General features: G+C 36.0%; 3 protein-coding genes and 1 long non-coding RNA gene across 4 annotated transcripts; 3 read left to right on the top strand and 1 right to left on the bottom strand.

Moving 5' to 3' along the window:
* The first annotated feature begins 683 nt into the window (after window positions 1–683).
* Window positions 684–2857, top strand: LOC114195989. Its single transcript, XR_003606607.1, has 3 exons — window positions 684–888; window positions 997–1080; window positions 2525–2857. It is a non-coding gene; the product is annotated as an uncharacterized LOC114195989 (long non-coding RNA).
* Window positions 2858–3895: 1038 nt separating this feature from the next.
* LOC114163590 lies at window positions 3896–4600 on the top strand. Its single transcript, XM_028047896.1, has 2 exons — window positions 3896–4216; window positions 4391–4600. Exons 1-2 carry the CDS (start codon window positions 3896–3898, stop codon window positions 4598–4600), a joined length of 531 nt encoding a protein of 176 aa, XP_027903697.1.
* Window positions 4601–32104: 27504 nt separating this feature from the next.
* On the bottom strand, window positions 32105–32950 carry LOC114163589 (proline-rich receptor-like protein kinase PERK2). The gene has a single exon (XM_028047895.1). It carries the CDS (start codon window positions 32948–32950, stop codon window positions 32105–32107), a length of 846 nt encoding a protein of 281 aa, XP_027903696.1.
* Window positions 32951–49501: 16551 nt separating this feature from the next.
* LOC114195975 (probable manganese-transporting ATPase PDR2) lies at window positions 49502–66194 on the top strand. Its single transcript, XM_028086431.1, has 21 exons — window positions 49502–49967; window positions 50066–50158; window positions 54296–54498; window positions 54717–54789; window positions 54882–55054; window positions 55145–55316; window positions 56000–56104; window positions 56195–56305; window positions 56392–56478; window positions 56567–56749; window positions 56858–56908; window positions 56991–57116; window positions 57936–58015; window positions 58379–58487; window positions 59694–59822; window positions 60230–60295; window positions 60387–60458; window positions 63580–63731; window positions 63996–64107; window positions 64190–64306; window positions 64940–66194. Exons 1-21 carry the CDS (start codon window positions 49719–49721, stop codon window positions 66044–66046), a joined length of 3570 nt encoding a protein of 1189 aa, XP_027942232.1. The 5' UTR covers window positions 49502–49718; the 3' UTR covers window positions 66047–66194.
* Window positions 66195–72089: the final 5895 nt, after the last annotated feature.

Genomic DNA, 72089 nt, shown 5'->3' with positions numbered 1-72089 from the left:
TAAAATAAACAAAAAAGTTTAAAATTTTAATAACCAAAATGGTTTTTAATTTTTTTTAACTTTTTAAAATTCGAAAAAAAAATGCATTGAATTCGTCTCCCAAACAACCTAATTCTAGTAGAGGTTATGAAAAAATAATGAAAAACCTCGTTACATTTTCGTTTGCCAGAGAAACGAATTTGCACCGTGTATAGTAAAACGGTCTATTTCACTAAATAATGTTTCAACAGGTCTATTCAATTTAATAAATTAAAAAAGTGGTCCAGTTAAAAAAAATAAATAAAATCGTTGTGTTTTCAGCATTACAGGGCTTCCTGCTTTCCGAGCAAGATTTTACACGGCCCGACCTAGCTTATATTCAGGTCCATCCGTTAACTTTACAAAACAAACTCTCTTTCATCATTTGATATTGTATAGCGGTTTTAGGAAGCGCGACCGACCATTCTGCTTCTCATGCTCAATGTTCTATCATGATTGTTAAGAGGCCAAAGTTCACACAATAAATCAAACTCCTCCTTACTTCTTAATTATTCTTCTAATATCATATTCTTTCTTTCGCTCTATTTCTTTATCCTATTTTCTATATTTTTCATTACTCTAAACTTATATCAACAACATATCTTTTCTTATTTTTTTTAAATATGTTTTTGGTTCCTTAATGGTAAAGTCTAGTTTTATTTTCTGCCCTAATGTTTAAGGGTTGACCTTAATCTGTTGGGCTTAAGGACTGGCCCATAGGGTGCTAAGGCCCCTAAAGATGTTAGGATTTCCCTTTCAGCCTCATTCTTGCAAAACAGAACCTAAAAATCTGCCCCTCTTGCTTTTCAGAACGCTCTGCTAGGGTTAGCCGTCAACTTCCCCAAGCGAACTCAAGCTCTTCCTCTCCATGTAAGTTGCTTTTGAACTCATAGTGGTCTTCCTCTAGCTTTATTTTCGGCATTTCCTTGAGGCTCATCTCAATGACCCGTTCTGCTTTGTCCCACTGTTTCCTTCCAGCTACTTATCTTTGTTCCTAAAGCTGCTGCGTTCTTTTGTTCGGTGCCGAGGTCGCGTCGGGATAGTCTACTAGCTTATTTCCAGGTAAGGGAAGTTAGGGTTTTTGCTAAATTTGTGATTTTTTGTGATTGCTGGATGATATTGCATGATTTGATTGGATGACATGCTACTGTGAATTTATGAGATGTTATTGCGTTGGTTTGGTGGTATTGTTGGACTGTTGCACGAGAGAACAGTGGTGGGCACTAGTTTTCTCACCCAAGTGAGCATCTCTCGCCTAGGCGAGATCAACAGAGGCTCGCCCAAGTTACTTTACGCGCGTAGTCGCTCAGGCGACCTACCCTGTTTTGAGCGAGTGTGCGCCTCGCTCAGGTGAGAGGGGTCTCGCCTAAGCGAGATCCCGCTTAAGTTTACTGTTCCCCTTTTTGAGCCCTCGCCTAGGCGAAGGGGGCTCGCCTAAGTGAGACTCTCTCGCCTGAGCGAGACCCTTCAGCCTGAGCGAGGAGCTGGGTGAGAGCAGTGTGATGTTTGATCGTTTCCTTGAATCTTGAATGGTTAATACTTGTTTGAATTTAAGTATTGTGTTAAAAGCATGAGACAAATGATTATGCATGAGTAATGTGATTCATGATTTGTGAATGATGGGTTTGGTATGAACTTAGCATGTGATTTTAATGAGATGGTTGGTATTAAAGTGGCCTGGTAATGAGATGAGTTGGAATTCTATATTCATGGATGGAGTATGATGAATTGGTATGGGTTGATTTGGAACATGAAAGATATTGGTTATAAAGGTTGATATAATGTATATATATATATATATGTATATATATGTATATATATATGTATATATATATATATATGTATATATATGTATATATATGTATATATGTGTATATATGTATATGTGTGTGTGTGTGCATGACAGGTCTTTCTTGATTGATTGAACATGATTGGTCGATGGTCAGTGCATAAATCCTTGAGATCTCTAGGTGAGATTTCAGGGTCGTGCTTCAGTGGTCGGGACGTAATTCCATGGCCCCTGTTAGTGGGTGTCCATGGTGGTGCCCCATCTATATAATTTGGTAAGGATTCAAGGTAAGGATTGTATCCTGACACTCTAAGGAGTCAGTTAGTCTCACTTAGAGCGGACTGACTCTTGTGGTGAGAGTAGCAGAGGCCTGAAACTCATTAAGGGCTAACTTTGTGTGTGAGAGATTGATTCATTGTAACACTTGTAACACATAGCTCAGAGGTGATCAGCTCGGGGGTGAGCAGAGGTATCCACCACAAGTGCAAGCATCCGTTGAATCCGACCAGATTATATGTATCCGGATGAGTCGAGTCTTAGTGTATTGGTTTGAAAGTCATAAAATGCTTGGGTGTTGTATGTATAGTTGACTGTGAAAGTGTATCTGATTGCAGGATGAAATTATTTTGTGCTCTAACTTACCCTATTGTTTGTTATTGTATGTTTTGTGGTGTGGTCTTTTCTTTTGCAATGATCATAAACTTGTTATGTGAGTAGAGGTGAGAACTCCCCGAAATCATCAAGGTGATGGAGGTTCCGTTGCATATACCGCTTGGACTAGATCTATATCTTTATGGGCTTTCTAGTTGTCTTTTAATTTAATTTTGGTTATTGTTGAATGTTGTAACTGATTTTTGTTTTGGCATCGTGGTTTGCCTAGGATATTGTAGGGGTTGTGTTTAAGACCCCAGGACTGTGCTGTTGTACTATCTGTGTGTGACGCTTCCTTTAATTACGTTTATTAATTAAATGGGACATTACATTTATGGTATCAGAGTGGTCATTCCTTAGGTCTGTGGACTTGGATGACGCAGCAAAGCACGACGATGATGCGGCAATACGAAGCATCCATGCAGCGACAAGCAGCGTTGCTTGAGCAACAACAGCTGGTGATGCAGTAGATGGAGGCTGCTTGGGTAGCTGTCGAGGATGCTCACCGACAGCATATGGAAGCCCTCCTTCAGCTGGAGGAGGACAGGGCGACTGCTCCAACCTTTGGTCCTGAGCCACGACCTACAGTTAGGGAGTGGAGTATGGAGGACTTTTTGAAACACCACCCGACGAAGTTTAATGGGAAGACTAGCCCTGATGCAGCAGACCAGTGGCTAAAGGATTTGGAGCGCATCTTTGATGCAAAGATGTGCCCCGCAGAGAATAGGTTGACCTTCACAGTATATATGCTTACCGGGGAGGCCGAGCATTGGTGGACCAGCATAAAGTTCATCATGGAGGAGAGAGGCGAGCCTACGACTTGGGAGGCCTTCTAGGGGAAGTTCCTCTCCGAATACTTCCCAGACAGGGTGAGGTATGCTAAGGAGGTGAAGTTCCTCCAGCTGACACAGGGGAACAAGACGGTGGCAGATTATGCTGAGAATTTTAAGCACCTCAGTCGCTTCTATACCCTGTCACTTGATGAGGAGTGAAGGTGTCAAAAATTTGAGAATGGCCTCAATCGCTTGGATGCCGCTTGATGGTAGCCTCCCTGTCCATCAAGGACTTTGCTGCACTGGTAGTGAAGGCCAGAGTGATGGAAAAGATGAAAAATGAAGTGGAGGGTCAGCGGCCACAGAAGATTGGAGGACCATCTAGGTCCAAGCCCAGACATGAGGAGCGGAGGAGACCATATGATAGGCCCCACCATTAGTCCCAAGGGTCTAGGAGCTTCTCTCCCCAACAAGGCCAAGTGTAGTGTTATATATGTGGAGGTCCCCATCTGAGGAGCGCCTGCCCACGCATGGAGGGTTATCGCAGGTGCAACAACTGTGGCAAGGAGGGCCACTTTGGGAAAGACTGTCCCACTTCGCTAGGGCAGTGACACGCCCTCTAGTATAGACTCCCGTGCAGAACTAGCAGAGGCACAGAGGCAACATGCCTCAAGCGACGTGCAGAGTCTATTGCATGACAGGAGTAGAGGCTGCAGGCTCAAGTAATCTTGTTATGGGTCGATGCATGATTGTTGGTAAATCTTTGTGTGTGTTGTATGATTTTGGAGCGACACACTCCTTTGTGTCAATTGCTTGTGTGGAACGTCTGGGTCTGCCGGTGCGCGAGCTACAGTGTGAGCTTGTGGTATCTACTACAACGTATGGTTTGGTCAGGATGTCGTCCTTATGTGCTAAGTGTCCGGTGGAGGTAGAAGGACGCAGGTACAAGGTGAATCTAATCTGTTTACCTCTACAAGAGTTGGAGGTAATCTTAGGGATGGATTGGCTCTCTGTCAATCGCATTCTTATAGATTGTCGGGAGAAAAGATTGTTGTTTCTCGACTTAGAAGAGCCTAAGTTGGTATCTCCTTAGGGAATGGTGAAGGAGATTCAGAGTGGCGCGCAATGCTTCATAATCTTTGCTCGTATGGAGGTATAGGAGAAGGAAGGGACGTCAGTTATACCGGTGGTGCACAAGTTTGTGGATGTGTTCCCGGATGAGGTGTCGGGGTTGCCTCCCAACAGAAAGGTGGAGTTCTCTATTGATCTAGTACCAGGAACAGGTCCGATATCGATGACCCCATACCACATGGCTCCAGCAGAGTTGGTAGAACTCAAGAAACAAATAGAAGAGTTGTTGGGGAAGTAGTTTATCCGGCCCAACACTTCACCTTGGGGAGCGCAAGTGTTGTTGGTAAAGAAGAAGGATGAGAGTTCACGCCTGTGTGTGGACTGTAGGCAACTGAATAAGATGACGACCAAGAACAAGTATCCCCTTCCGAGAATTGATGATTTGATGGATCAGCTGCATGGGTCGTCGGTATTCTCGAAGATTGATTTGCGATCGGGATATCATCAGATCCTAGTGAAGGCGGACGATGTGCAGAAAACGGCCTTCAGGTCCCGGTATGGACACTATGAGTATGTGGTTATGCCTTTTGGTGTGACCATTGCTCCGACGGTGTTCATGGACTACATGAACATGATCTTCCGACCCTTCTTGGATAAGTTTGTCGTAGTCTTCATAGACGACATCCTTATCTATTCCAAGACTCAGGAGGAGCATGCAGAACACCTGAGGTTGGTGCTTGGTGTTCTGAGGGAGAAGCAGTTGTATGTCAAGTTGTCCAAGTTTGAATTCTGGATGAATAAGGTACAGTTCTTGGGGCACGTGATATCCACTTAGGGGATAGCAGTGGATCCAGCGAAAATTGATGCGGTGATTAAGTGGGAGAGTCCCAAATCTGCAACTGAGATCAAGAGCTTTGTGGGGCTAGCTAGCTACTATAGGAGATTCATAGAGGGATTCTCCAAGATAGTGGCACCTTTGACACAACTCACTCGGAAAGATCAACCCTTCACTTGGACGGACAAGTGTGAGGAGAGTTTTCAAGAGCTTAAGCGGAGGTTGACGAGTGCTCCAATCCTAGTGATCCTTGATGTTGGAAAACCCTTTGAAGTTTATTGTGATGCCTCTCATCTAGGGTTGGGCTGTGTGTTGATGTAGGAGAAGAAGGCAGTGGCCTACGCTTCGAGGCAACTAAAGGTGCATGAGAGAAACTACCCCACTCATAACCTGGAGTTGGCCGCTATTGTGTTTGCCTTGAAGATCTGGAGGCACTACCTCTACGGTGCTCAATTCTGTGTGTTCAGCGATCACAAGAGTCTTAAGTATTTGTTTGATCAGAAGGAGCTGAACATGAGGTAGAGAAGATTGATAGAATTTCTGAGGGACTATGACTTCAAACTCCTATATCATCTGGGGAAGGCAAACGTAGTAGCAGATGCCTTGAGTAGGAAGACTGTACATACTGCTCACCTTATGATCAAGGAGGTGGAACTACTAGAGCAGTTCCGAGATATGAAGTTACAGGTGGAGTTAGGGTTTGAGTTCATTAGATGTAGTACCCTGACTATATCTAGTGACTTCTTGAGCTCGGTTAGGGAGAGACAGTTGTTGGATGCCAGTCTGAACAGAGTTAGAGAATAACTTGGGTCAGATGAGGCTAGAGACTTTGCTTTGTGTGATGATGGCATACTGAGGTTGCAGGGCAGGGTGTGCGTGCCTGATGATGCTGAGGTGAAAAAGCTAATTCTGGAGGAAGGAAGGTTGACTAAGATGTACCAGGATCTTAAGGAGACCTTCTGGTGGCATGGAATGAAGAGGGATGTTGCTCAATTTGTATCGACCTGTTTGACATGTCAGAAGGCGAAGGTTGAGCATCAGAGACCCAATGGGATTCTACAGCCCGTGGAAATGGGACAACATCTCGATGGACTTTGTGACCCATTTGCCACGAACTTTTAGAGGGCATGACACCATTTGGGTGATAGTGGATCGATTGACCAAGAGTGCTTATTTCTTGGCGATGAACTTGAGGATGTCCATGGCAAAGTTGGCCTAACTGTACATTGAGGAAATTGTAAGACTGCATGGAGTACCTTCGAGCATTGTATCAGACAGAGATCCACGGTTTACATCACGGTTTTTACAAACCTTATAGGATGCTTTGAGAACCAAGTTGACTATGAGCTCAGCCTACCACCCCAGACAGATGGTCAATTCGAGAGGACGATCCAGTCACTTGAGGACTTATTACGGACATGTATATTGGATCACTTGGGTGCTTGGGATGAAGTGTTACCGTTGATCGAGTTTACCTACAACAACAACTTTCACGTGAGCATTGGCATGACGCCATATGAGGCTCTATACGACAGGAAGTGTAGAACTCCCCTATGTTGGTATCAGGATGGGGAAGCAGTTCTTGTCAGACCAGAGTCGCTGGAACAAACTACTGAGAAAGTGAGAATGGTGAGAGATAGGATGCAAGCTTGTCAGAGTAGATAGAAGGCCTATGCAGACCGCAGGAGGAGACCTTTGGAGTTCGCGGCAGGAGATCGTGTGTTCTTGAGGGTGACCCGAACCACTAGTGTGGGAAGGGCTCTCCGCTCAAGGAAACTCTCACCTAAGTTTCTTGGCCCTTACCAGATATCAAGAAGGATTGGACTAGTGGCATATGAGATAGCTTTGCCTCCTCATGTGGCAAATCTTCATTTGGTGTTCCATGTGTCGTAGCTGAGGAAATTTATGTTTGATCCGGCTCATGTGTTGGAAGCCGAGAATATACAGATCAGAAAGGACCTCATTGTGGAAGTACCACCCATCGCATTGGAGGAGAATCGCGTTGAGGAACGTCGAGGAAAACCCGTCAGTCTAGTCAAAGTCATCTGGGATCGGAGGACCAGAGACTCTACTTGGGAGTTAGAGGAGGATATGAGAAAATCACATCCACATCTTTTTACCTAGTAAGTTTTCATTTTCGAGGTCGAAAATTTTTGTTGTTGGGGAGAATGTAAGGCCCAATTTTATTTTCTGCCCTAATATTTAAGGGTTGGCCTTAATCTGTTGGGCCTAAGGGCTGGCCCATAGGGTGCTAAGGCCCCTAAAGCTGTTAGGATTTCCCTTTCAGCCTCATTCTTGCAAAACAGAACCTAAAATGCTGCCCTTCTTCCTTTTCAGAACGCTCTGCTAGGGTTAGCCGTCAACTTCCCCAAGCGAACTCAAGCTCTTCCTCTCAATGTAAGTTGCTTCTGAACTCGTAGTAGTCTTCCTCTAGCTTTATTTTCGGCATTTCCTTGAGGCTTATCTCAATGACTCGTTTTGCTTTGTCCCATTGTTTCCTTCCAGCTACTTATCTTTGTTCCTAGAGCTGCTGTGCTCTTTTGTTCGGTGTCAAGGTCGCGTCGGGATAGTCTACTAGCTTATTTCCAGGTAAGGGAAGTTAGAGTTTTTGCTAAATCTGTGATTTTTCGTGATTGCTTGATGATATTGCATGATTTGATTGGATGGCATGCTACTGTGAGTTTATGAGATGTTATTGCATTGGTTTGGTGGTATTGTTGGACTGTTGCACGAGAGAACAGTGGTGGGCACTGGTTTTCTCGCCCAAGTGAGCATGTCTCGCCTAGGCGAGATCAACAAAGGCTCGCCCAAGTTACTTTACTCGCATAGTCACTCAGGCGACCTAAGTTGTTTTGAGCGAGTGTGCGCCTCGCTCAGGCGAGAGGGGTCTCGCCTAAGCGAGATCCCGTGTAAGTTTATTGTTCCCCTTTTTGAGCCCTCGCCTAGGCGAAGGGGGCTCGCCTGAGCGAGACCCTTCAGCCTGAGCGAGGAGCTGGGCGAGAGCAGTGTGATGTTTGATCGTTTCCTTGAATCTTGAATGGTTAATACTTGTTTGGATTTAAGTATTGTGTTAAAAGCATGAGACAAATGATTATGCATGAGTAATGTGATTCATGATTTGTGAATGATGGGTTTGGTATGAACATAGCATGTGATTTTAATGAGATGGTTGGTATTAAAGTGACATGGTAATGAGATGAGTTGGAATTCTATATTCATGGATGGAGTATGATGAATTGGTATGGGTTGATTTGGAACATGAAAGGGATTGGTTATAAAGGTTGATATAATGTGTATATATATATATATATATATATATATATATATATATATATATATATATATATATATATATATGTGTGTGTGTGTGTGTGTGTGTGTGTGTGTATGTGTGTGTGTGCATGACAGGTCTTTCTTGATTGATTGAACATGATTGGTTGATGGTTAGTGCGTAAATCCTTGAGATCTCTAGGCGAGATTTCAGGGTTGTACTTCAGTGGTCGGGACGTAATTCCATGGCCCCTGTTAGTGGGTGTCCATGGTGGTGCCCCATCTATATAATTTGGTAAGGATTCAAGGTAAGGATTGTATCCTGACACTCTAAGGAGTCAGTTAGTCTCACTTAGAGCGGACTGACTCTTGTGGTGAGCGTAGCAGGAGGCCTGAAACTCATTAAGGGCTAATTGTGTGTGGAAGATTGATTCATTGTAACACTTGTAAGACATAGCTCGGGGGTGAGCAGAGGTATCCACAACAAGTGCAAGCATCCGCTGAATCCGACCGGATTATATGTATCCGGATGAGTCGAGTCTTAGTGTATTGGTTTGAAAGTCATAAAATGCTTGGGTGCTGTATGTATAGTTGACTGCGAAAGTGTATCTGATTGCATGATGAAACTATTTTGTGCTCTAGCTTACCCTACTGTTTGTTATTGTATGTTCTGTGGTGTGGTCTTTTCTTTTGCAATGATCATCAACTTGTTCATGTGAGTAGAGGTGAGAACTCCCCGAAATCATCAGGGTGATGGAGGTTCCACCTCATAGTCCGCTTGGACTAGATCTATATCTTTGTGGGCTTTCTTTCTGGGCTATGGCCCATGTACTAGTTGTCTTTTAATTTCATTTTGGTTACTGTTGAATGTTGTAACTGGTTTAGTTTTGGCATCGTGGTGTGCCTAGGATATTGTAGGGGTTGTGTTTAAGACCTCAGGACTACGCTGTTGTACTATCTGTGTGTGACGTTTCCTTTAATTACGTTTATTAATTAAATGGGACGTTGCATTAACTATTACTGAAAAATTGAAATTAGTCATTTTCAAAACTTTGGACCAATTTAATCTCCCAACTTTAAAAATGCGTGAATTTATTTATTTTTAATGACATTTTGTTACGTTTATTTGATATTTCAAATGTGTTTCATTATAGCATTTAAGTCGCCATTGAAATGAAAATGTATCAATCGGTGTAAACAACTCAAATGCTTCGTAAAACGCATTTGAAACATTAAATAAACTTAATAAAATTTAGTTAAAATAACTAAATTCATAGATTTTTAAAGATAAAAAACTAAATTGGATCAAAATTTTAAAGTGGAACTAATCTCGATTTTCATTAAAAGTTTAAAAATAAAAACATATTTAACCATTTTTTTTTTAATATTAAGGCAATGTATCTGATTTTATATCGAGGCAATGACATAATAAAACTGCCCAAATCATAAAGGATAAATAGCATCTAAATACACCGTTGGGATATCTTATAATATCAATATTTTAACTTTGAATATTTTAGAGTGTATTAAAGATTTTCTCTTAAAATTTGTTTCTTTATTTCATTAGGATTATAGCATGTAGATGTGAGTGCTTTAAATTTTATAATCACATGATCATATCATTATACAACACCGTACACAAGTAAATATTATTCCTAAGGGTCTATACTCTCTATTTTTCATAGAAGCCCGTATAAACACCCATAGGTCAATCTAAAAGAAGCATAACGAACATCATTTTAAAACTCATAACTAGCCTCTTTATTGGAATTTAAAGCATTCAAAAGTGAAAAAAGAAAATAGCTACAAATTTACATGAAATAAATATCCTTCAATATCTTCATAGGTGACATAAGAAAGATCTTGCCTAAGCCTTTGAAGAACACTTTCCCTGATTTCAAGTAATTGCCAAACATTCAAATGAAAAATAGTTAATGATTTGCTATATCATCCACCCGAAGTAATTTTGGGTAATCATAAGCCAGACCAAAAGGTAAGACAACCAACAACTAAAATTAATAAATCTTAGAAACAATAGTTAAGAAACTACAAAAATTAATCATGCTTCAAAATGCTATTCATGCAAAACATATACTAAAAGAAGACCCAATAATCTTTCTTATAAATGAATCTATACATAGAGTGGGGAGGAAAGTTTTAATATAGTTTTAATAAATATAAGATTAAAATCCTATTTTGATCCTTTAATTTTCATGAAAAAATTTAATTAGATCCTTCATTTTGTCTGAAGTGTAAAGTAGACTTTTAAATTATGGGAAAAGTGATTAAGCATAGATTAAGAGCAATAGGAGCAAACTTACCAAACTGCTCACCATGTTATATACGGCAAAGTCAAGCTTATTTATTTATGCCAAAATGAAAAAAACTTCGGTTTCAAGTTTTTATCCTGGCCTATCTGCGCCTTTGAAATTTTTTGAATATCATTAATTATTTATCCTTCATAAAATTACATTCTAGATTCAATTAATATTTAAATAATTTATATACCAATCCAATATTTCCAAATAATTTAAACATTGTACAATCTTTTATTACAAGAAATTAAAATATATATTTAATAATTACAAATAACCTTGTTTGGACTAGTAAACAAGAGAAGTCAAAATGCAAACAAGTTGGAGAGGGGCGAACATTTTAAGGGACGAGGGAGCCACAATTCATGTTTTTTTATTTTTTTATATTTTAAAAATATATTTATATATTATTTTATTATTTATATTAATTTAGTTTTTTTTTTCAAAATTTGAAAACTACGTTTTGTTTTATTTGTTATTTCTTATTCTCTTTTATTTGGTTTTTTTTCTCCTCTGTACTTCTTTTCCTCATATCTTCTTTTTATTTCAATTTTCACCCTCAATCTCTCATCATTTTCAAGATAAAATTGTACCAAATTAAGGAACTAAGAAACATTTTGGATCGAACAATTTCTTCGCTTGAGTAGGTTGATTATTTATCTTTTTTTTTTGTTCGAAATACTATGTTCTCCTCTTATATGTGACTTTTCTACATTATAAGCAAATCTCTATTTTTTATAGATAATAAAATCATGATATAATTATTGATCGAACTCTTCTTTGTGTAGATAGAGTCATTTTAGGCTTTGAAGTTGTGAAAGGGAATAATAGTATTAGGAATCTACATTAAGTAAAGGAAGCTAATCATTTAGAAGTTGTTAATTTTCTTAAAATATTGAGTTTTGGTTTTGAGACTTAGTTTGGGGTATTAATAATTTTTTATTTTCTAAATAGGTGAGAGAGGTGACAAATTCATATTAGAAAAAAATATGATAAAGAGTAAAAGAATAGATTTTTTTTTTCAAGAGGAAGACTTGTGATGAAGATGACAAAAATGTATCTACGTCAACTAAACTTGAGTAACTTCATGAGAATCCAAGAATTGAAGAAAATGAAAAACAACTCTCTAAAGTTCATAGAGTTACATATAATGAATTTGAAAATTCTTTAGAACGTGATTCATGATTCAGGGAAGTGTTCTCAAATTTGGAGATACCTAGTAAATCAAATTGATGAGGTAAGAAGGACTTATATAAAAGGGGGTCCATATCATGACTCTTCTAGTTTCTATAACTACAACTGAAAGATATTTTCTATAATGAAAATAATCAAGAACAAGTTAAGAAATAAGATAGAGGTTGAATTCTTAGCAAGTAGCAAGATAATCTATATTAAAAGGGATATTGCAACAAGATTTAGTTCTAATTCAATTATTGAAGATTTTAAGTCATTGAAAGAGCGTAGGACAACACTATGACTCTAAAGGTGATTTTTTCTTTTTTTAATACATTGTTGTTGATGATAAACTTTATGTTTCACTTTCATATATATTATTGTCATATTTTGTTGGATTCTACTATCATGTATGTTTTTTTTAAGTAGAGACAATGATGAGAGGAAATGAAAACTTTTTTTAATTAAAAATAATAATTTATAAATAAAAAATATAATTTGGCCCTCCTTAAATTTTTTTTCCAAGTTCTGCCACTAAAGTTGAAATGATTCAATTAGCTATAAACATGAGGGTTAACTATATTTAGTACCTTAAAGAACACCTAAACTTGGAACTAAAAACTTATGATATGGTAAAATTAATTGAGAAGTAAAGTTAGTAGAAAAATAATAGGAAAACAGAATTGTACAAATAACAAGGCTTCCCCCACACTTAAGGTTTACAAACAGAATTTTATACACTTTAAGTATTCACAAAATTTATTTAGAACTAGGTAAAAGCACAATATCTATTTGGCAACAGAACCAACTAGAGTTGTCAAAATGGGTAACCCGGTCCGACCCACCACGGATTGATGATTTAGTGAGCCAACCCAAACCGGCTCACTTTTTAGCGAGCCAAAAAAATTCGAACCCAGTCCGGTCCACCACGAGTTGGCGGGTTAAATGGGTTGGCTCACCGGTTCACTTAATTAAAAAAATACAATTTTTTTTTTATTTTTTTTCAATCAAAACTAAATTATAATTCTAATTAAAATCTTAATAAACTTTAAGACAATTCAAATATAAACCAAAATAAAAAAAATACAAATTATTTATGTGTTGGATAAAAAAATAAGGGTTAACTATGTTTTTAGTCCCTAAACTATTAAGCAATTTTGGTTTTGGTCCCTCTTTTAAAGTTTGCTCTATTTAGATCCTCATCTTTTTGAAATCTATGGAATTAGTCCTCAAAAGTTGACGCTGTTAACATTTTTTTAGACATGCCAAACAGAATACCACATCAGCTGCTCATTTATGACACGTAACAAATTATTTAACTTAAAAAATTAAATTAAATTTCTACTTCATCATCTTTCTTCTTATTTGTTGGTAAACTTCTTCATTCTCCACCTTCATCATCTTCTTCTTTATTAACGAACATCTTCATTATCCAAACAGAGAACCACAACAACAATCAAAACCCCTTTTCCATTTCCACCTTTAAAATCTATTCTCCATTATCAACCTCACAACCTTCTCGATCCAACCATTCAATTAGCTTCCACTCAACTTTAACTTCATCTTCCAAGTATAAAAATCCAAAATCACAGATTATGGTATTTCAAACATCACATTCATAGAAAACATATAATCACTTTAATTACTTTGTTTTTAACCTTTTGAACTCTTTTGAAGGGTTAATGAAAAATTACAGGGGGAAAAGGATAAAAAACCCAATCATTCCATTTTTTCCACTCAACTTTAAATTTGTCAACTATCAAAAATCCCAACCTAAAAATTATTTGGAACAAAAAATTATAGAGAACCCAGAGAAATTAACAGAAAATTATAGAGAATCCAAAGAAATTAATCTTCATACATCGTACATAAAGGAACCCCACCATCAAAATTATCTTCTTTTTCCGCTGTGCTTAATTTTCTTCACTTGTAGACACAATCAGAGAACCTGTTACCACCTTCATTCTCTTTTGCAAGTCTGATTTAAAAAAAAACATCTTCCAACAGTCACCATTAACACACTCAACACTCACAAAACCCAACCAAAACCCTAATCGCATGTGTTGGTGAAGAAAGTGAAAAGCGGCAACGCAGGTGACGTTTATGGCCGATGTCACACTCCGACAACCTCTCTTAATTGCGTTGATGTTAGAAAATGTTGTGGCTGGGTGGTGCTTGGCGCAGGGTGAAAAAGGATGGGGAAACCTCTTGCAATTCGCGTCAAAGGAAGAAAATATGGTCGTCAACGACGACCTCGATAAACGACACAATGGTGAGCAACATAGCTTCGCTGGCCTCTCTTGGTGAATCCAGATCTGAAACACACCAACAAGAAGAAATGAACATCGTCAATCCTAATTGTAGCAAAGAAGCAAACGACGCCATTTAGAACTTATTGGAGACGGGAGCATCTGTGGTGGGACGAAGAACGGATGACATGTAATTTAAACATCGACACGTGTCTAAAAGTGAATGGATGACGTGGTACTCTGTTTGTCAGGTCTAAAAACATGTTAACGGCGTTAATTTTTGAGGACTAATTCCATAAATTTTAAAAAGATGAGGATCTAAATAGAGTAAACTTTAAAAGAGGGACCAAAACCAAAATCGCTTAATAGTTTAGGGACTAAAAACATAATTAACCCAAAAAACAACCTAACATGACCCAAATGTAAAGCCCAACTTAATAAAAAAAATAAAAAATACTTGTGTGACCCTTTTATCTGCGGGTTGGTGAGCCAACCCGGCTCACCACGGGTTCTAGATGAGCCGGGTCAAAAATCAACCCATATTGAAATTTGTAAAAAAATTTCAACCCAATCCGACTCAAACCCGTGATGAGCCGGGTTGGCTCGCGGGTTCCAACCCATTTTGACAGCTCTAGAACCAACATAGCATATGCACGTTCAACACTTTTGACAATAACTAGACTATAAATTCAAGCTTTTTGTAGTAGTAACAATACAATGTCAAGCTCTAAGCTCTACTCAGTACTCTAACATCTCAAATTTATACTACCATGATTTCAATATTGTAACACCTAAAGTTTTATAGTACATTAGTTTTCATATACAAAATATTAAAGTTATATTATTTATATATTCATTATTTCACAAAAGAAATATATATTAGTTAATTAATTAACTAAAGATGGTGTTTCTTTTACCAAAGAAAGTAATAATAGTAATTAAAGTTTAGTAAAAAATAATAATAATATGAATATTAGTATTATAAAAATAATATATATATATATATATATATATATATATATATATATATATTTATTTATTTATTTATTTATTTAAGAAGGTGGCTCTTCTTTGTTTTCTTCTACTGTACAATCCTTCTTGCTATAAGAACTAGAGTGAGCTTGTTCTCTTTTTGAAGAAGATTTTGTCAAGCATTGTTGTTCTACCTTTATACACTTTCGAACAAGATCATTCAAATCTCTATAAGGTAGTAGCTAAACTTTATCCCTTATTTAAAGGTTTAAACTACTTAAGAACCTAGCTAAAGTGATATCTTCCTTTTCTACAAACCCTGCCCCGATCACATACAACTCCATCTTCTACCTATATTCTTCTACAGACATAGATTTCTATTGGAGCCTTTGGAGTTTGTCCATGAGCTCCCTATTATAGTATAAAGGAATATGCCTCCTCTAAAAGACAAACTTAAGATAATTCCAATACTCAATTGGGGGATCATTACTGTGGAACCTCTCTTAAACTAAAGAGGTCCCCAATACATAACATACCCTTTTAAGCTAAGGGTTGCTAGAGGCACTTTCCTTTCTTCATTGGCTTGGTGGCGTGCAAAAATTTGCTCCACCTTCATTTCACGTTCTAAGTATGCCTCAACATTATCCTTTCCATAAAAGAAGGGTGTAAGTCAAATTTAGATTCTCCAAGGGTATGTGCCTTTCTTTGCCTTCTAAAAGAAGAAGGTTGATGATAATAGTTCCCTAGTTTTAATCATTTTTTCTCTTTCAAAGGTTGTATCCCCACTCTTAGAGCCCCCTACTAGAATTACTCCTACTTTGAACTTCTTCTTTTTTTTGTAGTTTTTCTTCTTGTTGTGTAAGAACCCTAATATCCTATTACCAAGATGACAAGTTGAGTCTCTCTTTCAATATTATCTTTTTTCATTTTGCTTGAATTCTTGTTGTCTCCATAGTTTGATTGACTTGAGCTATTGAGAAAGATGTTTTAAACTGCGAATAGGTTCTTTAAAGAACTCCCACTATGTAGAGAAGGATGTCTAAACATACCTATCTTTTAATTTTTAAATTTCTCCTAAGGTGAAATTATTAGAAGGTTTTCACAAGTTCACTCATGAGTAAGAGATGTGAGTCGCTAAAATGACTTAAGTACCAAATATTGGTTAACCAGAGTTTACCTCACTACTTACTCCATAAACTTTCACAAAGAGAGAGCCTTTAAACTTAAAAGATGTTAAAAAAAAGAAGCAAACCTAGATTCTACATGAACTCTTAGCAATAAGGCTAGAATTTGATATCTTGCCAAGTCACACGTCTAAATGAACTTAAAAGATTAACTAGACGAAATCTTGTGGTGAGGCTTGTTAGCTTTGGAGCTTCCAAGACACACTCACCGAATACACGAAAGTTATACAAGAAGTTCAGAAGGATAAGAGATGGAAAAACACCAAAGGCTCCTCAAAAACACTTAGCATAAAGGCCTTCACAACAATTGAAATTGAAATGGTTACAACAAAACAAATTGAAACAGAATCGAGAATCAATCATTTCCCTCCCTTGCGTGTTTAGCTCTCAACTCTCCTATTCACTTATGTGTTTAGCTCTTCTTGTGAGGTCTTCCTTGCTTTGAACTCCTTTTGAACCTCCACCCCTTAAGATGCTACCTCTAGCACTTGGTTCACTAATGAACTAAAATTTTTAGCTACATTAAGTTCATACAAAATCAATTTCCCCCTAAATATAGTATAGAGGCAACCTTGGGTATCATTCGTGGAAATGACAATATGTAAATGCAAATGCTTGTAAACAACTTGTGTTGGGGAATTAAACTAACTAGAAACATAAAATCCTAAAACTACTATGCAATGCATGTCTTAAAGTTAGAAACTATAAATCTAACTCAAAATGCTTATTCGATGAATGCAATGATGGAATGGATGATCAACATATTTTATTGGACTAACATATGTATGTTAACCCCTACAACCACTAATAAACACTATAAAACACAATTAAGCTAATTATTTGAGGAAAATCCTCAATGACACACTATGCATTCAAGGTGTTTGATAAAATGCATGATGAACTTGAGACACTCTATTTACAATGCATGTATGTGGAACATGATTGAATCACCTAAACTAACTAGAATATGCATATAAAAGTGATTAGAACTCAGAAAAACTAAAAATTACTAGTGAAACCAAAAAACTTATATTTTATGCAGTAATAGTCAAAATGCTCGTGTACATGTGCAAGGCATGATCTGGCTTTGCTATGGAAGGATGTAATGGATGAAATGATGATGCATAATAGATTGAAATGGATTCAATTGAATATAGAAACAAAAACAAAAACAAAACGAATAAGTGGAAACGAAAATCACAAATTCAGGTCCTAGCTCCTAACAAGAAAAAGGAGAATTAACGAACATAATTGTCATTTTTTTTTTATTTTATGTTTGATTTGAAAATTAAGAAATGTAACATGTTAAAAAATCATTATTGTAGTAGTACAATTATCAATAGTAGTACCACGCCTGTACATACTAGCAATAAGGGTCTGATCGGGGATGGGGACTAAGGTATATGTAAAGGAAAGCCACAAAGGAGCATAGTGGCAATATCGTTGGGGAAATCCTCGTTGATACGGAGGCTGAGGGGGATGAGTTGAAATTTCCGAAAATCCCAAGGTATGGTTGGACCGTGCATGAAGCCCACAAGTATACGGGTGGGGTAATGATTTGGTGGATTTGGCTGGCTGGACATACATTCTAGGAGACTAGATTGATGATGATGTTATGCACCTCCGAGTGTGAATGGGCAACAAACTAGTATGCCACGATCAGGAGAACTTGAAGATTTCTTGTAGGACATATATTCCTATTTTTTAATCAACATGTTCGTGCACGTGTCGTTCGAGGACTTTCAGATTGAGATTTTGCGAGAGTTAAATGTTGCTCCCACTCAGTTGCATCTGAACGCATGGGTAGCCATGCAGACATTCAGAATATTGTGTAAGGCTTTTGGCTTAAATCCTACCCCAACCTTGTTTCTCTACCATTACCGTACTCACTTGGTCGCTAGAAAGGGATGAGTGTCACTAATAAGTGAGTTCGATAAGAACCTTGATGGCTTCTTCTTGTCTCCATTGAAGCTTGCATGAAGAATGGAGGCTCCATGGATGGTGTTGGATGCAGAAGCATGAAGGAAAGAAGCTTAAGGTGTTTGGTTTAGTGTAGGTGAAAGGATTCTTAAGAGAGGTGAGGCCAACTCCTAAGGATGAAGACTAGAGTAAACTAGAGAAGAGTTTACTCTAAGGTGAGCTCAAAAGAGATTTGTGCACAAATTTGGGCAACAATTCATTACTCAATTTCAAGCTCAAAAATACATCTCCTAAGCCTTCTATTTATAGGCTAAAATGACACCAAGGAGTCTCCAAAAAGTGAAGGGAAAAAAGAGTCTAGAAAGTTGAATTTTTGGAGCCAAAAAGGAGCATGTGGGAGGTGTGACTTGCCACCTAAGCAAGTCACACTTGTCTTGCCATGGGAAGCTAACTCTCATCCTTGGAGAGCAAGTTTGAGAAGCTTCTAGGCTTTTCTAGAGTAGACACACTACTCTTGGCCCATTTGGCCCAATTCCCTTTTTTGGTCCAAAATTACTTCTAAAGCCCAATTTCCTCTATGGCCCAATACATGGCCCAAAGAAATCCCTATTCTACTGGGCCCAAAATACAAAGCCCAAAATAAAATCCTAATCTAGTATTTACAAGCAAAATGTCCTAGGCTAGGTCTTCACATCTTCCTTGGCCCATGTGAATTTCATCTTGGGCCTTGCATGCGTATTTAAGGCCCATTCCTCTTGTATTCTCCTAGCCATGGCTGTTGTTGTAGGTTCCTTGGCTCGAGGCATCTCATCAAATCTTCTCCATTTTTTTGTCGTTTCTTACAAAGGCTTTAAAGGGGGTGACTTTTTAAGATTTCCATCGTTGTCAAGAGTCGCATGTTGTTCTTTGATGGGGACGATAGGCCAAATTTTCCCTTGTATTGGAATCGCAATCTCGTTCGGTCAAACCCTTGGGATAACACATGATGACACCCGATGAGTGCTCAACTCTAGAGATTTGGAAAGAGCTTCTCTATAAACTTCCAACTAGGGATCTACTGAAGTGTTACCAGTCCCACAATCTTTGTAAGGACAATTATGGTTAGTTACTCTTCTCCAACAAATTTATTTGTGGTCAGTTTTAACTTAGCTAAATTTTTGTTTATGTTACAAATATCATGGCTCTTATCAACCCGGAGAATGCCCATTTCCTTAAAAAGTTGCCTGATAAGCACCCGATGAGAATAGGCGGTTTCGGGACTACCCCTGGTGCATAAAAGGGCCCTTTGACCAGGTTGACATAAAAAGGCATGCCGGTCAGGGCTATCACTAAGGAAACTGCCTCTCCTACTCCAACTCTCAACATTTCTCCACTTACCATCGTCTTCGCTACTCCAATCAATCAGGAACATGAAGCCCATAGAAAGAAAGGTGAAAGGAAGCACGGTGAGTGGTCTACTTCCACCCGATCCCCAAAGTGAGGTCATTTAGGAAGGGGTACATCGGTTCCGTTTGCTAGTGGCATCTTGGGATTGATCTATAGATGGGAGAGAAGTTCTATTTCCATCTTAACTCTTATCAGAAGGTGTTAATATAGGGCATTTGTGAGGTTGATACATTATACGCCGTAGTTGAGTTTAGCTTGCACACTACTGCTTTATGCAGGCGAGTAAATCCTGGCGTTGATTAACCAAAGATGATCCAACTGTTGAAGGACTTGGCGTACTCCTAACCGAATCTTGAGACAGACCTTAAGGCCAACGACGAGTTGGGTGCCCAACTAAGGGAAGCCAAGTCTGCTCATGTTGTGTACTCAACCACTCGGGTTGCAGCCTTAGTCGAAAAAGAAAAGGATTTGTTCACCAGGACTCGTCGACTAGAGTAGCAGGTTGATGATCTTTTTTTGTCCCAACAAATGGATCGGAAGGCATTGGCAGATTAGGACAAAAAGTATAAGTCTTTGGCCGTTGAACTTGATGAAACCAAGTTGTAGGTCATTGCACAACATGAAGTCGGCTTCTAGAAGGTCTTGGACTGAACGACTTATTTTTACAACATCCCCTTGGATAAGGATAAGTTCAATGCCCCCATGGTCCTTCACAAGGGAAAGTTAATTCACGTTTGGGATCTTTTCGATGACAAGGAAGTTGTTGAAGGCTAAATGCTCTCGCCTCCTACCGATTAAGAAGAAACCGCTTGGAACATCAGTAACCCTTCAGATTCTTAAGTTTAGTTTTTCATTTGTTTTGTTAAGAATTGAATACCTTTACTTTTTTATGCCATCGCGAGTCGATCTTGTACGATCAATATAGTTAGGCTTTTGTTAGCCAATCCTTACTAGATCAACCTCCACACTTGTACGACTCTTAAAGGATTGGGAATACAAAATTACCTAGTCGATATTTACCAATTTGTCTTTTTAATTCATCAACTTTTGCATTTGCCTTGAACGACCTCATCTTGGGCAAATAGATGGGGCATTTATTAGGGATTCATTTTATGCGCATATCCTTGACCAATTTATCAGTAAATAAATCGATATGAATTTATTTAGAACTCTTCCTTAACCGTTCTTACTTAATTTATCGATAAGGGTTCATTTATAACTCTTCCTTAACTGTTCATAGTTTAATCGATCGGTAAAGGTTCATTTAGAACTCTTCCTTAACCATTCATAGTTTAATCGATTAGTAAGGGTTCATTTAGAACTCTTCCTTAATCGTTCTTATTTTAATCGATCGATAGGGGTTCATTTAAAACTCTTCCTTAACCATTTTTAGTTTAATCTATTGGTAAGGGTTCATTTAGAATTGTTCCTTAACCGTTCTTAGTTTAATACACTGGTAGGGGTTTATTTAGAACTCATCCTAACCGTTCTTAGTTAATCGATCAGTAGGGGTTCATTTATAACTCTTCCTTAGTTTTTCTTAGTTAATCAATGGATAGGGGTTCATTTAGAACTCTTCCTTAACTGTTATTTTGTTATTCACTTCATGCAAGTAGAAAAAAGGGGGCAAATATTTGCAATAAAACTTCTTATTTTATTAATCTGGTTGCGTTGTCAACATCTTACCGTCCAAAACCCTCCATGGGAAAATAATGTCAGTAGTAGGAAAAGTATGTCATCTGGTACCGATTGGTATTTACATTTGTTCTAACTAAAATAAAATTTGAGATGTGTGGCATTCCAAGTGTTTGGTATGGGCTTTCGTTCCAAGTGTTCGAATCGATATGCTTTATTGCTTAGATTTTCAATCACTCTGAATGGTCCTTCCCAATTCGGGGTGAGTTTTTTATGAGATGCCTCTAGCCAAGGGACCTACAACAAGAGCCATGACTAGGAGAATACAAGAGGAATGTATCTCAAATGCGCATCCAAGGCCCAAGATGAAATTCACATGGGCCAAAGAAGATGTGAAGACCTAGGCTAGGACTCTTTGCTTGTAAATACTAGATTAGGATATTATTTTGGGCCCAGTAGAATAGGGTTTTCTTTGGGCCATGTATTGGGCCTTAAAGGAAATTGGGCTTTAGAAGTAATTTTGGACCAAAAGGGGGAATTGGGCTAAATGGGCCGAGAGTAGTGCATCTACTCTAGAGAAGCCTAGAAGCTTCTCAAACTTACTCTCCAAGGATAAGAGTTAGCTTCCCATGATAAGACAAGTGTTACTTGCTTAGGTGGCAAGTCACACCTTCCACATGCTCTTTTTTTGCTCCAAAATTTAACTTTCTAGACTCTTTTTTCCCTCCACTTTTTGGAGACTCCTTGGTCTCATTTTAGCCTATAAATAGAAGGTTTAGGACATGTATTTTTCAGATTGAAATTGAGTAATGAAGTGCTGCTCAAATTTGTGCACAAAAATGTTTTGACCTCACCTTAGAGTAAACTCTTCTCTAGTTTACTTAAGAATCCTTTCACCTACAGTAAACCAAACAACTTAAGCTCTTTCCCTTCATGCTTCAGTGTCCCACACCATCCATGGAGCCTTCATTCTTCATGCAAGCTTCAATGGAGACAAAAAGAAGCCATCATGTGGTATCATGAGCCTTGATTGCTCTCGGTTTTAGTGAGTTAAGTGCTTATTCTCCATTATTCTTTCAATTTCGTGTTGTTCATCTCTTCTTCTACTTGTCTTGCTGTTTTTTTTTTCCTTTTATTTTGAGTATTCCTGTCTTTTTACTTTGGTTCATCTTCATTTGCTTCATCTTGAACCATCCTTGTGTGCTTTAGGTGTTCTATGTGGTTTCTACCGTTTACTTTTCATTTTAATTGAGTAATTATTGATTTTGTTTGGTTTATTCTCTTTTTCTTGAGTTTGTTTTTATTTTAAAATCCATATTTTTGTCTAGAGTCATGTTTAGTCCATATATGTCATTAATTCCTTGTTTAGCTTTTAATTTGCTTTGAATTTGTTTGGTGATGTACTGTTGAATTCTATTTCAGATTTGAGTGCAGTTTTTAATCCTTAAAAATGAACACTCTCTTCTCTCTTGGAGCTTTGGAAATGAACATTCACATCTAGATAACCTTAGTGATCTTAATGTCCAGTGAGAATTTTCCTTGTGCTTGCTTAACATCACCATAAACCACACTAAATTTCCTTTTAATTAATTGTGCTTTCGTGCTTTTTCATTTATGTTTTTTAAGTTCAGATTGTTATTTAGATCTTAGCAATGTCTTAGAGTCAATTTACACTGTGTTTCATGATCTTCTTTTGGTTCCTTTAAGTTTCCTTCTCTTTTGTGCTTTTTGTTTCAATTAAAATGCAAATGATCAAGCATAGTGTGGTGGTGATTCTGATTTGTGGTGGAAACTAGTTATTGTAAGCGCTATAAAAAGAAATAAAAAAAGCACAAAAAGAATAGAAGAATATAAGCAATTGCCAAAAAGAATCAAAAGAAAGTGGTAAAAGAAGTACACTAGAATGACTACCATCACTTGAGTTTGAGAGCATTATTTTGTTGCATTTTACTGTTGTTCCAGTTTTTGTCTAACTGCACATTCTCTGTATTTGATTTATCATAAAAAATTGGCTAGTGCAAATCCATATCTGATTTTTTTTCCTCCTTTAGCTAAGACTTAGACGAAACAGAGAAAAAATATCATTGAAAAATGTTGAGAAATGAAAAAATGATAAATAGCTAAAGCAGAGGCTTGAATTCACATTTTTGGACTAGCGGTGAGTGAAAAATCAAATTTCAGTGTAGTTTTCTAACTTATTTTGGTTGTTTTTCATCTATTCTAGTGCCATTCATTAGGTAATTCATTTGAGTGCTTATCTTGTTTCTTTACCTTATTTCTAGTTTGTCATTTCTTTGGTAGTCCTTTGAGTTTGTCAAGGCACTATTCACTTTTAGTTTAACAATTATAATTTGTGCTTTTCTTGCTTTATTTCTTGACCTCTTTTGGTTTGGTTTCTATACTTGGTGCATACTTCTTTTTGGAGGTGATCTAACTTTCCTAAGGTAGCATCCTAGGAGGTGGAGTACCTAGTCCCGAAAGAGAGTCCTCTTTGGTGAGATCAAGAGGAAGTGCAAGAGTGGAACACTTGTGTGGACCAAGCCAAGAAGACAAACCCAATAAGACCTTTTAAATTTTGTGCACTTTGATTGTATTCAAATTGAGTTGTAAAATTGTAATGCTTTCCTTCTTGTGATCATGGCCTAGCTATGTGTCTTAGGGGAGTCTTAGGTACTCAATCTCATCTCCTAACTAGAACCTCTTCTATACATTAGCGAAGCACTTTTAGTGGTGAAGTTTGAAGGTTCCAAGTGCCTTCTACTTCTACCAAAACTTAGGAAGCATATAACTTCTAATCTTTCTTGCTTTTAATTTTCTTCTTTGATAGTTTAGTGTATGTCAACTTAGTCTTTGAATTAATTTCATTTAAGAAGTTGTGTACAAAAGTTTCAAGTTCCCTTGGCTAGGAAAGACTTGGTATGTAAGCAATCCAAGTGATTCATCTCTCTTTCTTGGAGGAGAACTAAAAGCCTTTGTTATCTACTTCTTCTTTGAAAATTTCTTTAAAAGACCAAAGTCTTCTAAAATCTAAAAAAAAAAATTCTCAACCTCTTTCTCAATGTATGGGTGCTTCAAATGAAGAAGAAATAAGTTTGAAATAAATTGCCTTTAATTTGAGAGAACTACTACGTTGGAAGGAAGATGAAACAATTGCAAGGGAAAGGGAAAAACAACAAAGAGATAGGTTTCATCAACTTTTAAATGAAGAGAGAAGGGGAACAAGAAATATGGAAAGGTTGCATGAGAGGATGAGTAATAGGAGTCAACACTTGTACTCCCACACTCCAACACTAGTCACACACTATGAAGAAGAAGATAGTAGAACTAGTTCACAACTTCTATCAACCTCCTCCTCTAAGAAGAGAAAGAAGAGAGCCCAAGGAACCAAGAGCCATTAGAATAGACCTCCCTCACTTTTATGGGAAAGATGATGTTGAAGCTTATCTTGATTAGAAAATGAAGGTTGAGTAACTTGTTGCTTGCCATAAAATAAGTGAGGAGAGGAAAGTACCTTTAGCTACCCTTAGCTTCCAAGGCAATGTTATGTATTAGTGGACTGCCCTCGAAAGCGATAGGAGAATCAATCAAAGTCCCGAGGTCAAATATTTGAATGACCTCAAAGGAGCCCTTAGGAAAAGACATATTCCCTCCTACTATCATAGAGAGCTAATGGATAAGCTCCAAAGACTCCATCAAAATAAAATGAAAGTGGAAGAATATAGATAAAATATGGAGTTATGTATGATGAGGGTTGTGATTAGGGAGTCTGAGGATACCACCATTGCAAGGTTTCTTACTGAGGCTTAAGTCTTATGATAAGAGATCGAGTAGAATTGTTGCCCTACCGAGACTTAAATGACTTGGTTCAACTTTGCATAAAGGAAAAATTTTCGAAATGACTACTCTAACTCTTATACCAAGAAAGAATTCAAGAGGGAAGGTAAGCAAATCAAAGCAGAACCCTCCAAAAGTTTCAAGGAAAAGAAGAAACCAAGGGAAGGCACATCTAAACACACTCGCACCAGTGAAATCAAATGTTTCAAGTGTCCTGGTAAAGGTCATGTTGCATCTTAATGCCCCACCAAAAAAGACCATGATCTTAAGGGGTGTTGACCACTATAGTAGCCAAGATGAGCAAGAAAGTGAGAGTGAGACTTCTAGTGAGGAGTCTAATGATGAGTCTAAGGAAATTGCCTATCCTTGTGAAGGAGACCTTCTAATGATTAGAAGACTTCTTAGCAACTAACCCATTCCAAAAGAGTCAACACAAAGAGAGAACATCTTTCATACAAGATATAAAATTTTAGAAAACACTTGTTCTCTCATTGTTGATAGCGGTTCATGTTGCAATTGTTGTAGTATAAGGTTGGTTGATAAGTTGGCTTTGACTATCATTCCCCATCCAAAACCTTACAAATTGCAATGCCTTAATGAAAGTGGGGATTTGACAGTCCAACATCAAGTGAAGGTCAAGCTATCCATAGGGAAATATCAAGATAGTGTGTTATGTGATGTAGTACCTATGGAAGCTTGCCATGTTTTATATGGAAGACCTTGGCAATTTGAAAAGAAAGCCATGCATAATCTACCAATGAAATCACCTTCACTCACAAAGATAGAAAATTTGTCTTGCATCCTTTATCACCATCCCAAGTGGTAGAGGATCAAATCCAAATGAGAAGGAAGTTGGAAAAGGAGAGAAAAGAGGATAAAAGTCCTCCATCTCTACTAAAAAGTAACTAAAGATGAATCAGAGGTGGGAGAGATTGGTGTTCCTTCTCCTAAGGTCATTCAACATGAGAACATTTTGACTATAAAATCTTTGAACCAAGTTCTCAATGATAAACAACCTTCATGCCTCTTGATGTGTAAAGCAACACTCAAATGCATTGCTACATCTCTTAAACTTAAGAGTCTACCTCCTAAAATTGAAAATCTTTTGAAAGAGTTTGAGGATATATTCCCTAAAGAAGGGCGAATTGGGCTTCCTCCTTTTAGAGGAACTGAGCATCAAATAGATTTAGTGCCTAGGGCAAGTTTTCCAAATAGACCAGCCTATAGGACCAATCCTCAAGAAACAAAGGAGATAGAGTCTCAAGTGCAAGAGTTGTTGGAGAAAGGTTGGGTTCAAAAGAGCCTTAGTCCTTGTGTTCTGCCTGTTTTGTTAGTGCCTAAAAAGGATGGAAAGTGGAGAATGTTTTGTGATGGTAGGGCTATAAATAACATCACCATCAAATATAGGCATCCAATCCCTAGGCTTGACGACATGCTTGATGAGTTGCTGGGTCCCTCATGTTTTCTAAAATTAATCTAAAGAGTGGTTATCACCAAATAAGAATTAAAGAAGGTGACAAGGAATTTAAGGCCCTTCAAACTTGGGAACACTACCTTGTGTCTAAAGAGTTTGTCATTCATAGTGCCCATGAGTCGCTGATGAAGGATTAACCTCAACCAAGGATGGAGGCACATGCTTAAGAAGACTAAGCATGTTTAGAAAGGAAGTTCACTAATCCTTCATCCCTATCATTTGTGTTTGTTATTTTTTGATTCCCTAAGTTGGCTTAGTTGAATCAACTTTAGTTGACTTGTTGACCTTTGACTAGATTTGACTTGTTGACTATAGTTGACTTGACTTAAGCCAACATGTTAATCTATGTTTATTTGCTTTGTAGGTTAATTAGGAGTAAGAAAGTAATGCTAGGTGGCGCATGGTGATTGGGGAGCACAAATGATGTGGAGGAGAGAGTAAAGCAAAGGCATAAAGCATAAAGTAAAAGGCATAAAACAAGTGTACCTATGTACCTTTGGTCTCCTTTGTTTTTAGCACACTTTGGCCACTTTTTGGAGACATATGAGACACATTCTTTGTCTCCTTTTGTGCTAGAACGAAATTAGCCTTGCACACACCATAGTTGGCTCTTTTGTCTCTCATTTTTGTAACCTTATTTGACCTAGTTTCTAGAAGCTAGGGTTAGATTTTTGTAGAGACATCCTTAGGTATCTTTTATTTGCTTAGAGGCCCCTAAACTCTTCTATATAAGGGGTGCTCCTAGACATGTAAAAGGGTTGAACATTTTGAAGTAAAAACACTCTTGTGTCTCAACCATTTGTGAGAGTTTCCTCCCTTGGGAGTGAATACTTTTAAGCCTTATCTTGCATAGCAAGTGGCGGCACACATCCACTCATCTTCAAGGTTGTCATGGCTTCTAGCCTAGCCTTGTAGTGGCGTGTTTCTCACATTTTTACCATTTCTTTCCTTTCCATTTTATGTTTTCTTCTTCCTCTAATGGTTCTTGGTTTTCTATGGTTTATGTGCTTTCCATTTCCTTTTTGTTTTGAATCAATCCATCATCTTCTTCTCTTGAGCTTTGTGAAAGGAACCTTCACATCTAGATAGCTTGCTATCTTAATGTCCAGTGGGGATTTCGCTTAGCTTTCTTAATCAACTCACACCATATTCAATAATCTTAAAAAGGAACAAGATAATCCTTCATCATTTGGTATCTAGAGCCTAGGTTATCTTGAATATGGTGTTTTTTCATGTGCTAATCTTGTCTTGTTGTAGCTATCTTTGTATGGTTCAAATCCACTTCCATTGCACACAAAAACAATGCTGGCAGAAACTGTTCACGATTTTAAAAGATTAAACTGCACCTTCTCAGTGATCCAAAAATTACGTTCTTGATGTCAAAAGAAAGCTCTGTTAGTCTAGTTTCTAACAAAAAAAGAACCAATGCATTTGGAGTTCTGTGGAGAGAGTTATGATCAAATAAGTGAGCAAAGGTCAGAGCTGCCGAGAATACGAAAAACAACGTTTTCAGGTTATGTTGTGGCAATTTTTGCTTCGGTTTTGTGATTCTTTTACTCCTAAATCTGGTTGGATAACATGTCTTTTGATGCTTAGTCTTTGAGCCTCAAATCCATGAGTTTAAATGCATGATAGCTACATATTTGTGTCTTTGTGTATGTCATGTTGAGTCTTTAAATGTGTCTAACTTTTGCTTGAGTCATATGTCATATGCTTCTTTGAGTTTTCTTATTCTTGTTTCTAAGTATTTGAGCTATTGCATGAGATCTATGTCTTTTGTTGTAGCATGCTCCTTGAAATTGATTTTGACCTAATTTTAAGGAACTAAGTGTTCAAGACACCCTAAAACATCCTTCTCATCATTTTAAGTACCTAGTTTTGAAAAGAAAAAGTGTTTTCAAGACCAAAGACAGTTTGGCCGAGAGCTAATGTGTTGCTTGGTGAATCCATTTGGCCATTTTTACTAGGTGTTATGCTACCAAATTTTATACTTGGATTTTGGGTGATATTGGCAAATTAGTTCCATGTTTTAACTTGGTTATGATCTTTCTTGGTGTATGCATAATTTGAGGTATAATCTTGGCTTGTTCAAATACTTTCCATAGAGTCTTTAAAAGTGTTTTTCATTGCTTTAGTCTTATTCAAGTTTTGTCTTTAAAACAAAATTTCCTTAGAAGTTAAACTTCCTTGTTTTTGTGCTTTTCTTGCTTGTCACTACGTGTTCTTTGTTGTGTCTTAGTAGTTTTCTTTTCTTGAAACTCTTGGGATGTTGTGGCCGAATCACTTGTCTTGCATTTGAAAGGTTTTGAACAAGTTTTTAAAAGTGTTTGCTTCACTCCTTTGGTGGATTTTGAGTGCTAGCCTTGCCTTGTTACTTTGGGAGAGTGATCTAAACACTTGGGTTACAATTTGGGTTGGATTTGGTCTCGGTTTTCATGTTGTCTAACCTCTAATCCATTTATTTTGTCTCGGACTTGAGTGTTTTTGTTGTAGGAATCATGGCAAGTTCATCAAATGCACCTACACCAAACAAAAACAATACATTGATGAGATTGCTTCGGGATTTGGAGTTGTCTAGGAAGGAGGCCTTTGAACAATTAAGAAAAGACAAGGAGCAAAGTGACCTAAGAATCCAAGAGCACATTCAAAGGCTTGAAGCTAAAGAGCAAGAAAGAGAGGCTAGGAAAAGAGGGCATTCTAGGCGTAACCCATCACAAGAAAAGCAAACTCCAAAGATTCCTAAGTTCTATGGAGGAAGTGATCCCAAAGTCTTCCTTGATTGGGAAGCTAAAGTTGATCAAATTTTCAATGAAAATCATGTAAAGGATCAAACACAAGTTGATCTAGTAGTTTTAGGATTTTTGGAGTATGCCAATACTTGGTGGCATAAAGTTTGTAAGAATTATGACCAAGGGTCACCCGCGGCTTCTTGGATGGACATTAAAACTCTTATGCGCGCTAGATTTGTTCCTCCCTCCTATAGGAAGGAACTTCTTTTGAAGCTCCAAAGGCTTCACCAAGGTTCTATGAGTGTGAGTGAGTACTTTAAAGAATTAGAGTCTCAAATGCGTATGGTTGAAATAAAAGAGACTAACAAAGAGAAAATAAAAAGATTTGTGAGTGGTCTTAGGAGAGACATACAAGACCAAGTAGAGTTGTATGAGTACTCCACTCTTGAAAATGTTTTCACACTTGCCCTTGGGATTGAAATTCAATTGAAAAGAAAAAGAAGGGCAAGGAAGAGTTACTCACCCAATCACTACTTTAGTCACTCATGGAAGGGAAAGGATAAAAAGAAACATGATAAGTTCCCTTTTAACTCTCATCAAGAACCACCAAGTAAAAGTAAGTCACCAAGTGATCACATTCACCATTCCACTTCTCAAAGATCAAGTTCCATTAAATGTTTTAAATGTTTGGGTTATAATCACATTGCTTTAAATTGCCCAACCAAAAGGACCATGATCTTAAAGAAGAGTAATGATGTTGAAAGTGAACACTCATCTCCCCATTCTCTTTCAAAAGAATCTTCTTCCTCTAGTAAAACTAAAATTTTTGAGAAAGACCCTATGTTATTAAGGCGCATGATAGGTCAAGATCAAAGTGAGCTTGAGCCAACTCAAAGAGAAAACATTTTTCAATCTAGATGCAAAATTAACAAATGGGTTTGCTCTCTAATTATTGATGGAGGAAGTAGTACCAATGTAGCTAGCACAAGGTTGGTGGAAAAGCTTAGCTTAGAGACCATTCCTCATGCTAAGCCCTACAAGCTTGCTTGGATAAGTAAAGAGGGAGAAATAGATGTCAATAAACAAGTCCTAATTAACTTCTCTATAGGAAGCTACAAAGATGAGGTGCTATGTGATGTTGTCCCCATGGAAGTCACACATATCTTACTAGGTAGGCCATGGCAATTTGATAAACAAACTTTACATGATGGTCATACCAACCAATACATTTTCTTCAAAAATGGGAAAAAGACAACTTTACTACCTCTATCACCTCAAGAAGTTAATAAGGATAGAAATAAAATAAGAAAAGATAAAGAAGAAAAAGAAAAAGGGCAAGCTTTCACCAAGGTGTTACTTGCCTACAAAAAAATTCTTCCAAAGCAAGATGTGCATCACTCTTCCTTCTCTTCCCAAGCCAAAAAGCAAGGCCCAAAGCATAAGCAAGAGAGGAAGAGTAGTCTAGAAAATAAAGATGGCCTAACCAAAGCTAGGGGTAATACCTTTAGAAAGGATGGAACAAAAGCTCATAAAAGGGAGGCGCAAATCCTCCCCCAAATCAAGTCAAGTTCCATCCACAAAGGCTTAAAGAATTTGTGGTCAAATTCTCTCCAAGAAGGGGAGGATGATGAAGGATTAACCCCAACCAAGGATGGAGGCACATGCTTAAGAAGACTAAGCATGTTTAGAAAGGAAGTTCACTAATCTTTCATCCCTATCATTTGTGTTTGTTATTTTTTGATTCCCTAAGTTGGCTTAGTTGAATCAACTTTAGTTGACTTGTTGACCTTTGACTAGGTTTGACTTGTTGACTATAGTTGACTTGACTTAAGCCAACATGCTAATCTATGTTTATTTGCTTTGTAGGTTAATTAGGAGTAAGAAAGTAATGCTAGGTGGCGCATGGTGATTGGGGAGCACAAATGATGTGGAGGAGAGAGTAAAGCAAAGGCATAAAGCATAAAGTAAAAGGCATAAAACAAGTGTACCTATGTACCTTTGGTCTCCTTTGTTTTTAGCACACTTTGGCCACTTTTTGGAGACATATGAGACACATTCTTTGTCTCCTTTTGTGCTAGAACGAAATTAGCCTTGCACACACCATAGTTGGCTCTTTTGTCTCTCATTTTTGTAACCTTATTTGACCTAGTTTCTAGAAGCTAGGGTTAGGTTTTTGTAGAGACATCCTTAGGTATCTTTTATTTGCTTAGAGGCCCCTAAACTCTTCTATATAAGGGGTGCTCCTAGACATGTAAAAGGGTTGAACATTTTGAAGTAAAAACACTCTTGTGTCTCAACCATTTGTGAGAGTTTCCTCCCTTGGGAGTGAATACTTTTAAGCCTTATCTTGCATAGCAAGTGGCGGCACACATCCACTCATCTTCAAGGTTGTCATGGCTTCTAGCCTAGCCTTGTAGTGGCGTGCTTCTCACATTTTTACCATTTCTTTCCTTTCCATTTTATGTTTTCTTCTTCCTCTAATGGTTCTTGGTTTTCTATGGTTTATGTGCTTTCCATTTCCTTTTTGTTTTGAATCAATCCATCATCTTCTTCTCTTGAGTTTTGTGAAAGGAACCTTCACATCTAGATAGCTTGCTATCTTAATGTCCAGTGGGGATTTCGCTTAGCTTTCTTAATCAACTCACACCATATTCAATAATCTTAAAAAGTAATCATTGCAAAATTTCGTATGGAGAGTTTGAATTTCCTCCATACTGACGTAATCGGTAGCACGCAGTTTCAACTCATGCATAGAAGTGGGTGGGTGCAGGTAGACGTTGTTGGCGAAGGGGTCGGGTTGAAGAGTGAGGGCCATGCACTCAAGTATCATTTCTTGGTTGAGGTGTGGTTTGCGAAGGGCAGCCTTACTGAATCGATCAATGAATGCCCGGAGCGTCTTGCCTTGTTCTTGTCTGACGCCGATGAGTGATATTGTTGTAGTTTGATGCAGGCGGCTGCCGGCGAAATGAGTGGTAAACATGTGGGAGAGGGTGTCGAAGTTGTCAATGGAGTATGGCGGGAGGGTGGTAAACCATTCGAGGGCAGGGCCTTTGAGGGTGGTAGGAAAGGCTTTGCAAAAAACGGCATCATGGGAAGTGTAGAGGGCGATGTGGGTGATGTAGATTTTGAGGTGTTCATCGGGGTCGGTTTCACTAGTGTAACACTCCAGCGTGAAGGGTTCCCACTGGGTGGGGAGGGGGTGTTAGCGATGAAGTCAGTGAAAGGGTGACGGCGCCAAGGTTGGTGCGATGGGAGCGGGTGATGAGGGATGGGGTGGTGGACGAGGGTGGGAAAAGTGGAGGTGAAGTTGTGAGGAGGGATATGGGTAGTAGGGAGGTTGTGGGGGTTGTAGGGTGGGATATGAGTGATGTGTAGGGTGGTGAGCATGTTGTAGGGCGGGATGTATGTGGGTGGCAGGGTGGCAGCAGGGGTGGAAGTCGCACTATTTCCTGGGAGGGTGGAGTGGAAGTGAGTAGGATGGGTTGAGAGGATGAGAGTTTGTTGGGTGGTGGTGAAGGTGTGCGGGGTAGGATTGTACTCGCTTTCCTCTTTAGTAGGCTGGAAAGCTGGGGACCCTGCGGCATCAGATGTTTCCTTGACCTTTCCCTTTTGACTGGGATCGGCTTCAATCTTTCGCCTTAGGCGAGAATTCTCCTGTCGCAGTGCTTCCATCTCATCAGTACTGCACTTCTTCAAGTCGGCCAGCTCTTGTTACATCTTGGCTTGACCGTCTAGGATGGCGGCCAGATCCGAGGTGATGTTAGCAAGTCCTGAGGGGCCTGCTTCAACTTGCTTGTTAACTCCTGCTTTGCTGCGGGTAGAAACCATTTTCGGAGAAAGCGGGTGGTAAAGTACTATCTTGTGCCCCACGGTGGGCGCCAATTGTTCCTGCAGAGAATAAACAAGATATGTCAGACACAAGTATTATCTTACCCTGGTCCGCCATCTCCTCAGTAGGCTTCTTCCCGGTTGATATATATCGCTTATGGGTATCTCGGTGTGATCGGTTTGGACCCGGGAGGGGTTACCTGCAGAAGGGACTCCGAAGCTCAAGTCAGCGAAATCTCTCAGAAAGTCAAATCTGGTGATTAAGGAAGTAATGAATGCATACCTTTAATTCGTGGGGTCCAAGCATATTTATAGATTATTAATTATGTCTGGCCACGTCATGGGTTGGGCCCTTGTTTGGGCTGTAGATAGGCCTGAGCCCTAGCCCAGGCCTTTAGTTCGATTATTGTGGGCTTGGTGAATCTTATTGAAACGCGTTGTTTTTGCCAAGACCTTGGTTAGTTTCGTGGAGTTATCGACCTAGGCCGGTTACCCTTTAGCGGTTTAGGCCGCTATTGTTGTTTTGGTTTGTTTGATCAATGTCGCTTCTTAGCGATTTAGTCCAGGTACCCTAGCATGTGTATGGTAATTGTTATTATTCGGCTTAGGCCGACTAGGTGTGGTACATCTTCAATTTATAAAACCTAGATTCTCCACAATGGAGAGCTAAACCTATTTGTTGAGATTAGATGTAATGAACTGAATTTTTATGTATTGTGTGATGTTAATCCATATGCTTTTCCATTTCTATGTTAGTATTTGATTTCCATGCTTAATGCTTGCTTTGGTTTGACCACCCGTGCATGGATTATGGTTCTTGAGGTGTTGGAAAATGTCTTTTGAACCTAGAACTAAAATTGAATGCCTATTGGAGCTTGTATCTAAGGATAAAATATGATTCATTAGTAATCTTAAGACTCTTGAACTTAATGCATGATTTCACTTGTTGAGGATTCAAGGAATTAGAACTTGATTAGTTATCATAGACTCAAAGTCACTAGGAATAGGATTTGAGTATTCTTGGGAGTTGATTTTGACTTGAAATTGGAATTGAGATGTTTGTGAATGCATGAGAATAAAGTGAATGAAATCTAGTCTAGACAATTGTATATAATCTATGTTAAATTTTTGTTGCACACCAACTGTTTGATAAAATACCAAAAAACGTTTCTTTGTGTTTTTGTGAGCTTTGTTGTCTATTTGAGTTGTGAATTGTGAGATTTGTCATGTGTTGCACAAGTCCCTGTGGACAGAACAATATATTTATTACTTGTTACTTGCGACCAGTGCACTTGTTGTTTTTCACCTAACAATCACATTTCAGAAATGTATGTTCAAGATTTTGAGTTTTCCTCTACTTATGCTGAGTGTATGGAAAGACCTCAAGTAGGTTTCTATGTTAATGAAGGGTATTTGTTTAAAGAAGGGAAAAATTGTATTCCCCAATGTTCACAAAGAAAACTCCTTGTCCAAGAAACAAATAAAGGGGGATTGATGGGTCACTTTAGGGTAGAAAAAACCCTAGGTCTTTTGAAAGAAAAATTCTTTTGGCCACATATGAGGAAAGATGTCCAAAGTCATTGTAATAGATGTATTTCATGTTTGCAATCCAAGTCTAAGATAATGCCCCATGGATTATACACTCCCTTGCCTATTGCTTAAGCCCCTTAGGAAGATATAAGCATTGATTTTGTCTTAGGACTCCCAAGAACATAAGGGGGTTTTGATTCTATTTTTGTGGTGGTAGATCGTTTTAGCAAAATGACACATTTTATACCCTGCCACAAAGTAGATGATGCTACCAACATTGCTAGGCTTTTCTTTAGAATTTTGAATTTTGAATCAGACACACATAAGTAGGGACTAAATTGAATGAAGAAGACATATAAGGCGACTGAATTGAAATCAACACGATGACATTTGATAGTGATACTAACACGTGACACTGACAATGCCATGTGCCACTGACAATGCCATGTGTCACTAACAATGCCACATGTCACACTAGTGAATTGACACATGGCTTTTTTTTGCAAAAAAATTAAAAATTAAAAAAAATAAAATGAAAAAAATCACATTCTGACATGCGGCAAGTCATTAATATTGTTAATAATTTTTGTCTCAAAGGAACCTAATTGAAGTACTTTTTTAAAATTGGAATGTAATTAACACTTTTTTAAACGCATGTATCAGATTGACACACCTCTACCAAAGTGGGTACCATCAGAGTAATTAAACCTATAATTTATTAGATATTAAATGATAAATTTTAAATATATTTCTATTTTTACGAATAATTCAATTTAAAAATAAATTTAATAAATAAAAGAGTAAAATAACTATCTGGTCAGAAAACTTTTTATATGACCATATAAACAATTTGTATTGCTATTAAATATATATTATTTTTTAAATAATATTATTTTAAAAATGAAAAGAAAATATATTTTTCTAAATTTAATTTTTTTAAATGATCATAAAATGATAAAATTAAAAATTAAAAATAGCATAAAGTTAATATTTTATATATAAATTATCTTTTAATAATTTATTAAATGACTAAGTGATTATAAAAAAAATAAAATAATTTATGTCTATTTATGTGTATTTGGCAACAAAATAAATCTAGATAAAAGAGTAACCATTTATTGTAAGAATAGAAAAACAATATTGTTCGAACTCCATTAGAAAATTTTAAACATTAAACAAAACACATAAAGAATAAATAATACCCATATAAAGTAATGCTTAACGTTGTTTCACCGATTTGTTCTAATGTGAAATTAAAACCGATGAATCAGTAATTTATTAGTAATAAAAAAATATATTAAAATTAAAAGGAAGAAATCTAAGAGAAACTTGCGAAGAAACATTAAAATCTTCAAAACTAAAAGAGACGTATTGAAAGAAATATTTTACACAGAAATTTGAAGATGGTAATGGCTACAAGATGACTCAACGGAGACAAAATCACACCTCGTAGACTTTGGAGGAAGAAGGAAAACATTGACAGAATAAGATTCAAGAGTTTGAAGTAAAAAATAATGTTGGAGAAGTTGAGAAACAAAAACACGCGAGGTTTGCAAGGTTTGATTGGGATGTATATCCTCAATCTAAAATCAATTTTTAAGGTTTGTTTTTAAATCACTTATAATATTGTTTTAAATTTAAGTTGAGAAACAAAAACATGCTGATTTGATTGGGATGTATATACTAAATTTGAAATTAATTTTTAATGTTTGTTTTTAAATAAATTATAATATTACTTTAAATTTATTTTTAAATAAATTAAAATATTAATTTAAAATTGATTTGTGACGACGTAGAATTTAAATAACCGAAAATAATGTTTAAGGTTTGTTATTAATTTAAATGTATTATTAAATAAATTATAATATTACTTTAAATTTACTTTTAAATAAATTAAAATATTACTTTAAAATATTAAATTTTAAATTAATATTAACTATTTCAATGTTATAATAAAATTAATTAATTATCAAATTATTGTTATCATTTTAAAATTTTACAAGGTAACATTTTTAATCACAATATGAAGAACTCAATGCTAGTGTTGATCGTGATAAATCTTAAAGGTCGTCAAGTTGTGTTTGCGTTTGGCATGTGCATTTAAGAAGGTTCTTAGTTAGCTAGGGAGAGTCGCCATTGAGATTTGATCCTTCTTGTGCATCTGTTGTGTGTCTAGTGTGATTCTAGATCTACAAGAAAGTTTCTTACTATGTTGTGGGGGTTTCTTGTGTGACTCAAGAGCCTTGTATAGTTTGTATATTTTGAAAGTTGAATATTGTAAGGATTGCGTAAATCTATTAAAATAATGGAAAGTCTGTATAAGGTTGCCTTGACTAACTTAAGTAGTTGTAGCTCAAGAGGAGTAAACTAGTATAAAAGTTCTGTGTGATTTGATTTACATTTTCCACATTAAAGTGTTCTTAGTTTAAATTCATTAAGAAAATCAATTTAACCAATCTTTTATTGAAATCTTTTATGTAACACCTCTTTCAGGATATCACTTGTAAATTTTAAAATAAAACAAAATACTCTGATTCCATCCTAATCGATAGGAAATTCTTAAAACTTTCCTTTCATAAACATCTGTCAAGGTTCATTCAAATAAACCGTAGAGGTTTCCATTACAATACTTTAAACCATAAAGTTCCAAACAAAATACCATTATAAAAGAAATCCAAAATTCTTTCCAAAACTACCAAAGTTTTCCCCAACACGTCTCCTCACACCTATGCATTACCAACAACATTTGTATCAACATTTGGTCCTATATAACATAAATTATATGATCATCGTACAAGCACAACGAAAGCAAGTGTGAGCTAACAGAAAGAAAACTTTCACAAAGTAGCATTTATCAAACCACATACTCACTCATATTGTCCAAGCCAAACAAACCCATCCATGTTCCAAAATCACAACATGAGAATAAACAAATCATATTATCGCCAAGGAATAACCATCAAGTATCTCATTATGTCATAACAACCCATTATCTTTCCTACGCACCAACATCTCTTGGAAAGGTCTTTCCCCTACTTTTCATAAGACTTACAAGCAAAAACTCCTCCTGGTCATCAAAGCATTTGGTCAGAGGACACTTGTTAAGCTCATGCCAAAAGTCTTACGGTCGAAAGAAACTTTTTTACCTGACTAACCAAAGCCCTATGGTAAAAGAACCAACCTGCCTTTATGATTACTAGAGAATACATATACCACCATCGCATACATACATGCATATAATATCTCATCACCATATAAATAACCATACATCAACCTATCATGCAAATTCATCCTAGAATGTCACAACATACCATACCATACATATACCATCACCCTAGAACCTGCAATCACATTCAAATTAAGCAAAACACAAAAAATAGGCAACCTAGTGTTCAACTCCAATGCTCAACTTCATTTGGCTCACAATGCCCACCGCCCGACGACTCACAAATTTTGTCGCTCAACACTAGAAAGTTGGCGCTCAACACCCTAAGCCTCGCAAATTCTCTTGCCTGACGACCACAACAAAGTCACTCAACCACGTAATCTATTTTTGAAAAGAAAAAATGCACTTACTTAATTCATGACACTTAATAAAACTTACGCAATTTTCAATGCCTACTCACGTTGCACCATAAAACAATTCTGCATTTATCAATTTGGCACATAATTTCACAACCATTCAACCTCAACCTCATGTTCATAGCATTAAATTCAAGTCCTAAATCCAAATAATACCGCAACTGCCACCTACCAACAAAATTCCTTACCACAACCAACTTCACACATGACCATGAACAAGAATCAATCAACTTACCTCTTATAAGCAAATTTCGCCCAATAATTACCCAACGCAAATCTCTTCTGTTAAAAACAAAACTAATTCTCCAATGCCACCAAAAATTCATAACAATAATTAAAGATTGCCTTCACACAAATTATAACCCACAAAACTTCGTAACTTAGGACATTTCTAGTTCAACATTACTTCAACTTTCGTCGAGTCTACAAAAATACCTTGTGCAAAAATCACATGACCCAGAAACTGCACTTGATCCAACCAAAACTCGTACTTGGATAACTTCTCGTAGAACTTATGTTCTCGGAGTATCCTTGAAGCAATCCTCAAATGCTCTGCATGATCTTCTCGATCCTTCGAGTAGAAAAGAATGTCCTCAATGAACACAACATCAAACTTATCTAAGCACTATCAAAAAATCTTAATCTTATAGTTTGTGAAAACAATAAGACCATTTGTTACCCTGAACGACATTACCACATACCCATATGCTCATATCGCAACCTGAATGTTGTCTTCTGCACATCCTTTGTCTTACCTAAGATCTAATGATAGCCAAACCTCTTATCAATCTTTGAAAACACCACAACTACTCTCACCTAGTCCAACAGATCATTTATCCCCGATAAATGGCACTTCTTCTTGATTATTAACTTATTCAACTGTCGATAATCAATATAAAACCTCGAACTACCATCCTTCTTATTCACAAGCAAGACTAGAGCTCCCCACAACGAGACACCTGGTTGGGTGAACTTCTTTTCTAACAAGTCTCTATTTGTTTCTTCCGTTCTGCTAACTCTACATAAGTTATTATGTACAAAGCCACTGATATTGTACCTATTAATGAGTCATTATTTTTCCTTATTCTATTGCCTTTTTGTGTCCATCTTGATGGTTGTTTAGTACTTAATTGTTTATGGTTAGTGCATTTTCATCTATTGGACATCATTGGGCCTTTATTCTGAATTTTTATTAATTTGGCATTAATTGGTCTAATGTTCGTTTCTAATTATTTTTAGGTATTTTTGTGAAGCAATTTTGGAGCTTGGACATTAATCTTAAGATCAAGAGAGAGTTGCCACGTCATTCCCACATCATTGCCACGACTACGCCATGTCATTTCGCTTGTCCACGTCATTGGACTAACATTTAGGTCTAAAGTGACATTTTTGTAATTATACTGACCAGGATGACATTTTTGTAAATATGTGGATCTGTGGTTATGTGACCATGAGTTTTAGTAGGGTTTAGGTTTTTTGGAGACTCTCTTCTCTCCCATTATGCATTTTCACGTTTTAATAGAGCACTCATTGTTGGGGGTTTTCGTTTTCCTCTTTTTTCCATACATTGGAGCGTTTTTATGCACTAGTACACTGTTCATTTCGTTTTCTTGATGATGGTGATGTATTTTTGTTTACCTTTACTTTGAAATTTCAATTTCATGGCTTGCTAATTTAGCATATTGACTTTTTGAAAGAGATGCAATTAAGCTTTGAGGTTCTGATTTGCATTCGCGTTTTTGTTCTCTCTTCATTTTGATTATGTGGTGAACGAATAATCTTGCTATGTTAATGCTTAATTTACATATTGGTAATTTGTTCTTGGTTGAGTTTTGTTCATGCTTAATTAATTAGCTTGGCTGTCATAGATTAATGGATGTATGCATTGCTTAATTGAGTATTGAAACACATTTTTTACCTTCGTTTAATGGTTTTGAACAAGTGGATTGGGTGAGACAAGAACCCGAATTTTGTGACCCATGATAAGTGAAATTGCATTTGAATTCAAGGAGTCAATATTGTTTTCAATTATGTTCAATTAAAATTTGTAATTACATTTTCTTAATTTGTTGCTCGAATTTTGAATCTGGTCTTCGCATGTTCCACCAAAACTAGAAACTCCCTAATTCTCGTCGGCATAATAACCTTCGCCAGCTCATGCCTTAACCCTCTTTCAAACTTTTGGCACCTCCACTCAGTTACATTTTGATAATAGAACTGGGTCAGATATTCAAACCTATTCACACAAGCTTGCACAATCATTTTCCCCACTTGTAACATTCAAGCATAAACATGACCATAACCCAATAAGAAGAACCCTTAGGATTCATACATCATCACCATCACACATAATCACACATAGAACACAAGTAGCTTAACTTCTCAATACAACAGATCATCAGGTCATCACATGCATGCATGCATAACAAACAAACCCCAAAAAAGTAGCCCCTAGAATTTGCCCGATGGATCAAAACTGTCGCCTGTTGGTTACTACTACAATCCGCCTAGCGGATCAGCGATGTCGCCTGGTGCCCCACCTCCTAGTGTCTTCTTGGCTTGACTCTTGCTTGGCTGTCATCGCTAGACGCTATATTAGTAGTGTCCAATAGCCTGGTTTATGCCCCCAAAATAGATTCCTACATACTAAACATCCAATGCAGTTTTCTAGAATACAAAAACATATATCCACATGTCTCAACATGACTCAAAGTACACTGCCACCAATCACATGCCTCAATCTTATATAACCACACATGCATTCAACAATTTGGACCATATCAACAAAGGTAATTATCAAAGAATTACTCATGTTCATAGGATAACCCAAAATCAGAAACCAAACAGTTCATACAAGTCATTCTCACTTTCCCAAGCATCATAGAATCATTCACCGCCAAAACTTAGAGCTACACATATATGTATATACAAAATTTAAGCCCAATTATATATATATATATATATATATATATATATATATATATTGATTCAAATCTTCCAACCAATACCATACCCATCAGCACATCATGTGAATCCTAATTTTTTTTATGAACAAACTGCAGAAACCTCATGATCTATAACTTCATCACCAATTATACAAACATCCCAACTTCACACTTTCACATTTTCCCCTCATGCCCAAAGTTAAACCCCTATGACATTATTCATATAATCTCCAAGGTTTCATTACAACAATGGCAATCCCGACATATCATACCAATGTAACACTCAAGCAAAGATAAAATTTCAGAAGGACCAACATTACGCCACAACACCAACCAAAACGCAGGAACTAACCAACACTTTGAGTGATGCCTGGTGTAATATCCTAGGCAGATATTACTTAAATAAATAAATTATAATTTAAAATAAATTCAATTAATGATAAAGTTCCCAAAAACCATGGAAAATTAAAAACTTTCTTAAACGTGCTTAAATCCAAAATTCGTAATTCAACTTAACTATTACAAGCTCCAAAGTCTTAAACCATAAATAAAATAAATACATGATACAAGAAATATTATTCTCTAAATAAATCTCGAGCGAGCCCCCACCCCGGACCTACGCATCGACAACATCACCTACAGCCTCATCTGCTCTCGTGTAACAAGTCACACGATCATCGCCAAACACAAGCAAAAAAGGCGATCTTAATGAAAATAAACATGCATAATAAAACATATCATAAACCCTCACCCAAAGCATTCTAACTTAACCAACAACCCCTTCTTAGAACCTTTCTCATCATGCATTAGGAAACACGGTTTCCTACCCTCTCCATCCGATTTTACACAACTTGACCATGACCTTAAGGATATCACATGCTTCCACGAACCTGCCGATTATGGTCCAACCTCTACGAACCTCTTGTTTGTAGTCCAACACGCGTGGAACCATCTCATTACGAACCTCTGGCTAGGAGTCCAACACGCGTGGAACCGTCTCGTTACGAACCTCCTGCTCGTAACAATCAAGGTGGAGCTAACCAATCTGAACCTCCCGCTCGTATTCTCACACAAGATTTCTCACATCTCAAATCTCCTGCCCGCAATCACCACAGGTTGAAACTTCATTACAAACCTCCTTCTCGTAAAATGATCCAAGCATATCCCAAACTCAAGGCTCTCACAACTAGATGTGCAAAAATACTCAAAATCGCAACCTGCTCCCGCATTATCGCCTGACACAGCCTAAGCGCTACCAGGAAAAATTGTGTTGTAGACCGCCTGGTAGTCACCACTCACCACCAAGCACCACTCGTTCCAAGGACCCCCTTTTTGTAGTTATCGCTTGGCGGTCTAATCCACATTGTCAGACGCTATGCTAGTAAAGCGGATTTTATTGATTTAGGCACAGCAAAACCAATTCTAACACACCAAGTCATCATAGACACACATCTAGAACACCAATTACATATTTTTACAGTTTAACATGCCTCAATTGGCATCACTACAAATCATATGAACTTATCATGAATAATCACCCATACATTCATAATTTGCACCCTTGAATTTGACCATACATACAATTATCAAAGGATCCTTCATGATCATTTTAAGATTCACAAATAGCCATGAAGAAACATCAATGCATATTCAGAAAGCTCAATATGACTCATTTGCACAACTATAATTACCTACATGATGAGTTCATATTTTTTGCCCTCATTTAATGTTTAATTCTGGATTTTTAATTGAATTTTGTTCTTAAAAGATTGATTTAATTGGGATTTCTTATAATTGGATTTATTGAGCATGAGATACAACAAGGTGTTAAAAATAGCTTTTTAGTTGCATAAATGCTCTTTGGATATTTTAAGGTGTGTTAGTGCAGTTGTAGCTAAGTTGAGCTCATAGAGGGGTATAAATAAATTGCTTAAAGCTTCATGACACCTTAAAGATAAATCCATGAATAGGAAATTACCAAATCACGAAAATCCAAGTCAAGCATTGCATGAAGACGACAAGAAAAGCTTGAAAAAGTGAAGAAATTTGGCAAAGCCAAGAAAAGGGAACGAGCAACAAAAATTAGACCTTGCGGTTTTCTCTATCTTTTTCCGGAAGAAAGGCTTTGATAATTCATAAATATTTATGATAAAAGATAATTTGGGAAAATATATCTTTAGATATTTTATTTGATATTTTTAAATAATTATCTTATTTAATTATATCATAAAATATCAAAAGATAATAACTACTACATATTTTTTAATATGGCAAGATCTTCTTCAATCCTTTTAGATCTTCACAAAAAAAATAATAAATCTTGAAGATATTAGATTATTTAGAAGATTATTGGAGGAGATTATAAGAGGGACATAATTGGAAATTAGACAGAAATTAAGTTGTTGAATAATTAATTAATGATTTTTGATTAATTATCTTTGATATATCTCAAATTATCAACAAAGGAAATCTTCCAAATATTTTAGAAACTGATAATTATTTGAGAGATATTGTATCAAAAGATAAAAGATTTCAGCAACAGAAAATATAAGATTCAAGTCCAATCAAGACCTATATAAAGAGAGCCAAGGGAGTAGAAGAAGACAAGCTCGACACTTCGGAATTTAGGAACTCTCGGGGGGCCTAATTTCTTTCTCTCTCCTTTCTTCTATAGTCCTTTTATTTTGATTTCATGGAGTGTTAATCTTATTGGGTTGATTCCATTATAAATTCATTATGGATTTTGAGGTTAGAATGAAATAATTTCTTTGTTCTTTTCATTACTGTTGAGGTTTTAATTCATCTGTCTTTTCTCTTTGAATCATGTGAAAAGTAATGGTTTTTACATCATAGCTAATTACTGAGATGTTTTAATCTATATGCATCTCAATCATATGAGCTTAATGATTTTTAATTTTAATTGAGAATGTACTTTGATTAAATTTAGAAACTTTCATGTGATTGAATGGATTTTTTCCAATGATTGAGAATATACTTGATTAGAGGTGAAAACTTTAACTAGAATTAATCAAGAATGTACTTTGGTTAATTAGTTTTTTGCTTGATTATAGAGGTAAAAGAATGGACATGATTAAGGATAGTAATATTTAACTGAAAATGTACTTTGGTTAAATTTACTATGATGAATCTACAAAGTTCTTACTTTTGATTGAGAATTTACTTTGGTTAATAGTGAGAACGCCAACAAATTAATTGAGAATTTACATTGATTAATTTTCAAATTTACAACAATAATTAATTGAGCAATAATCTTTAGATAACCGATGATGAATTTATTTTGAAAAGGTAGTGGAATCAATCTATTTTCTTTATTGTTATTTTTATCTTATTTTATCTTTTCCATTTTTATTTCTTTCTTTCAAATACTATTTTATTTGTCTAACCGTGTTTTATAGATTTTATAAGAACTAACTTGTTAAAAATCAATTCCGTGTTCATTGGGAGATGATTTAGGATTACTTTACCATTTTTATTTTCTTGACTACTATCTTAGCAATACTGAAGTTGTTATAGATAAGTGATTTTAATTTAATCGTGTCAACAACAACGTTATCGCTACACAACAATTTCATTTTTATTTATATGCATGCACTCACCAATAAACTAATTCTCAACATGTGAATAAATCGAAGGAACATTCATGTTCATGGAAAGCTTACAACAAAACCTAATCGTGCTTCCCACTCATGCCACATTGAACTTACCTCCAAAACAGTACCTATAACATTTCATTCATCCCAAAACCTCAACTAAATTAAGTTTTACATCGGTGCATACTCATGATTCATGCATTAGACTCACCACTGTATAATTCTACACATTTTATCATCATACCACGTTCATGAGTCAAAATGAACCCCAATTCGTGCCCCACCCAGCCAACCACAAAATGGTTGCTGGTCAACAGTTGTCGCATGACAGTAAACTGAGTACTGTCAGGCGGTGCATCAGATTTTGGGTAAATCCCAGATTTTTCCTGCACCTTGGAGAACCCTAAAATCCCTAACCTAATCCAATCATGCAATTACACCAAATTCACATCCAATCATGTTTCTAAAGTTAATGTATATTCAATACACGCACGCAACTATAAAATCACCACCGTTCACACATTAAATCACATTCATTCACAACCCTTTTTGAGTCTACATCATGAATCCACTCAAAGGCCATTACATGACCCATATTCTCCTTAAGGCCTAAGCCCACAAAAAGGCCCATCAACTAGAAGCATGAAGAGAAAGATTCAAGAGAGCTTACATCAAGATGGCAAAGCCTTCAAATGCTTTTCTCATGGGCTAAAGAGGATATCAAAATATGATGGGTTTCATGTAAAGCATTAGTATAGTCTCTTATTTTTTTTGCCATATGTTAGGCTTTGCTTTACAAAATAATTGGCCAAAGTACATTGATGATTGACTTACAAATTGGGCCAATTCAAGCCCAATTAAAGGCTTGGTCGAGAGGCACTCTCCTTGCACATGTTCCATACATGGTGCCAAGGCATGGGACGTGAAGCACGGTTAGCACATGATCCTTGCACACCTTGCATCACACGGATCTGAGACTAGCTTCTTCTCTATGCTAAATGTGCATTTCATCTTAAGTGTAATTTGCATTGCATTTAGGATTACCTCTCTACAATAAATTGGAGCCTCCACCACTTGTATGAGGTTACTCTTTGAATGGTAATTGATTGATGTTGAGAGCACTCCACACAGTTGCCTTGAGAGTCTTGTTAGACTAAGCTTCCACCTTAGCTCCTCTAGCCTCCTTCCTTAGGATAGTCTCCTTTCCTAGAGCTTCACTTCCACAATTCATATTATTGCTCAAGGGCCTCCAACCTTGTTCATCATTCCGCTACCTCATTGGAGTTCCTCCTCTCCAAAGCCATGCTTGGAGCTCCATCACCACATGATTATATACTCATCCAATCATCCAAACCTGATGGACGTCCTCAATGGAGAAGTTGAAGGAAATCCATGGAAGACACCAAGAAGTAGATGAAGTGCAGCGAAAATGAAGATATCAACATGAATAGCTCTCGGCAATGGAGGTTTTTGGTGAAGATGAAGAGTAGAAGTGGTGTTATGGTGTGGAAGGTGGCTAGAGGAGATGAAGGAGAAGGATAGCCATGTGTGCTTTCAAATTAATAGAAATGTGGGGTGATCTCAACAATAGCATTTATTAGCAATTCAAGAGTAACAATTACAATAGTTGAATGGCTCTATTTATAGGTAAATGGTCGATCAAACGAGAAGAAAATGCAACAAAGATGAAATGCAAATGTAGCTTGGAGGAGAAGCTTGATTAAAGACCATGTGATGTAGGAGATGAGTCTTGATGATGCCAAGTGGCATGTCACACTCTCCTTGCCAAGGTCACACGCTCTATGCTACCATCACATGCTCTTTGCTTTGCTTACATCAAAATGTAGAGAAGCTAATGATTCTCAGCCAAGATAGCAAATTGGGCTCAGCCAAATTGATCCAAAAGTGTTCTAGCTTTTTATTGAAAGCAAAGCCTAAACAATGGCCCAATTTTATTTGATAATTTTATTTAATATTTATATAATTATATTTTTTTATTCAATTAATATTTAGAATAATAGAGATTCCAATAAATAAGAATAAAATAAAACAAAACTTTTATATTTATTGACAATGATAATTAAATGAATTTTCAATTTGTAACATCCCATTTAATCAACAAACATAATTAACAGAAACCTCGCACAAGGTAACATAATAGCGCAGTCCTGGAGTTTTAAACTTAACTCCTTACAACTCAAGGCACACCACGGTGCCACAAGAAAACAAGTTATAAAGTTTAAGAGGAACATAAAGAAATCAAAAGTCAAACTGATACATGGGCCATAGCCCTAAAGAAAAGCCCAACAAGAAACATAAAGTCTAGCCCAAGTGGACTATGCAGCGGAATCCTCTCTCCCCTGTTGGCCACGAGTACCTCTCACACCTGCTCCCATCAATAAATTGATGATCATTGCAAAAGTAGAAGGATAACATACAAGACATTCAAACAAGAAAGCATCAATAAAACATATATCAAAAAGATTTCATCAATACAATCAGATATATTTTCACAGTCCAATATACATATATCACCCAAGCATGTTATGACTTCTCAAACAATACACTAAGACTCGACTCGACTCATCCGGATACATATAACTTGGTCGGATTCAGCGGATGCTTGCACTTGTAGTGGATACCTCTGCTCACCCCCGAGCTATGTGTTACAAGTGTTACAATGAATCAATTTCCTCACACACAAGGTTAGCCCTCAATGAGTTTCGGGCCTCCTGCTACTTTCACCACAGGAGTCAGTGCACTCTAAGTGAGACTAACTAACTCCTTAGAGTGTCAGGATGCAATCCTTACCTTGAATCCTTACCAAGTTATATAGATGGGGCACCACCATAGACACCTACTAACAGGGGCCATGGAATTACGTCCCGACCACTGAAGCACGACCCTGAAGTCTCACCTAGAGACTCCAAGGAATTACGCACTGACTCATACCAAATATATTCATACAACCAAGTCACAGTAATCATGCATTCAATCCCATGGGTCAACATCTGTAACCAAATTCCCATTCGCATTCCATGTTGGACTATGCCAACTCATTCACCAATCTCATGAGCATGGAACCTCATCTCATACCAATACCATTGCCATTTCCATAATATCCTTCTCATTCCCTTTACATGCTAAGATCATATCAATAAATCAATTAAACTCATACCACATATATCCCATGCCATTTCTCATGCTTCATGCTTAATACACATCAATAAAACAACCACCAAATCATAGCACTCAAATGAAGAAAACAGCAAGGCCTACAACGCATCTCGCTCAGGCCAGAAGCCCTCGCTCAGGCGAGAGGAGTTCCCTCCCTCAAGCGACAGGCCCTCGCTTAGGCGAGATCGCGACAGAGGCAATGGGAAGTTTCTCGCGCACTCGCTTAGGCGAGTCCTCCCTCGCCTGAGCGAGCCCACTCCTCGCCCAAAGGTGAGGTCCCTCGCCTAGGCTGCAACTGCAGCGACAAACCTCGAGCTCCCACGCGAGCTCGCTTAGGCGAGCGTTTCTCGCCTAAGCGAGATAACACCTCGCTCAAAACTAAGACCCTCCGCTTGAGCGAGAGCTCGAGCGCGAGTTGGGGTTTGTTCTCTCCAAGTCTCCCCTAGGGGAGACCGGGCCGCTTGGGCGAGAATAACAGGTCACGCCACTGTTCATCCTACATCAGCTATATTTTCATACTCAACAATATTTCCAACCATCTCATACGTTCACAACAACATGTAAGTTCAACCAATCACGAGACAAACACACAACCACAAAAATCGCATTACACAAACAGAGGGTTCTAGCTTCCCTTACCTAGAAGGGTTTAATACAGGACTTTGGCAAGCAAACATAGAGCACAACAGCTCCGAGTAGAGACTTAGGAGCTGGAAAACAGTGGAACAGAAGGATAAACGGAACTCATGAAAATCAACTCGGGAAGGAAAAGCAAGGTTCAAAGACCAACTTACGTGAGAAGGAGCGAACTCTTGAGCTAGTACGAACGAGCGGAAGCTAAACCCTAACAGAGCTCTATTTTAGGTGCAAGGAAAAGGTGACGACTGATTTTTTTTCTAAAAGTACGAGAGACAAGTGAGTTAGGACAGACTTAGGTCTGTTTTCCCCTTTGGACCAGTCCTAAGGTCCAATAGTTTGGGACAACCTTTTAAAATAAAGGCATACGAAAAAAGTGGGCTTACACAATTCGTAAAAGTGAAATAGTAAAATCTACACACGTCTTTAGACATTTTAGTTATTTATTTTTAATTTTATTTAAAGAATTCCTAGCTACTTTTACTTTTCCTATATTTATTCCAATTCTCTTTTCACTGTCCCATGTGTGTCTGGTAAGTGGTAAGTATTCTCCTACTTCCCACGATCTTCTTTTCTTAAAAAAGAAACAATACATTCTTATAAAAGTATACGAAAATGGTAAACTTCTTAAATCACCATTAAAGTATTATAGATTACATGTAAATAAAATTATTATTTGATGTAATAATTACTTTAAAAGCTATTTCTTACCTTTAACTAAAACTGATTTGTAGTTGATTTATATGATAAAAGGTAAAATATAAAATTTGTAATAAGTGATTTGTACGATAAATTATATTGTAAAATTATACGAAACTTAAAACTCCATACTTTTTTTCTAATGCGGAACAGTAATAAAGATTAATTAATAAATTAAAGGAAAATGGTTAAATAGTTAGGCTTTAGCGGTGACGTTGAGGGAAAAAGAATAGCTTTGTAGTAATCAATTAGTGAGAAGAGTCGCTCGCTCGCAAACGGAGACCAAATCGTCGCGAGTGGCGAGGCGTTGAACCTAGCCGCTCTCATAATCAACAGTTAAAAAACCGAACCTTTTTTGTCAGATCTGAGATTCAGAACGCTTCGTAATCCCAAACCCTAACTACTCCGGTGGCCAAAGCCAACGGCGATTCGATGTCGAGTTTCCAAGTCGGCGGCAAGGTTGTGGACCGCGTCGATTTGCTCAGGAAGAAGCAGTTGCCGTGGCGCCTTGACGTTTGGCCTTTCGCCATTCTTTACGGTGCGTGGCTTTCGGTTATTCTTCCCAGCCTCGACTTTGTGGATGCGGCGATCGTTTTAGGCGCGCTCTTTGCGCTTCACATCCTCGTTTGGCTCTTCACTGGTTGGTCTGTTGATTTCAAATGTTTCGCTCACTATAGCAAGGTAAATTGTTTTCTTTGTATTGGTTACGAATTATTGCTAAGTGTGTGTGTGTAAAGTTATTTTAATAGTTTTTTTCTTCTTCTTTGGTTTGTGTTCAGGCTAAAAATATTGACCAGGCTGATTCCTGCAAGATTACCCCGGCTAAGTTCTCGGGCTCTAAAGAAGTTGTGCCGCTTCATTCTCGCAAAAGTGTAAGTCCCGACGATTTTTTAATGGTTGAATTGAAGTGTGGTAAAGTGTTTGTGTTATTTTTTTTTTCTCATTTGGAAGATAGTAAGACTTGAAAAACAGGATTTCAGAGGAGGAAAGCATGTTGACTTTATGCACGATAATACATACTAAAACAGTGTACTGGAAGATGATTAAGGCTCAGTGCAATGCGAATTGGAAGAGTGTGTTTCTAGAAAGTGGATTTAAAATAAATTATGAAAGTTCTTGATTGACAATTTGTGAACCTCTTACGAAAGCAAATGCATTGCGTATTTTGGAAGAGGCGGCCAAATTGTTGCCTTTAAGTTCATTCGGATTTTCTATTTGTTTTTTAATCGTGTATCAATTGCTATAGAAGGAAGGTTCTTACTATCTCTGCTCAAGGCCTAGCCCAACTTGCAAAATAGGCGTTTAAGGTGCATTGCCTAAGCCTTATAGGCACTATTTAGTTCATATATCTAGTCAATGAGGGTCTCAACTGCCCAAGAACTACATGTCTGGCTGCACTCTAGGATACTTAACTTGGCCTTTGTGGTTAGTTCCTTCATAGGAAGCCCTTTCCAGCCTAGTGATGACTGCGATTTAGGCTGCTTCCAAACCCAACATTCCTTATTGGAAGTTAGACACTTGTGTATATTTTCTTGAATAATTTCCTTGGAGAGCATGTGATGGAATAATAACTTTTAGAGGATGCTGATGAATTGCCTCACTTAGATACTTGGTTATCTGTTTTTCTTTGGTTTGGGGGTGAGTGGTGGAGTTTGTGCATGGAATATATCTCAGGAAAGCTATCAAGTTTTGGTAAGGTGATACCAGATTATTGGTTCAGTTGCCTTAGAAGGGGGTTGGTATATTATTTTTCTGTAGTACTTGACGAGATTAGTACTAGTTAAAATTGTGAATAGATTTTGGAGCATTATTCATATGCCAATTTAGAGGTTTTGAGCTATGGTTTGGAGGAAAGGCAAAACTTTCAAGGACTTACTTTTATTGCTACCTCTTATGGATAGGGCCATCTTAACCTTTTTATGAAGTTTGAGATAGTACAATTTTTTGTAAGGAGAAGTTTGCTGGTGTATTATGGGGAGACATTCCTCTTTCTTTCTATTGAAATACCACTAATGGCGTCAAATCTCCATTATTCATGGAGTGATTCTTGTTTGGTAAAAAAATTAAGTCATCCATATATTGCATGGAGGAGCTGGAAGGAATCCTTCAAGTACAACTGAGAGAAAAAGAAAGCTAATTGCACATGGATGCTCACATTAGGAGATATTCCTCTTTCTTTCTATTGAAATACCAGGTATCTATCTACTGGCATCATATCTCCATTATTCACGGGGTGATTCTTGTTTGGTAAAAGATTTAAGTCATCCACATATTGCATGGAGGAGCTGGAAGGAATACTTCAAGTACAACTGAGAGAAAAAGAAAGCCAATTACACATGGATGCTCACATTAGGAGCATCTTGGGTAATTTGATTGATATGTCTTTCTGATTGAGAAGTTTCCCAGAAGAAGAGTGCAAAGAAGAGTGCACGATGAGGGTTATGATGAAAATGGAAGGGCTTCTTTCAATGGTTGGAGTCATGTGTTCTGAACACAAGTTAGATGATGTTCAAGAATGCAGTCATTGGGCATTTTAACCGTTCATGATCTCAATGAAATCTTCTTGGGGCTCAAGCAAGAAGCTTCTATGGAAGATACAGGGAGAAATTCAAGACTTTTTATGGCCGCTTGTTGTTAGAAGTCAGGATTACCTTTGGAAATCATGCTGAAGGGGATCAAGGAGGAGAGGAGTGTGGAACTAAAAGAAGCATTGCTGGATCCTTGTTTAGGAGTGGAGTTTTGTCCTGGATGCAATTGTTCAAGTGGTCTATAGGCTAGGCCCAATAAAAATTTAAAACCCATAATAAACCCTAATACACAACTTTAAAACACTTTTCTCTTTTTCTTTTCCAGCTGCCTGCCCTAACTTACTGCCACCAACAGCCCCGCTGCCTTCACCACTTGCCGGTCGCTGCAGCCAGTCGCCGGCGGTAGTTGCCGCTGCTAGTCAAGTCTTTTTCTTTTCATTTTTTTTTTATTTTTTTTTTCTATTCTCCACTTTCAGTATAATAAGTTTTCAAAAAACTACCTATTTTTCAGTAATAGATGAGTCAAATTTAAATCTAATCGTTTGTAATTATTGTGGGAAAGTTATGAAAGGAGGAGTTACTACAGCAAAAGAACATCCAATGGTGTTTTGGTATGATGTTATTATTATTTGAATTTCTAGACATAATATCGTTACTTTTGCATTAGATTATATGTGGTGGTATTATATTTTTTTTTTACCTATGTTTTTTCCATAACTAATTATGGGTTCCTTTATAACTTTATAAAGGATATTTGGGTCTTTGATATTTTCTGTTATCCGATATCGATGACATTGAAGATAAGGCAAATTTATAGTATATAATTGGGTGTAAATCTCACCTTATAAGCTAGGTTTGTAAGGTTGAGTTAGGCTTAAAGTTCACTTTTTAAGATGGTATTAGAGCCATCCAAAGTCTATCCTAGTGAAATTTGTTGTTTGTTGGATTTATCGTGTCACTCACTACTGAACCACTATCGGATCACTCATTAATGTCTCGTGTTGCGTGCTATCGGGATGCTATCGGACCACCTCTCATGCTCGAGATATATATGTCTTGACTTGAGAGGGGTGTGTTGGAGATTTCACATTGACTAGATATAAAGATGAATTTTCATGATATAAGTAAGTGCAACCCTCATTTTACAAACTGGTTTTGTAAGGTTGAGTTAGGCTTAAACTCAATTTTTTGAAAATATTTATTTTTTCTAATAGACATAATTTAATCATTATATTAATATATTAATTTACAATTTTTAAATCATGATTTCTCATAAAGTTATATAATCTAAAAAAAAAAATGTTACTAATGGTTCAACAACCACACTTGAATTGATAAACTGTGAATTTTCACACTGAATGCTAACACTATATGACAGCAAAAGAAATATTTAGAAAACATAGCATTGGTCTTTGTGTTTTGACAAAAAGGGGTTGAAGCTATTTTTCTGTTGGACTTAGCTTTGGAAGCATGCTTTGATGAGTTCTTGGAGGGGCTGAATTCAATATAGATAAATAGATAACCCCATTAGATAGTTACTTGTAGAGTAGGGTTTTACTCAAAACACTCTAGTGTTCTTATGGGATTCTGGACCAAAATTCCAAATGATTTGAAAAGACTTTACTTTTTTATCATAAAGTCCTATAGTATTCAGTGAAGACTTTTAAATAATTTAAACAATGTAGTCAATACTACGATTTAAAACATGGAACCACACAATGTCATGATTCTGCTCAGCACGTCCACAATCCAATACACCCCCTTAGTTCTGTTAGTTAGTCTTTTCTGTTGCTTTCTGTACGGCTATAAATGCCTGAGTTGATCACTTTTGTAAATTGGCTTTTTCATTTCTTGAAGTACAAACTAGTCACCTGGCTCTCTAAAATTGAAAACAGACATCTTTTCAGTTTTAGAGTGGAGTCAAGACTAAGGCCTTTGGGTCAAGGAGGAGCAAACTGTTGAAGTTCTGCAAGTTTGCGGTTGAATTCCAGAATACCGTGTTACTGAACTTGGAGATATATTCAGATTGACCTCATTGCTAACTTGATGTGTTTATTCTTGATTTTATATTTATTGATTTTGTATTTCGTGTTTTTTAGGAGGATAGCTTTTCAGGTTGGAAAAGAAGAATAGATGTACATATATGTATTGTATTTTCATAATTTTATGTTTGAAATTTAATTTATATTTTTTTCTCATGTTCTTGTTAATGCATATTCTGCACGAATTCATAATTGTGAGTCTGTTATGCTTTTTTATATCAATACTTTCAAAAGTAAACTGTGCTGTGTGTATGCAATTTTCTAAGTATGTTTGTTGGCATTATTTTAAATGTTTGGTTTGTTAACCAGCTGGCCCCTTTTTACATTGTTGTTGACTTTTACAGTTTGCATTTTGATGAGAAATTTTATTTCTCTTTGTTCCTCTTTTATAGACCCTTCCTTTGGTTTCTCTATCATAGTTAAGTTCTTAGTTGTGCAGTCTGCAGGTTCTTCATCAGCTGTGGATTTGGAAGAGAACTACTTTGATTTTAGAAAACAATGTTTTGTGTATTCAAAGGAGAAGGGAACATTTTGCAAGCTTTCCTACCCTACCAAAGAAACATTTGGATATTACATCAAATGCAGTGGCCATGGCTCTGAAGCTAAAGTTCTTGCAGCTACTGAGAAATGGGGACGGAATGTGTGGGTTTCCTTATTCTCTGGCCATTTTATAATTCTTTAAAACAACATTTTTAATTCATAATATTTATGGATTGGACTTGGCTTGATTCTTGATAATTTGGTAATTTTGTTGATTCTTGATTTTGTTCTCTCTCAAGAAGACATGCGTCATCTGATCTATTTGCATTATGTTGCTTTAGTTTTTCTCTCTAATAATTTTCTACTTGTTGATTTTATAGATTTGATTATCCTCAGCCAACATTTCAGAAATTAATGAAAGAGCATTGCATGGAGCCTTTTTTCGTATTTCAGGTATCCTTTGTTAAATAATATTTAGTTTTCTGCTTTTTGTCTGTAATCTTCAAGCAAACTCTTTGACTTGTTCTTGTTTATATTATGACCAGGTTTTTTGTGTGGGTCTCTGGTGTTTGGATGAATATTGGTATTACAGTTTGTTCACTCTATTTATGCTCTTTATGTTTGAGTCAACCATGGCAAAAAGTAGGTTGAAAACACTAACTGAGTTGAGACGTGTTAGAGTGGATAGTCAGATCCTAATGGTACATCGCTGTGGCAAGTATGTTATCTCTATTTTAATAATTAATAACCCATATTTTTGATTTAGAGGAGTAAACGTTTAATACTTTCATTTGTATTTGGATTATAGGTGGGTTAAACTCTCTGGTACAGACCTTTTGCCAGGGGATGTTGTCTCCATAGGCCGCTCTTCTAGTCAGAATGGGGAGGAGAAATCTGTACCAGCAGACATGCTTATATTGGCTGGAAGTGTGATTGTGAATGAAGCTATTCTCACAGGCGAGTCTACTCCTCAATGGAAGGTGTTACTCTTTTCTGAACTACTCACTAAAGTATTTGTCTGATACCCTATGGATATATGATATAATTAGAAGTATAAATTGTTTTGTTGGGAGGGGATTTATTTTCTTACATTCTGTGTATTTGATTCTTGTCTGATTGCCAAAATTGCATTGTTGTTTGTTTAGTTTGTTTGGATATTGTTGGCAGTAATTACTTCTGGAGTATTTCTTGGCATACTTCTATGCTGCTTTTAGTCTTGAATATCCAAAAGTCAATGATATTTGATTTCACCAAGGAAGCTGGTCAACTTGTCATACTGTTAATATTTAGTTTGTCCTTTGGATACTGTTGAGCCATAGTTGTGCCACATAATTATTTTCCTACTTCATGGATGATTGTTATACAGACTACAGAGCATTAATACTGACTTCAGTTCAGTTTGTTATTTCGAAAAATTAAATGCTTATGCATGTCTCTGAATCCGGTTTACTTGTTTATATTATTATATATCTGATCATACAAATTCATTATTGTATTTGCTCCTTCTTTCACATAAAATAAATAAGCTTGGGATAGAACATCTTTAATATTATGGTTGGCTGGTATATCTAAATACATCTCTGACGAGTCTATGGAGACTGGACCTTATTTTGTCTTGTTGTTCTCTTCCATGAATCTTATTCAGATATGTTTATTCTTTTAGATTTCAATTGCGGGTAGGGGTCTGGAGGAGAAATTGTCAGCAAAGCGAGATAAAAGCCATGTTTTGTTCGGTGGGACGAAAATATTGCAGCACACCCCAGATAAGGTTATCTTCAAACTGGGAAATTATGTTTTTTGTTTATTGTTCAGCTAGTGTTCATGCTTCTCATTTTATTTCTAATTTTGTTGGAGTCAGAGTTTTCCTCTTAAAACGCCTGATGGTGGCTGCTTGGCTGTTGTCCTGAGAACGGGTTTTGAAACAAGTCAAGGAAAGTTGATGCGAACAATCTTATTCTCTACAGAAAGGGTAAAGTGATATAAACCTTACCGAGGCTGATTTTTTGATTTCAGTGTCAGTTTGATGATTTTTCCTGTTATTTCTGAATTGACTAGGTGACTGCCAATAGCTGGGAAAGTGGATTGTTCATATTATTCTTGGTTGTGTTTGCTCTTATTGCTGCTGGTTATGTGCTTGTTAAGGTAATACTGCTCTACAGATGCATGGTGAGGATGGTTTGATCTTAATGGTAAATTGTAATATGGCTTGATAAATTGTTAATGTATGCAGGGGCTGGAAGATCCCACAAGGAGCAAGTATAAACTAATACTAAGTTGTTCACTTATTGTTACTTCTGTGATACCTCCTGAGTTACCAATGGAATTATCGATAGCTGTTAATACTTCTCTTATTGCCCTGGCACGGCGTGGGGTTTTTTGCACAGAGCCTTTTCGGATACCATTTGCTGGAAAGGTACCTGGAGGCCTGTCAAAACGTTTCTACTCATGTACCTTATTTGGTATATAGATCATATGACATTAGTTTCTTTATTTAATTTCTTGTAAATACTTTGCCATACAGGTTGATATATGTTGTTTTGACAAGACAGGGACACTTACATCCGATGATATGGTATGCCCATATTAGACAATGATATTGATTTATCCTTTTAGACCATTGTTTGCGGTTTAACTTTTTAATTCCAACTTTGTAGGAATTTTCTGGAGTTGTTGGGTTGAATGGAACTACAGATTTGGAGTCTGATACAAGTAGAGTGCCTGTACGAACAGTTGAAATCCTGGCTTCTTGCCATGCATTGGTATTTGTTGAGAATAAGCTGGTATGTCGCTTTGCTGGTGTGATTAAATTGAGCCTTAGGTTTTAGGCCTAGCTGTAGTATTGAACGAAATGAATCTCCCTCTAATGGAAAGAAAACTTGACATTTGTCACCATTGTCATATTCATTAATTTATTTAGGAGTTAGGATCTTACGCAGTGAAAAATTCACGGGAGAAGATCTTTTCCCATGTTAAACATATAGAATGTATGCCATAGTTCAATATTTTTCTCCAATTACATTTTTCTCCTCCTATAATGTTATCTTTTATAGTTTATGGAATGCAGAATTTACCAAAGCAAGTTAATGAGTACTAAACTTTAAGACCATGGTTGCCTGACCCACAAGTGTTCTTTTTTGAAATAATATAAGAGGATTCTTGAAAAGTTTATGCAAAGGAATTCTTCATTTCTCTTTTTTTATCCAATTGACTTTTTTGGAGCCATTTATGTAACCCAAGTTTGCCCCTCATCTTATCATGTTTTCCTTTTATTTGATTGATATCAGTGTAATCACTTTTTGACATTTTGTTAGAAGTTACTGTATTGGTGTCATGCTACATGCCTAAGTCAATGTTTTGGAATAAAAAATAATTTTTTATTTTATTTCTAGACTTGGGAAAGGAGTCTTCTCTTTTTGTTTCTGAGATTCTGTAACTCCATATTCTACTTTTTCTAGGTTATACTAATTTTCTATGCTTGAACAGTGGATCTTCATGATTCTGGCTTTAGAGCTAGAAGGGCTTTGTGTGTTTGGTCCTTTTACATCTTATGTTGTTTGTTGCTATTATATTCTTATAAAAGAATTCCTTAATTTCCCCAGGTTGGTGATCCTCTCGAAAAGGCTGCACTCAAAGGAATTGACTGGAGTTATAAATCTGATGACAAGGCTGTACCCAAGAGGTAAATGAATTGTTGCTGCTTACTTTTAATATCTAAATTATACTTTATTCTCTGTGCAGCTAAAATATTGTCTTTTCTAATCATGTGCAAAAGTCAAATTTTATGGCTTGGAAATTAACAATATTTTGGCTCATTTAATTTTATCGTTGCCAGTAACGATTGGCAACCTGGTTTACATTCTGTCATTCTTGTTGTCTGGGCTAGGGAATATAGTGATTACAAAAAGCAAAGAATTTGTTATTTCTTGGGTTTCAAATGCTTCATTCTTGTTCTTTCTTTTTCCTTATTAATATATCCATCTTGTTTGTACTTCTACAACCCTTTGTCATTTTTGTTTTATTCTGAAATGTTCTCAAATTTCAGGGGAAATGGCCATCCTGTCCAAATTGTTCATCGGTACCATTTCTCATCTCACCTAAAACGAATGGCAGTTGTTGTTCGCATTCAGGATGATTTTTTCTCCTTTGTGAAGGTTTGTGGGTTCCTCATTGTTTGCATGCCTCAAATATTATTGATTTTAGTTGCCTATTGGGTATTATATTACTTTGGCTTATAGTCAATGAAACCATGACTTGGGCATTTATACTCTCCAAGTAAAATGCTCTGTAGTATCTTTTATTTTCGATTGTTATGAAATGGTCAATAAAGTCTGAGTTGGGGAAATGGAAAATTAATTGAAAAAATGCCAGGTGTAAGAATTAATAACGTCCAGAAAGCATATTGTTTTCGTTTTCAATGTTTTGAATAACATTTGCAATTTAAAAGCTTTCATTTTAAGATTTGTGTTTAAGTTTAAATCTTCTGGTAGGTTTTTCCTTGTATGATTAAGGCCTGTCTTAGTTGTATTAATAGGGGATGTCTCTCGTAAGAGGTGTCAGGGCTAATATCGACTATCTGTCCAAAGCCTAAATGGTGAAGAATGGTTTTCTATTGAATTCTCTCTTTATTACTCCCTCTATATAAAAATGTGTATTATAAATGATAATTTCTATCATATTATTTATGATTTATGCTATTTTTGTATATAACGATTGCTGCTTCTCTGTTTATTAATCTTTTTTATTTTTTAAATTAATAAGGAAATTAATTGTAAAAACCCATCAAATTTTGTAAAATGGAATCATCTTTAAAAGATTAGGGCCTACAAAATGAAAATAAAAATTATAATGGGCATGTTACACTTGGTTGTCTTCACTTTGATTGACTTGTATGTTAAATGTTTAAGATGTCTCACATTGGCTAGAAATGTGGTTAAAATATACTCCCTTCAGCTAGCTTTGGGAGTGAGTTAGGTCCAGAATCTGTTTCTGATGTGTGTTGGCAGATTTATATATTTAAAATTCGAAGTGATTACCCTAGTTCCTTCTTATGTCGCACTCCTACAAAAAATATGCATGTGCTGCAGCAAGTGTTGATTTGATAAGTTCTTGGCAAATTGTAAATTCATTATTTTGTTTTCTGGGTACTGGGATTTGGGAGTTGGTTCTATTAATGTTGGCTAACCAGTACACTTTTCTCATTTTTCTAGAGCTTTAATGCATATTAAGTTTGTAAAATGTTTGAGTGGACTGGTTTGTTGGTGCTACTTTAAAGCCTGCTTCTTTCTTAACCAGTGAGTTACGGGGTTGTTTTGCTTTATTGTTTCCCTCTTAGAAACTCTTATGACCTTTTCTTTCAGGGTGCTCCAGAAGTTATACAAGACAGGCTCATTGAGGTACCACCATCGTATGTTGAGACCTACAAAATGTACACACGTCAAGGGTCTCGTGTTCTTGCTCTGGCCTATAAGTCCCTTGCTGACATGACAGTGAGTATATTATGGATTTTCCATTGTTTCATGAACATTTCTCCTCTGTCTATTCAATTATGCACGAGAGAACAAGAATAATTATTTTAGTTTAGTGCCATATTTTATTTGTTGAAGTTGGTAAATATTGTTGGTTGGAAAACATGTTCCGTGTGTGTCTATTTTGACTTTAACTTCTAATGAGACCTATTTTTGTAAAGTTTGACATTCAAGTTAATTTCCCCTTTTCTATTATTCGGCCAATATTTATTTGAAAATTAAGTATAACTAAGTCAGAGAACTGCACTTTCCCATATTCTCTCTAGAAGATTGCTTTGTTGCCTTCCTTCTTTTCCATTTTGTTGCTTGGTTAATTACTTTCGACATTTGCTTGTCTCTATTGTTGCTTATTATTTTTATGCTTGAAGGTCAGTGAAGCTAGAAGCATGGATAGGGATATTGTGGAGAGTGGACTAACATTTGCGGGTTTTGTGGTAATCAGTCAACATTCTCATATAACCTGAGTTAATTCTAGACATTCTTCCTTTTCATTGATGCTAAAAGTCATTATGTTGCTGTTTTCAGGTATTTAATTGTCCCATAAGATCAGATTCAGCCACTGTTTTATCTGAATTAAAAGAATCTTCACATGATTTGGTAAGTTTTGCATTCAAATTCGCTTCTCTTTCAAGAAAAATAATTACTAGATGTAAAAGCTCCATCCTTTATGGGGAAATGAACTGGAAATAGCCTCTTTTTTTCTACTTAAGTAGCTGAGGTTTAGCTAACATGCTGATGCCAAGAGTAATTTTTAAAAATTTTGTTGAAAATTTGCTATTTTGTTTTTTGATGTTTAAAATTTTAATATATATCATGATACGGATACATCTGTTCAAGCACTTTGGAGTTGAGCATATTGGGATTCTAGAATCCATGTGGTCAACTTAGTGGGAACAGGGCTTGGTAAGCATGAAGAAAAGTAAATATCAAAAATTACTAGTCCACAATGCATGGGCATTTAGGATGGATAAAAACCATAAGTTTTAGGCATAACATCAGTAGTTCGAAGGTTGGGGTCAAAATTGTTCTAATCATGTGTTAGACTGTATAGGATTGTATGATTCTGCAACTTTTGTTTGTAGCTATTAATAGATAACACTCTAACAAGATTTCGTAATATTGTCTTGGATTATAGTGATTGATTTTGGAATTGGATGACCCCATCATGCTGTCTCTCATTTCTGAAATACAAAACTTTCACCTGAAATCTTTACACAGACATGGACACAAAGATACGGTTAAATTAAAAGAATATAGGACATGGGACACGATGAGTATATACATATTAATTTTAAACTGGCAACTAACACAGAAATGAATCTAATTTATCTATCTAATATCCAAAAAGCAAAAAGTAGTGATCATTTAAGATTTGTTTCTTATTTTTATAATCATAATAGAAACTTATATAATTAGTTTTCAAGTTTATGGGTTTTTAGAAAATCATTGGATTTGTGATTATTAATATTGTGTTGGAGCCATGTCAAAATCATGTCAAAGACAAAAAAAATGTCTTTCAAATTGAATACTTTACTGATATGTGTGTCGTACGAGTATTGTACATGTGTTTGTGTCCGATACGTATTGGACACGGGACACGTCATTTATGAGGCATGTCTGAGCTTCATAGCTTGCAAGTGTGTTTTATTTGCTGGTATAATTGTTTTTTAAGACTGTTTTCAGACTTTGGTTATATTCAGAAATTTACTAGTTGGTGTTTGGACCGTGGGAAAGGAGAATTAGTTGATACAGTTAGGATGTTGATTGTTAGTTAGGGTGTTAATGAGTTAAATAAATATGATGATCTGAGGAGAAAGAGGGGGTAGTTCAATTTTTTAGATTAAGTTTTAGCTCTTGTGAAAGGAGAAATCCTGTGTGAAGCTGATACCCTTGAAGAGAGAATCTTATGCTCTCCTTTTTCCTGTTCTTTTCAATTTATTCCACAAAAATCTTTCTTTTCTTTCTCTTTTAATTCTTGGTTCCTAGAAATCAGTCCGACCTTCAAGGTGCATGATGGAGAGTAGCGTGAGTGCTTTGGAGATATTGGCCAGTGTCATGGGAATATGCTTACAGGTTTGAAAACAAGCATGATTTTCATAAGGCAGTGTTTGGTAGACATGAGGAAAATCAAAGAATAACTTTTTGAATTTAAGAAAGGCAATGAGTTTTCAGATTGTGAGAAAAAAACAGTGTTCAAGAGCAAGAATATGAAAAAAAGTGGCTTTATGAGGGTGGCAGCCAATTCAGGTGCAGTACAACATCATTCTTGGAAGCACTAACTGCGCTTTCTTTTAGAGTCAAGAAATCATTCGAGGGGAAGAAGGTTAAAGATGAGGAAAGGGTGGAGACACATCCCTCTCACATGAAGAAGATTGAGGGAATACAAGAGATCAAGATATGGTTGTTAAGGTGGATGCAAAAGGACATCACACATAAAAAATGTATTTACGAGGAGGTTGATCCCCACCCAATCAAGCCTGTCAAGAAAACCATGCAAGGGAGGTCAGAATGCTCTGCAATAATACCAAGGTTCATTCTTGGGCAGAAAGGTGCAGTCAGCCACATTTGGTGGTTGCAGAGGGAGAAACAGAAAGGGGATACTCTATCAGTTACATCAAGAAAACCACGATGGAATGCCAAATGATCTCAAAATAGTGAGATCATTAGAATCCTTGAACCCAAAGGAGTTTTATTTTTTTGGAGGAAGAGCCTGTCAGTCCATCATTTTGTAACCACTAAACAGTGAAACCGTACAGGTAGACATTGCTATCAAAGGCACTGGATATGCAGAGGTGGTTCTTGCAGAGTTCCCCCATCAAAGACCATCCAATGTCTCAAGTTGGTAATCTCCCATGGGCTTGAATTGAATCTTTGTTTTGAACTCAAACAATGGGTTTTATAATAATACCCTCTCTCAGCTCAAGAAACATTTGGCCCAACACATTAGGGACAAGGGATAACCGATGAGGGGCTACAATGTGATTCAGTTGACTGCAAATTTCGCCAGAAGTTGTCAAAAGATGCGGAATGTGTACTGTGGGAATAAATTTTGGGGAAACATCTACATGAAATTTGTTTGTTATCATTTGATTGTTTTACTTGAACTATGTAAGGAAAAAATAGAATTACTTTATTGATAACAATCATGTTAATTACATTCTCTTCATCTCTATTTGTAATGATCAAATTCTTTAAAATAGGGAAATAAAAATACGCTGAAATGTGGGAAGATTCTTAAGATATTTTTTCTTAATTACTATGGAGATATTGATAATATTTTTATTCTTATAATCTATTATTTACAACACCCCCCATAAGTTGGTAAGTGAGTATCAATCATTACCAACTTTCCTACAAAGCTTGTAGCGTAAGTCTTAGTGTCATTGAGTCTTGATTATTGCAATAGGTATTCAAGTTCCTTGGATCAACATAACTAACTTTCTTAAGATATTTTTCAACATGATCCATTCGATAACAATAGTAATCTGAGCTTCAAATCTTCATATTACCCAATTTTATTGTAGAGTTCATTAATCTCATTCAGGATTATCTTGTTGTACAATGTTTTCTACTGATCATTGATTTTGGATACCTTTGGGTTAAATTGTTAACACGAACTCCCCTGCTTTAGGGTGGATGAGGGCTGAGAAAGGGGTTTTGGGATCCTTACTTAAATTAGCAAGAAGAAACTGACTAGCATCTTCAATTTAATTTATAGGTGATGATTACCGGTGACCAAGCTTTGACAGCTTGTCATGTTGCTAGCCAAGTTCATATTATATCAAAACCTACTTTAATCCTTGGACCAGCACGAAATGGTGAGGGATATAATTGGGTGTCACCTGACGAGACTGAAAACATTCGGTACAGGTAATTATTGTTCTTTTCTGGCTGCACATTCCTATGCATACAGTCATGTTCTTTTTAAGTTTTAGACAGGTAGTTGTTGAATGTGAGATCCCTTTATTGGCCTTAGATTGATAACGTTCTCTGGTAGACTTGTTATGCAAAATTGTTAAGCTGGAGTTTTGCTGCCAATTCTTCCAAAGTCCATACATGCTCTTTTGCAGTCATTATGATTTTCTTTTCATTTTTAAAACAATTTAGACTGATAATATTTATAATTGGTTTCAGTGAGAAAGAGGTTGAATCTTTATCGGAGACCCATGATCTCTGTATTGGTGGTGATTGTATTGAGATGTTACAACAGACATCAGCTCATCTTGTGGTTATTCCTCATGTGAAGGTTCTGATCAATGCCAATTAGCTAAACATTAGAACAAAGATTTTGATACTGGCTTCATCAATGACAGTTGTTTTTGTCTCAGGTTTTTGCCAGGGTTGCTCCCGAACAAAAAGAACTTATCATGACCACTTTCAAAACAGTTGGACGGTTAACTTTGATGTGTGGGGATGGAACCAATGATGTTGGGGCTTTGAAGCAGGTAATGTGTATAGGTTATATTTATAACTTATATTTTGTTTTTCTGAAATTACTCTTGTCTTTAATCAGTTTAGTCTGCTTACATATTACAACCTCCGTGCCCACAAAAAAATCATTCAAGGAGAGTTGTCAAAATAAGCCGCTAGACCGTACTTGTTTGGCTGCCAGCCGTTGAGCCAACGTAACTGGGCTGAGTAATGTTTCAACTCAAGAAAAATTCAAATTTCTGGATTAAATATATAGAAATCTGTGAGCTTGCCCGATTCACCGTGAATTTGCCTAGTCTATCTTGAACTCCATAAAAAATAATCTGGGGTTTATGTGAGCTGATTTTTTTTCTTTATTTTTGCAATCCAACTCATCCATGATTATGGGTTGAACTAGCTTGACTCTCAGTTTGGTCCTCTTGATTATGGGATAACCTATTAGAAACTGTTTTTGAATATGTAGCCATGTTACTTCAGTCTCCAGTGAGTTTTTTAATTATTGTAAATAAAAAGTTATAAACATTTAAATGTGGTATTCTGTTATCACTGATATTAATTTGTTGCTGCTATTCATAAATTGGCATTATATTGAAGTTACCAAAGAAATAATAAAGTCTGAAAGTCTCAAACTAACTTTTCTGGTTTAGGCCCATGTAGGAATCGCTCTTCTAAATGCAATTCCTCCAACTCAAAGTGGAAACTCCTCTTCAGATTCGTCAAAAGAAGAAGGTTCAAAATCTGTTAAGCAAAAGAAATCTAAGTCTGCATTGGAAACATCTGGAAAGAGTGCCGGTGAAGGCAGTTCCAAAAGCAAAGTTGCTTCAAAATCAGATTCCAGTAGCCACTCTTCTGGTAACCGCCATCAAGCAGCTGTTGAGATGCAACGGCAGAAGCTTAAGAAGATGATTGACGAGCTTAATGAGGAAGGAGATGGTCGTGCACCCATTGTGAAGCTGGGTGATGCTTCAATGGCATCTCCATTCACCGCTAAGCATGCATCTGTTGCTCCTACCACTGACATAATTCGCCAAGGTCGGAGTACTCTAGTTACTACCCTCCAGATGTTCAAAATTCTGGGTCTGAACTGTCTGGCTACTGCATATGTGTTGAGTGTTATGTATCTGGATGGTGTGAAGCTAGGTGACGTACAAGCTACAATAAGTGGTGTATTCACGGCTGCATTTTTCCTCTTCATCTCACATGCACGCCCTCTTCCAAGTCTTTCCGCTGAACGTCCTCACCCCAACATCTTCTGTGCCTATGTTTTCCTTTCCCTTTTGGGGCAATTTTCTATTCACCTGCTTTTCCTGATTTCATCAGTGAAAGAAGCTGAAAAGTACATGCCAGATGAATGCATTGAACCTGATGCAGATTTTCATCCTAACCTGGTGAATACTGTTTCGTATATGGTGAGCATGATGCTTCAGGTGGCCACATTCGCTGTGAACTATATGGGCCATCCGTTCAACCAGAGTATCTCTGAAAACAGACCGTTCCGGTATGCGCTTGTTGCTGCTGTTATTTTCTTCACGGTGATTACATCTGATCTATTCAGGGAGTTGAATGACTGGTTGAAGTTAGTGCCATTGCCAGTGGGATTAAGGGATAAACTATTGATTTGGGCTTTTCTAATGTTTTTGGTTTGCTATTCGTGGGAGAGACTATTGAGATGGGCCTTCCCTGGTAAGATCCCGGCTTGGAAGAGGCGACAACGGCTTGCTGTATCTAATTTAGATAAGAAGAAACAGGTCTAAGTAGTTGATGACGTTGAGACTGGATATGAATTTTGTTATAGGTTTTTTATCATTTATTTTTCTAAACACAATCAATGAGGAATTTTTCGGATGTCTAATTGTTTTTGGGAGATAGGTATGAATTTTAGAACACGTGCCCTCCCATCTATCTCTATCTCTATCTCTATCACTTTTTAATTATTTTAATGCTACCACCCTTCCGTGTAATAGTCCTTCCCTGTCTCATTGGAGCACGAGTTTGTTATGCTCAGAACGTGTACTATGAAATTTCAGCAATAATTACAATATATATAAACACGTGTTTTCTAAATGTATTAAACGTGTCTAAAAAATTGTTTTAAGTTTCAACATAGAATGACTGAGGTACAACGATTTTGAACGACTATTTTAATATTGGCAACGTTTATGTTATGTTTGGTTGAACTGAAATAGGATAACAAAACTTATTGCTATTGGTTGTATTCTTCAATTATATTTAGGCTTTAGTATTATGATTAATTGTTTAAAGTATTTTTAATATATCATCTGATATTATATGATAGGATTTTAGAATTCGGTCTTAAGAAAATTGAAAACCAAGTAATGTATCTTCATGCTGATAAAAAAAAAGTAATATATCTTCATAAAATCAACTTCAATTAAATAAATTGTTCAAAATAAATTGATCTTTTGCATTTATAATTTCTTAATATTTTATTTTATAATAGATTTATCTTTGCATCCGCAATTTCTTAATATTTCTTTTATAATCCGATAATCATCTTTCAGGGGATTGTATTGCGTTTCCAAGTTTAGAAATTTGACTTTAGTGACAGAGAAACCATCTTCATGGTTAGGGACAACATAGTAGCCTAATCACATCTTTTTCCTTTTTCTCTCTCTCTCTCTCTCTATACTAAATTAAACAAACTCAAGAAACTTTAAATAGTCCCGGTTGAAAAGTATTTGATGTTAAAAGACGTGATTGTGATTGTGATTGCGTACATGGAATTTGGAAAATGAGTGAAGGGACAGAAACTCTACTGGAGAAAGCTTAACTAAAAACTGTAGAGGCGAATATGAATGCTCTTTTTTATTTCATTTCTTTTTCATCTATGCATGTTTTGAGGCTATATTTTATTTATTTTTTTAATTCAATTTTAAACAATTTTTATATGAACGAAGATGCTTTGTGACTAAAGTAAAAGTTGTTGTCGGTGACCTAATTAATACTTATGTGTGAGAAATGTGGATGGTTATCTAGAAAAATGCCTAGAAGCGCCCATTGTTTTAATGCTACCCACTCACTAAAAGCAATTAAAAGTCACCTAAGACTTTTTTTCTTTTATTATTATTATTAGAGATAAAAGCTTAAAACATCTTTTAAATGTCATAAACCATTTAATAAGCACTGTTTTAAAACCTGCGGCAGAGTCAACATTTGAATTGGAAATCGGGAAAGTAATGTGTAAAATTGCTAAAGTGGTTAATATAATATTTTTTTACCGTAAATATTCCTAAGATAATGTTAAATAATCAATTTATTCCTTAATTTGTGGATTTAAAAATTAAATAATTAGAAGTAGTCCTTAACAATCTTTTTGGTTTTTAATTTGCAGATTTAAATATTTTTTAAATTATAATAGATTTTCTGGTTTTAGTTTTTAATAGCATTTATTAGGTTTACTCCTTAATTTAGATGATGATGTATATCATCTTTTCAAGAATTATATTTTGTAGTAACTTGAAAGTTCTTTTAAATACTTTTTTATAATATAGTTTTGTTTATGTCGTGTAATTATACTTAAATTATGTTATAGATATTTTTATGAATTTTGTTTACTACTGCGTAATGTCCTAATAGCCTAATATATTTTGGGATGTTACGATTTGAATATTTAAATCTAACTAATATTTTAAAAAATGTAGTTTTAAAATAGAATTTTATCTTAAAATATCAATTACTCTGTCCATAAAAAAAAAACATTAAAAAATCAATTACAGACAATTCAATTTGTTAGAGAATTCTAAAGCTTAACGTTGAAAAAGATAAAAGGAAAAGTAAAACATGTTATTTGTGTAAGGGGACTAATGTAAAAACATTAATAAAGACATCTAGGAATGTGTATATAATAATAAATCTCCAATACGCCTTTTTCTTAAGTTTCAAAATACAAAAATAAAGGAAAATTAATTTATTATTTTGAAAATAAAAGTAATTTTGAGCTCTTCAAACTAACATCCAAATATACATTAAACACTATAATAAAGTTCGTTATAAAAATTTTAATATACATTATCATCTAAATTAACTATTATTCTATGATTTCTATTATCTTTCTTACACCCGTACTACTACCACTATCATGTACATATGTCTGCTCACGTACTAATATATGATTATTGTAAAAAAGAAAAATCAAAATAAACACAAAGAAGAAAGATTATTTAAAAGAAAAAACATAATATCAAAACAACAATAACATATCATAAGACTAACCAAACAAATCTCGGGTATAAAATAGGGATGTCAAAAATATTTGTACATGTGGGTATCCACGGATAAAACTCGCAATGGGTAAGAAACGAATATTAAAAATGGATACCCGCTACCTGCGGGTACGAGTATTTTTGATACCCGCAACGGGTCAGGTACGGATATCCGTACCCGTGGATATCCGTATCAGCTAAACTTTAATTTACAAAAATACCCTTATATATATATATATATATATATATATATATATATATATATATATATTAGTAAAACATTCTGATCTAATATTTCTATGTTGCACATCTTTTCTTCTTCTGCCTTCATTCTTCCAGCTTCAAGTATTAATACGTTGTCTTCTTCCAAGTACACCTCCTTGACATTCTTCTCTTTCCCTTCTTTGAACTTGGGCATATACATCAAACTATATATAGAGAGTGACGTTTATGGTATGCTTATTGTCCAATGATGGAATCAAAATAAGAATACCTAGCATGTGACAATTGGGGTTTATTATTTGATTATTTTTCAGGGATCAATCAGAGAAAGTGAGCTTGGTTATCAGAACACTAATTATAATTTCCATTGTGTTGAACGTTATTTTATATTTATTTTTGTAATTATTGGACTTGTATGGACTTGAGTTTGTTTGGACTTTATTTAAAATTTATGACAGTGATGTATTTTATTTTATTTTATTTGAATTTATGATTAAATATTTATTTTTTAAATAATTTTGTAAATATTTATGGGTACTTGTGGATACCTGCGGATATGAAAAAAATAGATAGGTACCCGCATAACGGATACCCGGCAGATATGGATACGAGTACGAGACGAATATTTATCCAGCGGATAGGGTACGAGGGAGCTACTACCCCGTATCCTACCCGCCCCGTTAACATCCCTAATATAGAATCCATCATTAAAACAACCTTCCTCTTTTTTCCCATCAACTTCACTGAATCATTCAGTTAGCGAACATTTTCCATAAAAATTACCAAAATACTCAAATTATTCACATTCATTATAATAAATTATCCAACATCAGCCCACACGACTTTATCCTAAAATATCAATCACATTTCAACCCACATGGCTTAACCAAAGAAATACATCTAGATGTTGCTTTTGGTATACTAGTGTATTGAATAGACTCATTAAACTTTGCACCTTTTACAACTTGTATCATGAATAAACCAATATGATTCATCAAGTTATGACAATGTTAACTTCATTAGCTCCCTGAATATGATCCTCTTTCATATATACCCACTTTCAAGTGAAACTGATCATTTAACTCTCACAACCTAGATATCTTTCTCTATGTAACTTGGATACTAGTAGAGTTAGGATAGTCCTACATAACAAGTCTCCTTTAATATATTTGGACTTACCCCAAAGTAGTATTCCCCTTTGGAAATAACTAATTTGGCAACTATAGCACACTATAATTTTCCACAGTTGACCCTATATTGTCAAACATTACTCAGTACAATCATACATATAATTTGTGACATGCAAAGATAACTATTTAGTACAATATAACCCACTCTAGTAGACAAGAAATTTCTCAAAGCATTGCTCGGCACTAGGCAATCACCGCCTAGCCCCACCAGATCAAGGGCTTATTGTCTTGTCAGCGCCCAACAATAGCTAGGCACTGTCCAACGATTAGGCCCTTGGAACACCCTTTTTGCCAAAATTTTGTGGTGATGCCCAACTATGATTACTTGTTGCGCAGCAGCGATGCAACAAAAAACTAAATATTAGTGCAATTTAAGGTATTTTCATCTAGTTTTAGCTAATTCTCATTCCCACCTAACAATCAATCACAATTTGCCCAAGGCACAAATTACATTCTCATCATTCAAAAGAAATCTAGATACTATTTAAAGTTTTAATTGGGTTTTTCTATATGCTTATACTTTCTTTAGGCATTACCCTTCATATAATAATAGAGTCAAAAGCACAATCTTTACTACTTCAAAGACAATCAATCAACCAAACCCAAATAAATCATTTAGTCATACATCATAGAAATCACACTCATTCATCAAATTTTCTGCAAGTCAACTCTTCCATCACTATTTCCATACCAATTTCATAACATGAACATTATCAACCATGGCTCAACATTTCCAAACCATCAATTCACCCCTACTTGATGATTCCACAATCCCAATAATCATACTACCATTTATATCTATCAACAATAAAACATTACATTTACAAGGAAATTTAGTTTTGCTTACCTTATAAACTTTGCCTTAGCACTACTCTTTCTTCTTATACGGCTCTCACACGTAGAATCACTCTAGCTAAACAACAAAAGAAGGTACAATTTTAGGATCTCAACCAAAGGGGTCTTCATCAAGAATGAAAGAAGACAACATGAAATCAAAAGGAAGCTTGCACGCGTTAGAGAAAATAGATTGCTCTATAGAAGTTCGAACTCACCATTAAAAGAAATTGATTGGAGGTTTTTGATAAAGCTCTTCACATAGATTAGTCTTATGACATTGGATCTCCAAAAAGATTAGAGCTGAATCAAAAATTTGAGAGAGAAAAGGAAGGTTTTGAAAGAACTAAGGTTAAAGAGAATAAGGGATTTTCTGAAAAGTAAGAAAATTTTGGATTCTCACAAAAATAATATTTAATAATTCAATATATATATATATATATATATATATATATATATATATATAAATATAAATATATTGAATAATTTATTATCATCAAATATAATCATTTTCTTCACTTATGATACATTAAGTAGTCTTATAAATATAAATAAATGAACATGTAATAGTTAAAGTATTAACCTTAGGAATTTTTTTTCTATCTTCTAGAATAATCATGTTTAAAATTGTTGAATTCATAATCTATTTGGTCCCTGATATGAGTTTCAAGTTAGTTCTATTGTTAATGTAATGAGATAAAAAATGTTTCAAAAGAATTATATGTATATATATATATATCCAAGTTATATTTAAATAATTAATAGTAATGTTAGACAGAACGTATAGATTGTATTTTAATTATTAAATATATTTATGAAATATAAGTGAATATGAAAAATAAAAATTATTTTTATAAACTTTATTTTAATTTATTTAAAACTTTTAACACTTGCGATAACAAATGAGTTTTAATTTATTGGAATCACAGAGTCTTGATTACACTCTGACCAACATAATTACCTAAAGAACAGTGTGTAGAAAACAGCAACACTTGTTTGGTTCTTCCTCCAACTTTTCTTACATCTTACATGTTGTTGGGTAATGTTCATCACACTTGTGGTTTTTACGTGTCATGGTTTGGCCGTATATATAAGCAACAACTTCTTTCCACGTATTATCAAAAGACAAGTCCACAAACTCCGCTGTGTATGAATGAACAGACAACTTTTCACTTTGTATATGTTTCTTCTAACACTCTCCAAACCAATAAACAACAAACAAATAACACCATTCTTTCTCTACAATGAAAATTGTTTCAGCTTCCTACGGAAACAACGTTGGAAGCTGTAAAAATTACAAAAAATAATTATACAAGGCATGTTCCTTA

The sequence above is a fragment of the Vigna unguiculata genome, chromosome 9 (assembly GCF_004118075.2).
Source record: "Vigna unguiculata cultivar IT97K-499-35 chromosome 9, ASM411807v1, whole genome shotgun sequence".
Taxonomy (NCBI): domain Eukaryota; kingdom Viridiplantae; phylum Streptophyta; class Magnoliopsida; order Fabales; family Fabaceae; genus Vigna; species Vigna unguiculata.
This window is presented reverse-complemented; position numbering and strand designations above follow the sequence as displayed.

Bases quoted from the DNA above. Each gene is read 5' to 3' on its own strand.
- LOC114163590 (XM_028047896.1), top strand. From the start codon at position 3,896: ATGCCTCAAGCGACGTGCAGAGTCTATTGCATGACAGGAGTAGAGGCT. The intron at 4,217-4,390 runs GTAATCTTAGGG...ATGGAGGTATAG, and splicing joins TACCTCTACAAGAGTTGGAG to GAGAAGGAAGGGACGTCAGT.
- LOC114163589 (XM_028047895.1), bottom strand. From the start codon at position 32,950: ATGGAAGCACTGCGACAGGAGAATTCTCGCCTAAGGCGAAAGATTGAA.
- LOC114195975 (XM_028086431.1), top strand. From the start codon at position 49,719: ATGTCGAGTTTCCAAGTCGGCGGCAAGGTTGTGGACCGCGTCGATTTG. The intron at 54,790-54,881 runs GTATCCTTTGTT...TATTATGACCAG, and splicing joins AGCCTTTTTTCGTATTTCAG to GTTTTTTGTGTGGGTCTCTG. The intron at 58,016-58,378 runs GTAAATGAATTG...CTCAAATTTCAG, and splicing joins GACAAGGCTGTACCCAAGAG to GGGAAATGGCCATCCTGTCC.